At 41.7% G+C, this 72,089-nt stretch overlaps 2 protein-coding genes and 1 long non-coding RNA gene across 13 annotated transcripts; 1 reads left to right on the forward strand and 2 right to left on the reverse strand.

Moving 5' to 3' along the window:
* Positions 1-1,444: 1,444 nt before the first annotated feature.
* LOC140521270 (dipeptidase 2-like) lies at positions 1,445-39,641 on the reverse strand. 11 transcript variants are annotated; one of them, XM_072636130.1, is made up of 14 exons: positions 39,499-39,624; positions 19,999-20,042; positions 18,632-18,693; positions 16,481-16,558; positions 16,042-16,271; positions 15,122-15,248; positions 12,094-12,223; positions 11,477-11,618; positions 10,949-11,018; positions 10,265-10,441; positions 9,499-9,583; positions 9,304-9,379; positions 3,018-3,153; positions 1,445-2,609 (listed from the first exon to the last, which is right to left on the reverse strand). In XM_072636130.1, exons 5-14 carry the CDS (start codon positions 16,212-16,214, stop codon positions 2,409-2,411), a joined length of 1,317 nt encoding a protein of 438 aa, XP_072492231.1. In that variant the 5' UTR covers positions 16,215-16,271; positions 16,481-16,558; positions 18,632-18,693; positions 19,999-20,042; positions 39,499-39,624; the 3' UTR covers positions 1,445-2,408. The 11 variants fall into 11 exon arrangements, with proteins under 11 accessions (XP_072492231.1, XP_072492233.1, XP_072492230.1 ...); XM_072636132.1 differs by lacking the exon at positions 18,632-18,693; XM_072636129.1 differs by lacking the exon at positions 19,999-20,042 and having other exon boundaries at positions 39,499-39,620.
* Positions 39,642-41,411: 1,770 nt separating this feature from the next.
* On the forward strand, positions 41,412-50,805 carry LOC140521273 (uncharacterized). Its single transcript, XR_011972861.1, has 3 exons — positions 41,412-41,577; positions 49,306-49,393; positions 50,727-50,805. It is a non-coding gene; the product is annotated as an uncharacterized lncRNA (long non-coding RNA).
* DPEP2NB (DPEP2 neighbor) lies at positions 49,804-56,412 on the reverse strand. The gene is made up of 2 exons (XM_072636136.1): positions 56,237-56,412; positions 49,804-52,354 (listed from the first exon to the last, which is right to left on the reverse strand). The coding sequence occupies exons 1-2, from the start codon at positions 56,301-56,303 to the stop codon at positions 52,035-52,037; spliced, it is 387 nt and encodes a 128-aa protein (XP_072492237.1). The 5' UTR covers positions 56,304-56,412; the 3' UTR covers positions 49,804-52,034.
* Positions 56,413-72,089: the final 15,677 nt, after the last annotated feature.

The following is a 72,089-nucleotide window of genomic DNA, read 5'->3' on the forward strand; positions in this document are numbered from 1 at the left end:
ATGTATGTGTTGACAATGACCTGGGAAAGTACATGGGGCTAAAGAAGAGAGGGTTGCTAAGTAGTGGTAGGATCCTATAATATGGTTGGACCACAGTAGATATGTTTTTCATATATAATCTTCCCTGCACTGAATCACAAATCTCTTCAGTCTCCTGTGCTGTCTGTAGTTGCTCTCTTGGGACCCTGGGCTGGAATCTCTGTGACCCCCCATTAGTTACATGTCAATCATGTTTTACTTTTGAGCCTTTTCTACATTAAATGGGCAAGGAGTGGAGGAGAGTTGAAAAAATTCTACCAATTTTTCAGTTCCACCAACAATGTAGGAGTATACCTTTCTCCATAACCTGGAACTTTTTTAAAAATATCAGTTTTTGTTAATATCTTTTGTTTTTTTCTGTTGTCTTAATCTCACCCACTCCAACACCCTCCCCTTTCCAGAGAGCCATTTTGGGGCTGTTTCTTTGTTTATGCTGATATTCATGAGTCTACTAGACCCCCCTTTCCTTTATACACATGGTTATCTTAAAACCTATGTGAGGAACTGCATTTACTGTGGGGGAAGCAAGAAGTGGGAAGAAGATGTAGATATGAAGGAAAAGGAGAGACCAGTCAGCCTACAAATAAGAATCTAAAACTTTCTGTATTAGTAGCTTATAAGTTTGACAAGCTAAAATAAAAGGTGGCAGTAGCATGATATAGCAGAAAGAGGAAAGGACCTGAGTTTGAGTCTCAGCTCTGCTACATACAAACTTCATATCTTGGGCTTTGCATCTCTGAGTTCATTTTCTTGTCTATAGGAGAGTGATAAGGACATTTCTACTTAAAAGGAAAGAATTTGCGGGCAATAGCTGGACAGGAGTTCATGGATGGAGACGGCCATCAGTCTTAACCCTAGAAGGGACCCCCAAAAAATCATGCCTACTGGGCACCAGAGACTTCCCCAAAGGAAGCCTTTGGAATTCAAAGTTTGGATGATTGATCACCAACATGAGTGAGCTCCATGCCATCTGTCTTGCATACAGGAATACAACAACTTGGTACAGAGGCAGTAAATACCTCACACCTAGCCTGGAACTAAGAAAGGGCTCTGACCCAGATTGAGAGCATTTCCCTTTTTCCTCCCAGTGGTGGTGGTCCTGGGCTTCCCTTTCCCCCCACAGTCAGTCTAGAGGAACAGGAATTCCTACAGAAAAAGTAGAGAAACTCACAGAAGAATATTCTTCTCCCTTCCAGATGCCAAGCTGATCTTGATGGGACATAAGGAAAGGCAGTACCAATACCTTAGGACCTTGGGTTAAGCTCTAATTCTCTTTCTTTGAAGAATCATTCAGCAAACAAATCATTCCCCCTACCCCTATCCCCAGCCAGAGACCCAAGGTCTGCCTGTAGATTAAACATCAGCAGCCCACGGGGTACAAGTTAGGAAATAGAGAAGACACAGATTTTCAAATAATTTGCAATAACTTTATATTCATTTGACCTAGGCTAGTGGGTAATGATTGCTGGGTAGAAGTCAGTGCCATATCTTATCTTAGCAGCCTTCCCAGGGAAAAATTTAGAAATTTTCTCATTGAAATTCAGAAGGAAAGTCTAGAAATGATGGAAACCTCAGAAGGGAAAAGGGAAGGAGAGAAGGGACAGCAAGTCAAATACACGGTCTGTTAATAAGATTTGGAGCTACAAGAGAGCCAGGCCTTTACTTGCAGGCAGAAAGCAAACTTAATGGGACAAGATTTCATTGAACCAAAAACTGAAGATGAAGAGTCCAAGGCTCCAGAGAACTTGAGTCTCCACAGTCCTGCACAGTCCCATCACTTGTTGGCTCTCCTGCCTGAATTACTGGCCTAGAGACATCCTCTCCTAATTGGGGGTAGGGAGCAGAGAGGGCAGACAAGGTCTGGTTTCCCCTTATCAGAAATTCTGCTGGGCTGGATCTTTTATTGAGAGGAGAGCAGAGCTACATCCCTGGCTCCCCAAGCAAAGGGAATTACTAGAAATAATGTGATACCAAGAGAGGGGTTTGGGCCTGAGCCTGGAGCAGTTAAGAGAGTGATTTGCAACCTAATCTAAGAGCTGCTTGGGTCCTGTACCATCACTACCATCCTCCCCATCTTCACTCTGACACTTCAATTGCTGATTCACAGGGGATGAATCCAGTTCTCAGGGAGAACCGTTGGAAATTTGACTGACCATTGATGGGAAGGCTGCAGGTGGGAAGCCAATGCCCAGCAGGCCTTTCTGTTGCTTAAATGGGGCCAGTAGCTTAGCTGGGGAGTACAAGGGTACCAGGGGGGAAGGGAGGATATGGCTGTCCCCCTGAACCAGACTGGGGTCCATCTCCCAAGGACCAAACTGAGGACTCCAGATCTGTTCTGAGACAGGTACTGATTTACCCAACCTTCCACCTCAGGGGAAGAGCTGCCCCATTGAGGACATGAGGACAAGGACAAAAGTGGTGAGGTACGGGGCTGGGCGCAGGAAGGGTTGCCCACTCCAAAGTAACAATGGTGATCTGCTTTGCTGGAAAGTTGAACGGCACTTATTATCTGCTGCTATTTCAGAAAAACTGTCTTCATTGGGACTCTGAGTCTTGCTCTCTTGCCGCACCTAAGGAGAGGTATCGTTAGTTGGCAGCCTCTACCATCTCCAATAGGGTGTGGGGAGGAAGTGACATTGGACACAGAGACTCTTCTTCCCCCAAAAGAAGTGGATATACCCAGCCCAGAGAAGTAACCTATGACCTTTTTAACCTTCCCTTCAAAAGGAATGCTAGGAATGCTAGTTTGCTGCACCATGACATAGGAAAGACAGGCTAAGGATATAGCCAATGAACTGCTTTTACCAAGGTTCTGATCCCTGGACATGAATACACAGTTGAGACCTTTTCCTGCTCCTCCATCCATAGGGATGAGGGGGCAATCCAGCTTTAGGGGAGCTCTTTGTAGGGATGTAATGGGGACGCTCACCCTAACCCCATGAAAAGCCAAGATGGCGGCCTTGCTGTTTGGGCATCACCTGTTCCACTTTCTGAAAGACTCTCAGGAGGTTGTCCCGAAGCAGACCCTGCAGTTCCTTCTCACTCCAGCCCCGTCTCAGCAGCTCTTCAATCAAAGCAGGGTATTTGGAGACATCTTCCAGGCCTTGTGGAAACCTGCAAGTAACCAACTTTCACCAACGTGCCCATCTGACTTTCACCCATGGGCTTTTTTGGAGAGGTCTTCATTGTTATACAGTGCTCACACCTTCCTCTGAATTCCTATAGTTTAGCATGTGCTTGCTAGTACTGGCTGGTCTTTCCTGTGAGCAGGTGCCACCTTAGGGCTAATTACACCTTCCCCAGTGACAACCATTGAGGATGGTGGATGAAGCCAAGGAAGAATCCAGGCTTCACTCTCCTCTTCCTTCATTCCAAAAATTCTCTTCTCTCCAGGGACAATGACCCAGCTACTTCTCGCATTTCCCAGATAAGGAGGAATCCTTTTCCAGGCTCTCTTGCCTGGAGACCAGGAGCAATATGGAGTCTGACCTTCAACCTTCCCATTCTCTCCAAGGTCAAACCTGCTGTGTGAAGCAGGGGACAGACCATCCTACAAAGCAGTTGTACACTGTCTATATGCACCATCATTATCATCAATAAACATTTATTGAGGCTAATTAGATGAGGTGGCTTGGTGGATAGAGTGCTAGGAGTGGCGTCAGGAAGACATGTTTGTTAGATCAATTCTAGCTTCACATACTTAATAGCTGTGTGATCCTGTGTAAGTCACTTATCCTTATATCTCAGTTTCCTTGACCTTAAAATGGGGATAATAACCTACATCACAATCAGATAATATTTGTTAAAAGCACTTAGCACAGTGCCTGGCACATCGTAAGCAATAAATAAAGAAATATTCTCTTCTCCTTCCCTTCCCCAGTGCCTTGTGCTGAGCTTGGAGGGATGTAAAGAATTGAAGCTATGACCTCAGCCAGCTTTGTGTAAAGTTTATGCTTTCTGGGGTAGCAAAAAACTGGAAACTAAAAGGGACGTGTACTCATCTAGTGGGGAATGGCTGAACAAGCTGTGGTTTATCAATGTAATGAAATATTATTGAGCTGAAAAAAACAATAAAGGGGCTAGTTTCAGAGAAACGGGGGAAGACACTGATGAACTGATGGAGAGTGAAGTGAGAAGAACCAGGAAGTCAGCTTATACAGTGACAAAAATACGGCAAAGACCAGCAATTTTAAGAGCATCAAGAAGTCCAAGCAATGACCAACCATGATTCTAGAGGACCCAAAATGAAGTGTGCTCCCTGCCTCCTGCCAGAGAGGTGATAGACTCAAAATGAAGAATGACAAACATATTTCTGAGCATGTGGGAAGTGGGCAGCTGGGTGACATAGTGGATAGAGTGCTGGGCCTGGAGTCAGGAAGAGTCATGACAAGTTCAAATCTGACCTCTGACACTTACTTGCTGTGTGACCCTGGGCAAGTCACTTAACCCTGTTTGCTTCAGTTTCCTTATCTATCGAATGGGCTGGAGAAGGAAACGCAAACCACTCCAACCTTTGCCAAGAAAACCCAAATGGGCTCATGAAGAGTCAGACACAACTGAAAAGACTGAACAGCAACAAATGTGGGAATAAGCTTTAATGGACAATGCATATTTATTATGAGGGTTTTCTTTTCTTCTTCAATTGGGTATAAAAGGTAGGAAAAAAGTGATTGGGGGGAGGGGGAAACGCCTAAATTTTTTGAAAGAAAGTTAAAATTTAGCTGGGGAGCCATTGACTTGACAAGATAACCAGAACATCCAGCAGTATGGAATCAGAGAGAGATTACGGGTGCAGGTAACACCTGTTAAAGGAGCTCAGAGCAGGGAGTGGCCACTGTGGGCTGCAATAATGAGAGAAGGTTTGTCCAGGAAGGGAGACTGGGACAAGGAGAAGGGAATTCCAGGTAGCACAGGAATGTGAATAAAATGTGATAATGACTCCTGATGAGATTTAGAGTTGGGAGAGCAGGTTCAGGTGTGAAAGAATTCACTTAGACCTTCTCTGGAGCCACTAGGAGCTTCACTGACACAAAAACAGCACAGGTCTCCTAGCAAGAAAGCTAAGTGGGACTCTGCTATTTGGGTGAGTTATGCCTATAGAAAGGTTTCAGAATGATGAAGTAGTTTTAGGGGTTTTTATGGGGGTTGAAGATTAGGGACAGGACAAGGAAGATGGATGATGGGATAGGAAGCACAAGATAAGGGAGATAGGGGAAATTTTATGATCCAGGGTAGTGGGAGACAAGGAATTTTATGGTCCAGGATAAGGGGGAAGTTTTATGGTATTTCAAAATAAGGGGAAGAGACTTTAGGATGCCTTCAGGATAGAGAATAAATTAAGGGCTTCATAAAGTATTGGAAAAGCAACTCTTAACCCTTAGGGCACCATTTGTATCCTCCTCATTTCCAAGGAAGCCATCCTCCATGTTTCCCTTGATGTATTTGAGTAGAGGGGAGTGGGCACATAGGGGAGAAGTCACAGAGAAACGTTGGGGTCAAACTGTGGAATCCTTTTAATGGCTAATGGCTAAGGACAGTGAGCTTTCTGTGTTCTGCAATGGGGTATCATGGAGGGTTCTTGTGCCTGTGACCAGATAGGCAGAGTTGGGTTTTTAAAATTAATCTATGATTTATTTAATGATTAAATTTAATTTAATTAGTTAATGTGTGTGCAGGCAGTAAACTTTATGTCTAGGACACATCACAATGTTTCTGGGTAAGAAGACTAGAGTACCTTCAGTTGGGCAAGTGAAAGCAAGATGGGGAGGTGGGAGAGAGGAAGAGCTTGCCCCAACCTATCCATCCTCTGTCAGTTTTCTCTTTGAGTATTCATCCTTAACAACTAGATGCTAAATTCTATCGTTTCTAATTGTTGATGACAATGCCTCTCAAATTCAATATTCTCTAAATTTAGTTTCCTGGGGCTTAGTCCTGTCCAAGTTAGGGCTCTAGGAGTCTGGATGAAAGGAGGGAGGGGCTCGCCTCAGAGAGACCAGTGAGGCATGAATGAATGAGGGTGACATTACTATGAAGAGAAATGAGGGAATGGGTAGAAGGGATATCAGAAAGGAAAAATCAACAGGGCTGAGGAATGACTGGATGCAGGGATGGGGAGTCATCAGGCCTAATTTCAAGAAGAGAAACAGGAAGACCAAAAAGGCTTTAGAGAAAAGAGGATGAGTTGGTTTGAGAGGTGCAGAATTTGAAGTAACAGGGCGATGGACGTCCACTGCGAGGAAACTTCTCTAACCCCTCTCCATTCCAGGGCCTTCCTTCTAATAATTATTTGTTGCTCAGTCATTTCAATAGTGCCCAACACTCTGTGACCCCATTTTGGGTAGTTTTCTTACTAAAGATAGAGGAGTAGTTTGCCATTTCCTTCTCTAGTTCATTTTACAGATGAGAAAACCAAGGCAAACAGAGCTAATTAACTTGCCCAGGGTCACACGGGTAGTGTCTGAGGCCAGATTTGAACTCATGAAGATGAATGCTCCTGATTTCCAAGCCCAGTGTTCTATCCACTGCACCACCTAGCTGCTGGGTAACTTTAATTATATAATAACATACAATTACACAATAATACATTATTTTATATATAAGGTATAAGATAGAGAATATACTAATGTGTTATTTGTTACATAATTACATGGTAATTATATACGGTATGTCATATATAATATAATATGGTATATAATGATACAGTATATACTACATATACACTATATAATTATATATTAACATATAATGTATTATGTAATTACATAATATATAACACACTATATACTCTATCATTATATAGCACGTAATGGTATAGTAGGGAATGTACTATAAATACGGTATAGAACAAATTACATATATCATATAATTATATAATAATCAATATTATCATGTGGTCATTTAATTCTCATTTACCATTTACCCTCCATGTAATTTGCTCTGTATATATATATATGTATATATACACACATGTATGTAAACATACATAGATGTACATATACATACATATGTGTGTGTATCACATACAATGTATACACATTTGTAAGTTGTCTCTCCCGTTGGATTATAAACTCCCTGAGGTCAGGGACTGTCTTTTCTCTCTTTGTGTAATTCCAATATTTAGCACAGTTCCTGGCACACAGTAGGAGATTAATAAATGTTTATTGCTTCTTTGGTTGACATCCAAAGGAAGATGGAAGGAGGGAGAGGAACTGAAATTCAGGAAGAAGTTATCATTCTTGGAGAATCATGAGTATAAAGGTGATCACTGAAACAGTGGGAATCGGTAAGATTTACTAAGGAGAAAGTATAGAGGAAGGAGGTTGGGGGCTAAGGCCTGAACTCTGGGTGATCTGACTGAGGGTGCAAGAGAAAGAAAAGAGATGAGCAAAAAAAATCAAGATGGTGGGAGAACCCAGATAGGTCAGTGTCAAAAAGGCAAAGAGAAAAGAAAAATGTCTAGGAGGAGAGTGGGCAACCGTGTGGCCTAATGCAGAGGGAGGTAAAGGAAGGTAAGGTCTGAGGGGATCCCGATCACTAGGTGATGTCGAGGTCCGTTGAGGCATTGGCTGACCACAAGCCTAGGAGCAACTCAATGTTATACCGAATTTGGAAAGTGACATGAGACCTTAGAGAGAGAGAGGTTTAGGTAGAGTGGTGGGGTGAGAGGCCAGATGACAGGTCTGGATGACCCCTGGCAGCCCTTAATTTCTGGGTGTCTGAGTTGAGGAGGGAATGCTGGCTGCGGGTATAGCCTAGGCTTTTGTGAAGTATGGAACTGAAAGGAATGGGTGAGATGGGGCTGAACGTTGGTGCTGTTCAATGGTGTTGGGACATCACTTTCTCCTGGTTTTCTTCCTTCCTCTCTGACCAGCCCTCAGTCTCCTTTGCTGGGGCCTCCTCCAGATCACGTCCTCTCACCATAGGTGTTCCTCAGGGCCCTCTTCTCCATCTATACTATTGCTTTTGGTGATCTCATCAGCCCCCTAGAATTTAATCACCATCTCTAGGCTGATGATTCTCAAATCTACCTTTTCTGCCACAAACAGGTGGCCTCCAATCTTGCACCTCCAACGGACCTTCAAGATGTCTCAAACTAGATGTCTGGTAGATAACTCGACATGTCCAAAACAGACCTTATTATCTTTTCCCCTAAACCCTCCCCAATTCCTACCTTCCCTATTACTGTCCCTTCCAGTCCCTAGGGCTCACAGCCTAGCGTTCATCCTGGACTCCTCACTCTCTCTCACCCCCCATATCTGAGCTGTCGCCAAGTCCTGTTGATCTCATCTCTTGAACACACCCCCTTCTCTCCTCTGATACTGCCCCCACTCTGGTGCAGACCCCATCACCTCATGGCCAGACTACTGCAGTAGCTGTTGGTGGGTCTGCCTGCCTCAAGTCTCTCCCCATTCGTCCATCTTACACTCAGCCACTGCCAAAGCACAGGTCTGATCATGTCATCTTCCTGTGGTCCCCTATTTCAATGAGTAAATACAAAATCCCCTGCTTGGTGTTCAAAGCCTTTCATAACCTAACAAGATACGCACCCCCCGCACACACACACACTTTTCCTATCTTACATCTCACTCCCAAACACATTCTCTTCAATCCAGTGACATTGGCCTCCTGGTTGTTCTATGAAAAAGACACTCCACGGATGTTTTCTCTGGAATGTCCTTCTCCTCATCTCTCCTGGCTATCCTCCCTGTCTCATCTACAGGAAGCCTTCCCCAGCCCCAACTTCCTTCTCTTAACTCTCTCTGACTTATCCTATCTACAGTATGTTCTTACTGTCTTTCCTACTGGACTGTAACCTTTTAGAGGGCAAGGTCTGTCTCTTGCCTCTTTTTGTTATCTCCAGAGCTTACCACAGTGTCTGGCACATAGTAGGCACTTCATAAATGCTTACTGATTAACTGATTGATTGATGATGCCAATGTATTTGATACCTCCTACCACAAAGGCCTTTCCCACCCAACCCAGATTGGTGGATTTGAAATCACAGGGACTAGGTTCAGATCCTAGCTTTGCCAGTACTACCTGTAGGACCTTGAACAAGTCACTTAACCTCTACAGACCTCAATTTCATCATCTATAAAATGAGGAGATTGAACTATGAGACCTTCCAGCTCTTGAGTCTTCTTTCTGAATCCCTGGCACTTAGCATGGTACCTGGCACATAGTAGGTACTTAATGAATGTTTGTTGACTCTCTACTGACAGGTCCCCATAGTTAACTCTAAGGAAAGAGAAATAAGATACTCACTTGGCAACACCATCATAGTCTCCTCCAATCCCCATGGACTCGGCTCCTATGACCTTCTTTATATGGTCAAAGTGATCTAAGGAACAAAGCACCAGAGATTCTCAGCACGGGGGAAGATGGGAGGTTCATGACCTTCCCTTCCTCCAGATCCCTCTCCTCCCACCTCAGCCAGGGGGCCAGGGGTGTGACCCTCACCTGCTACTGTGGAGATGTTGGCCAACAGCTGACACTGAATCACGCCTACAGAGAAGGTCACCATCACGATGCCTCCATTTCTTTTCTGTGGAGCCAGACACAACCTCTCAGAGCAGTTAGTGAGGTTGTCTTGGGGCAGGTCAAGATCCATTCATGCTTTCTCATTATTCTTGTATCCTATCCTCCTATAAATCCTACATCAAGACAACCTTCCCATTCCCCACACCTCACTCATCCTCTTTCCAAGGAATTGGAACTGAACACTTCAAGCAGGCTAGAGACTAGAGGACAGGAAGAATCTGCAGGAAGCTGAGTGGGATGCTCTGCAGCAACCCTCAATCCAGATCGCTCCCTTCACTTAACCCTTCTGTGCCACAGCGTCCTCATCTATAAAATGCAATATCTGGATTCTGATGATCTCTAAGAAACCTCAACTTTAAATCCTATGATCCTAAGTCCTCTGCTCACTCTGGGGGTCCCTGGCTTCTGTGATGGATTGTGATGGGGAGGGAGAGAACCTATGAACGCAGGCAGGAGTGTCTGCCACACTGCTCCTTCCTTTCCTATCCCTTGGGCTCAAGGAGAGCCGGACGGTGGCCACTCCATGGATGGAAGCTTGGCCCTCTTGCATGTACTCTATGACCACATCTGTAATACACCCTAGTGAAGATAACAAGGTTTTGGGGAGTTGAGGGAGCTCTAGGGATGGGAGGAAAGGGTCCGAAGCATCTCAGGTCCTGCATTCTGCAGGGCTATGATGGCTCACCAACTGCTTCAGGAGTCTGTCGGGCACATTCCTCGAGTTGTTGCATACTGAGAAGGCAGATGAATGAGAGAAGATCACTGGAGCCCGAGACACAATCATCGCACTTGTGGCTGTGGCATCAGACGTATGAGAGAGGTCCACCATCATACCCAGACGGTTCATTTCCTGTATCACTGTCTGGAGCATCAAGGTAAAGAGGGAAGCAGGTAGGATTGGGGAGAGCAAGATGGAAATAATTTTAGTACAACAAGCTAGGGAATGCCTTCAGGAGTGGATCACAGAGCCCGCTATGGTGAGGGAACCTGGAGGTCAGGCCATGCAAAGATCACTTGAAGGAATTGGGAGCATTTAGCATGAAGACGGGACATGACAGCTGCTTTCAAGGACTGTCCAGGGGAAAAAGAGCTAGTTTTATTCTGCTTGGCATCAGAAGGCAGAGCTAGAAGCTCTGGAGAGAAAGGTCAGAGAAGAAGATTTCAGCTCAGTACAAGAAAAAACTTCCCAATAACCTTGTCTACCAAAAAGTTAACTGAGATGCCTCTGGAAGTTGTGAGCTCCCCATCCCTGGAAGTCTTCAGAAGAACCACTGGCAGCTGGGTTCTTGTACCAGTTGCACTAGATAACCTTTGAGGTCCCTGAGACTCGGTGGGCCCAACCTCCCACTCCATTCCTGAGACCTCTTACCTCACCAAAACTACTTAGTCCCTTAACATATGGGTAAAAATGATGCAGGCCCTTGGTGGAGCTCTCAGCCCTGTAAGACATGGCAGAAGAACATAGCAAATTAGCTAGAACAGACACAAAGCTAGCATCTCTCAACTTTGAACATCCAATCAATTCCTCCAAACGATACCTTACTTCCTCTAAAAGAAGAAGGAAGGATACCAAGATTTTGAAAATCTTCCTAGAACCAGGGCCAGTGCGGGCAGGGTCAGGGGAAACACTGAACTAGAACTCTTGGATTACTCTGGCGATGATCTGGGTCACCCATCTCCTGACAGAGAACCAGACACGTTGATGGACATGGCCAGTGTGGAAATCTGTTTTGCTTGATTATGGAATGTTTGTTCTAGGGTTTTTGTGTTTTTCTGTTAAATTGGGGATAGAGGGTGGGGGAAAGAAAATGAAAGTCTGTTCATTGAAAAATGGAATTTAGGGTAGGAATTCCCTTCCCCTCCCCCCACACACAAACAAAACTCTTGTTATCCTTACCAGGGTGTGTTACAGAAATGTGTTAAAGTCATATAGCGCACTCCGAGGTCATAGAATGCCCGCAAGATGGCCAGGCTGCTATCCATGGAGTGTCCACCTTCCACTCCAATCAGGCAAGCCAGTTTCCGGCTCTCCTTAAGCTCTGGGGAGAGAGAAGAAGGATTAGTGGGTCCCAAAGCAGAGAGCTGCTATTTTGGAGGGGAGGGGAGATGAGGAAAGGGGATGAGGGGAAGAGAACCAGGGGAACCCCTGGTTCCTTCCAATTCTCAATCCCCTTCTCAGGGTATTGCTGCCAATGGCTATGAGAAGCCCACCCTGCACCCCTACCGACCCCAAGGGAGCTGACCCTTCTCTGGAGTACAATCAGGGGCACTATGGTTTGCCCTTGGAGTCTGCAGAGAGATTATGCCTTCCACCATTACACTCAGGCTCCAAGGTCCCTTTGAGACACTTTTGGGTCAATGTGCATGTATCTGGGGGATCCCCCTGCACACAGGGCTCTCATGTCAGGTCCTGGCATTTAGGGTAAGAGGGAAAGGGGCTGAAGACCTAGGGGCTCTCTGGGAGGGGTGGGGCTCATTCCTTTCCCCTGCCCCCCAAATCCCAAGAGGTGTAACCTTGGGCTGAGCTCACGAACTCCAATTCTTCATAAGCATTGCACATCCGCTTGATGACATCAATCTGCTCCAGGGTTAGGCGCAAAGCATCTTTGTCCTGAGTCTGACAGGGGACATAGGCTGACCAGAACTAGGGGAGACATAAGACATGACACTCAGAGCCTGAGAGAATACCTGGAAAACCCTCCTTGAGCCTCATTTCCTTTCTCCCATTAAATGCCAGGCCTTTAACCCAGAAACCTGGTCTGGGGAATGAGGGGATACAGGAGGGTGAATCAGGAATATGGGGCTGGGAGTTTAAACTCGCAGGGTTTGAGGACTCCTGGTTCCTTCTAATTCCAAAATAAAATTTATGATTCTCCTCTCTCTCCTCTCCTCTCTCCTCTCTCTATGAGATAAGTACCCATTCTGTCCTTGCAACTCACATTGCCAGCCTGTCCTTCTAGCCCTTGCCTGTCACTATTGCAGCGGCCTCCTAAATGACCTCTCTGCCTCAAATTTCTACCTACTCCCATCATCTCCACAAAGCTGCCAAATCTAAGATCTGCCCATGTCACCCCTTTATCCAATAAAATCCAGTGACTCCCTATGGCTTCCAGCATAAAATATAAATCCACCATTTGGTTTTAAAGTTCTTCACAGTTTTGATTACATAAAATTTAAAAGTTTTTGCACAAATACAACTAAAACAGCTAAAATTGGAAAAGAAATATGTAAGTGATTATAGAACACTGAAAGCAAAAATAAAATAATCAATAAAAAAAGAAAAAAAGAAAATTGGAAAAGAAGTGGGAAATGGGGGTAGGGAACTTTTCAGCAAGTTTCTGCTAAAAATCTCATTTCTAAGATACGTAGGGAAATGAGTAAAATTTATAAGAAAAGGGGCCATTCTCCAATTGATAAGTTGTCAAGGGATATGAATAGGTAGTTTGCAGGGGAAGAAATTCATGCTATCGACAACCATGTGAAAAATTGCTCTAGATCACTAATACTTGGAGAAATGCAAATTAAAATAACCCTAGGATGCCACCTCACATCTATCAGTTTGGCTGAGATGACAGAAAAGGAAAATGACAAATGTGCAGAACCAGGGGAACACTGTATACTGCAACAGCCTATCACAGGATGATTAACTGTGAATGACTTAGCTATTCTCAGGAATACAGTGAAGGACTTATGGAAAATGCAATCTACATCCAGGGGAAGAACTGATGGAGTCTGAATGTAGATCAAAGCATGCTTTTGGTTCAGTCTTTTCAGTAGTATCTGACTCTATGTGACCCCATTTGGGATTTTCTTGGCATCAAGATACTGGAGTACTTTGCCACTAACTTTTGTAGCTCATTTTACAGCTGAGGAAACTGAGGCAGATGGGGTGAAGTGACTTGCCCAGGGTCATACAACTAGTGTCTGAGGCCAGATTTGAACTCAAGAAGATGAGTCTTCCTGACTCTAAGGCTAGAGCTCTATCCATTGCCCCACCTAGCCAGCCACTTTTTAAATTTCGCTAGTCTTGTTTTCTAGTCTGTTTTTCTCTTTTGCATCATGGATGATATGGAAACCTTTTGCGTGACTGCACATGTATAATCTATATTAAATTACTTACCCTCTCAAAGAGGGGAGAAGGGAAGGAAAGAGATTTTTGAACTAACATTTTTTTAAAATGTTAAAATTTTTTGTTTTCATGTGGTTGAGAAAATTAAAATCAAATGTAAAAAAATGATGATGGGGATAGTTTCAGAGAAATTTGGGGAAATTCGTATGAACTGAGGCAGAGTAAAGTGAACAGAATAAGGAGAACAATTTATATAATAAGAAAAATATTATAAAGATAAACAACTTGGAAAAACTTAGGAACTCTGGTCAACCCAATTCCTGCCCACCTTTGGAGAGAGAGCTGATGGACTCAGAGGGCAAACTGAAACATAAATTTTTTATGGATATGGCTACTTTGGGAATTTGTTTTACTTGATTCTCCATATTTTTAAGGGGCAGCTAGGTGGCCCAGTGGATAGAATGCTGAGCCTTCAGTCAGGAAGATCTGAATTCAAATCCAGCCTCAGATACTTAGTAGCTGTGCGACCCTGGGCAAGTCACTTTACCTTGTTTGCCTCAGTTTCCTCATCTCTAAAATAAAGGGGAGAAGAAAATTGTAAGCCACTCTGGTATCTTTGCGAAGAAAAGCCCAAAAGGGGTCATGAAGAGTCAGACTTGACTGAAATGACTGAACATGTTTGTAATATGTTTTGGTTTCTTTTGTTTTTTCACTGAGTGAGGAAGGAAAAGGCAGGAGGGAGAAGATTCAGAAATGAAAATAAAAGAAAACTGAATTTAAAAAAAAATTATGCTAACAACAACTCGCAGATACTCATTTAAATCCTGGGGATAAGAATGAGGAATATAAACTTCAGATCCAATTTCTTCTCACATGTATTGTTCATCCTAGCAAGGCCTAGAACATTAGACTTCAAGCCAGGAGACTTGGGTTTGAAATCCTGTCTCAAACATTTCCTAGCTCTTTCACTCTGGGTAAGTCACTAACCTCCTCTAGCCTCACTTTCCTCATCTGTAAAATGAGGGAGCTGGAAGAGATAGGAGTTTAGATCACATGGGCTACATGTTCCTTACAGTACTATCTGTGAATCCTATGGATAGGCATTTATTAAACACCAAGTGTTTATATATACTTGTATATTTTATATCGATATGTAAATATCGATATAAAAATTCAATTTATTTATATATTTATATATAGACATAAAATATATTTTGTATCTATTTATATGACATATTCATATATTTTTATATATTTTATTAAATTATATATTAATTATATGTATTATATTATATATAAATACAGTACGTAAAATATGTCACATAAGTATATACAAATAAAAATATATTATTATATTTAAAATGTAATATAATATAAATATATTTTATATATAAATAGCTGGGCAGGGGATAATGGTAGCGAATGAGGAGGGCTAGGCGGCTGGTCAATGCAGACCATATTTGGAGGTTATACCTGGGCTCCCACCATCCCTGCTTGAAGCTTCTGGATGTTGGTTTGACTTCTGTTGAAGGTTCTCAGGTTGAGATCTTGAAGTCTGTTCCAACTAACCCATCTCAGGATTCCTGGTAAGTCATTGTGGCTACAGGAGAGAAAGCCAGAGATGAGAGGTCAAGAGCCAAGGTCAGAAAGAGCTCAGGACACCACTCAGGGGGGACTGAGAGGAGGGAGAGAAATCCAAGGTCAGGGAGAACTGAGGGTGGAGATGAGAGTCCTCTGGTGGGAAGGCTCGAATGCAGTGACTTATATGATGCCCTAGAGAAGTGGTGTGGGTTATTAGAAAATGGGGTTCAAATCCCAGCCCTGACATTTCCAAGATGGGAGAAGTCACTTTAGGTCTGGATCTTTGGTTTTTTCATCCATAAAAATGGAAATAATGATAATTATAACAGCTAGCATCTATTTATCTCTGGGAGTTTTGCAAAGTGCCCAACCTACCTTATCTCGTGCAACCCTCACACTCACCATATCAGGCAGTTGATAGTACTGTCCCCATTTTACAGATGAGGAAACTGAGGCAGGCAAAGGTTCAGTGACTTGGCCAGGGTCGCATAGCTAGTGAGTATCTGAGACCAGCTTTGAAATCAGACCGATAAGTTCAATGCTTTGGTCCATCTACCTACCTTAAAAATGAGGCCAGGCCTCCCCAGCTCACTTCACATTTCTACAAAAATGTGAATTTCTTGTTGGAGATGAAACAATGCTCTGACTTGGGTCACTCAGGTCCAGCAAGGTCCCTGGTGGGGCAGGGGAAAGGCCCAGACCTAGGGCGGATGAACTGGACTTGCCCATTGTCATGGAGACCCAATCCCTGCCTCAGTTTACCCTTGGTGCCTGGGAGGGTTGGGGTGGGAAGGAGGCAGGTACATACATACCCATCAATAAGCGGGTAAGCTTTCATGAGGGCGTGGGCTTTGTCCCTTAGCTCAGAGCTGGCGCAAGGGGCTGTGCCCACCCCCAGCAGCAGCAGCACCAGCAGCTGCAGTCTCCATGCCCTCTTCATGCCCACAAAGGTGCCCTGTAAACCCAGGGTAGGCCTCAGCCACATGTTGTACAGAGGGAGGGATTCAGGGGTCCTACTGCGAAGGTGGGTCGGGCGAAGATGCTGGAAACAAAACAAAAGGAAGAGGCAGCAGTTTCCCATCAGGCCTGGGGGGATGCAGCCACATGGGACCCTGGAGACTGGGGGTGGTGGGCGGAGCCCCGGGGCAGAGCTCCCTGGGCCAGGAAGGAAGGGGCTTCAGGGTCCTGCCCACCTCCCCGAGGTGGAGTCTTGTGTCACTCTGTATCTCTTTCTCCTCCTGTGTCAATTACCAGAAGGAGGGACTGAGCTCAGCTCCCAGCCCCAACTCCTGAGCTGTGTCTTTGTCCTCCTGGCCTCAGTGTCCTCACCTGAAAAAACAAGGGGATTGGATTAGATGATGTCATCCAGTTCTGCAATTCAATGACTTTCAGGGCCCCCTCCCCCGCCAGGGATAAGATCTCATCTCAAATGGGCCCCCCCACCACAGAACCCAAACCCAGGTATCAGAGATGCAGGGTAGAGTCAAGAGACCATTTCACTGGGGGTCAGGAGACCCGGGTTTGTCTCCCCTTGGGTGAGATAGCCTCAGTTTCCATCTTTTCAAAATGAGGAAGGAGGACACCGAAAAACTGTAAAGGCCCAGGATTCTAGCTGTAGTGAATTGTGTCTAGGGATGAGTCAGAGGTGAGGGAAACCCATCTCATTGAGCAGCATAAGATGGGAGTAGATATGGCAGAATGTGACCCTGGAACCCTGTCCTGCTGGTGAGGTCAGAGGATAGGAGACTTTGAGCTAAAAGGGACTTTAGGGGTCATCTAACCAAGTCCTGTCATTTTACGGATGAGAAAGCTGAGGAAGAGAAAGGTTAAGATCTGCCTAGCATCACACAGCTAGTGTCCAAAGTGAGATTTCAATGCAGGGCTTTCTGACTCCAAGTCTAAGACTCTACCCATATATTATGTTGACTCTTGGTAATCATTTTATTCATTTGTATGTCTACCTATCTTTCTTCCTTCCTTTCTTTCTCTATTTGTCTGTTTGCCTATCTGTCTATCTATCTGACCTATCTGTCTAACCTTTCTACCTATCTGTCTATTTAACCTATCTATCTATGTATATCTATCTATCCATCTAACCATTCTACCTCCCTATCTACCTATCTAACCTATATATCTAACCTTTTTATGTATCCGTATTATTTATCTAACCTCTCTATCTATCCATCTTTATCTATCTAACCTTTCTATCTACCTATTTAACCTTTTTAATGTATCCATATTATCTATCTACTTTTCTACCTACCTATCCATCTAACCTTTCTATCTATCCATCTAACCTATCTAACCTTTTTATGTGTCCCTATTATCTATGTCTGTCTAACCTATCTACCTATCTCTCTATCTACCCATCTAACCTTTCTATCTATCCATCTAAACTTTCTACCTACCTATCTATCTATCTATCCATCTAACCTTTCTGTCTATCTAGCTGTCTGTCTGTCTGTCTGTTGCTCTGTCTGTCTAACCTATCTACCTATCTATCTGTCTGTCTATCTGTCTATCTAACCTACCTACCTATGTACCTGTCTGTCTGTCTATCTATCTATCTAGTTATCTATTTATTTATTTGGGAGGAGGGAGGAGAAAACAGGAATAGACATGAGTAAAAGGTCTATTCTATTCCAATAACCTATCTCTCCACTACATATTCCCCACATGGTCCTCAAGTCTTAGATCTACTCTACAGGACTTGAGAACATCCCTAAAACACCCAAGGACAAGACCAGTGTAACCCTGCCCTCCCCCTTACCATAAATTGGGTTGGTGAGGGTGTCCCCAGTAGAAAACCCCCTGACTGTACGGGAGTGCAGCTCACCTCACATCAGGCTGTGCTGTATCCAGTGAGCTCTCCCCAGGCCTACATATCTGCAGATCATCACCACCTCTGAGGTCAACCCACAATGGCCAATCACTGTAGCCCTGAGTCTTACCCTTTCCTCAGGTTAGTTCCTTCTCTTCCCCCGCCCCCCCAACCCCATGCCAACATTTTCTAGTACATGTCTCTTCTCTGGGCCTGCTGAGTCCCTACCGTCCATCCTACTGGCCTGCTCACCCTCCAAGAATCTGGTCTGAAACTCAAAGGTCAGAGGGCTACAGTCTCAGAAAGTCACCCTGTTACCACAGTTACATCACTGTCCTGTGTATTTCACCAGTGTCCTGGCCTGCATCCTGTACCTCTAGCCCCTGGGGATCAGAAGGCTTTGGTTTTAATTCAGGGCCTTCCTTGGGGCAAGCCCCTCTTGGGCCTAGACCTCCAGTTCTAGGGCTGGGGAACAGTTGGGAGGGGGTGCACTGGAACAGGGTTCTATAGAACCTAACTAAGAGCCTAAGAGAATCTTAACTTTGGAAAGGATATCAGGGGTCAACTGGTCCAGTCTGTACCTGAAAATGAATGACTTCTCCATTACCCCAGACAAGTGGTCCTACACCTTCTGCCTAAAGACCTGTAGTAAGGGAGAACACATTTTATCCCTTAAGCAGCAGGAAGACCTGTGTTCAAATCATACTTCATCTACTTCTTAGCTGTGTGACTTTGGAAAAGTCCCTTCACTTAACCTCAGTTTCCTCATCTGCAAAATAAGGAAAATAATAAATAGCACCTCCCTTCCAGAGTACTTGAGAAGCTCAGACGTGATGATATCTGTCAAGTGCTTCATAAACCTCAATGTATTATATAAATATTTGCTATTATTAATTATTATTATCCTTATTAATGACCTCCTGAGATAGCCCACTCTTAGATGGCCTTAATCATTATGAAGCTTTCCATCTGCTTCCCTCTAATTCCCATGTGCTATTGTACTCTCTGAGGCTAAGAGCAAGTTGAATCTATTTTCCAGGTGACAGTCCTGCAAATACTTAAAGACATCTGTCATATCCTACTTAAGTCTGTTCTAAAATGGGGTATCTGAAACTACTTTATAAAAATCTCATTCAATCCTCAAAAACACTGGGAGCTAGAAGCTATTATTTTACAGATGGGAAAACTGAGGCAGTCTGGTTAAATAACTTTTCTTAAGATCAGATAGCTGGGGAGTAGTGGAGGCAGAATTCAAACTCAGATCTTCCTGACTTCAAGTCTAGTACCCTATCCATTGTGCCACCTAGCCATTTCCCTCATTCTGGATCATAGAAAGGAACCTTAGAAGCCAGCTAGTCCAATTTTTTCATTTTCATATCAGGAAACTGAGGCACAGAGGATTCAGGGGGGTAGGCAGACCTTATACATCAAATCTGACCCTTATCTCCAAAGGTGGGCTGGTCAATATTTAACAACCAGATTTCTGAAAGCCAGGGGTTACATTCTAACAACTCTTATGCCAATAAGTCACCTACTACATGCCAGGCACTTTGCTAAGTGCTGGGGATACAAAAAAAGGTAAAAACTGGATTGCTTTCAGTCGCATGGACAACAACATGTAAACAATTATGTACAAGCAAGATATGAACAAGATAAATTAAAAATAATCTCAGAAGGAAGACATTAGCATTTACAGGACTAGGATAGACCTTTGACAGAGAGTGGGATTTTAGCTGGGACCTGAAGGAATCCAGGGAAGCCAGGAAGCTGAGGTGAGGAGAGAATTTTCCACGCGTAGGAGAGAGTCTGGGAAACGTATAGAGTTAGGAGACAGTCACTGGATCAAAGAGTAATTAGTAGTTAGTAACGTGTACAAAAGGGCAACCAGGTGTTGCAGTGGATAGAGGCTGGGGAAGACTTGAGCTCAAATATGTCCTTGGACACTTACTAGCTGTGTGGCCCTGGTCGAGTCACTGAACGCGGTTTCCCCATCTGTAAAATGGAGATAGTAATACATGTTCTACCAACTTCCACAAGGTTGTTGTGAGGAAGGCACTTTATAAACCTCAATTCAACATCATTTACTAGGTGTTCACTGTGTCTTTTTCAGCTCTAAAAATCTACGATTCTACAGACGAGGCCCAGTGATAGGTGGGTACTGGAGATAACAAAGACAAGATGAAAAGTAGTTCCACCCTCAAGGAGTTTATATCTTCCTGGAGGGCTACCATGGTTTCATAGATAAACAAGACAAGACAATTCTTAAAAATGTGCCATTTCTTCAGATGCTTAGAGGCTGTGTGGTCCAGGACAAGCCATTTAATCTTTCTCAGCCTCGGTTGGCTCTCAGATGGAGATATTTAAACTAAGAAACATGAAATGATTTACACAAGGTCTCACAACTAGCAAGTGTGAAAGAAGACATTTGAATCTCTTGATTTCAGGTCAGTGCCCTGGTCACTTCTACCATATTGAAGCTAATGGAAGGAATATCCTTCAGCTCTACTTAGAGAAAAAGGAAATTTTTGTCACACATGTTCTTCCCTTTTCTGATATTCTCCTTAATGGAAGCTTAATTTAATTAAAGTGTTAATTCAAAGACTTACCCTTTTTGTGTCTCGGTCTCTTTATCTATAATATGTTCCTGGAACAGAGTATGAACTTTTATTAAATGCTTCTCCATTATTTTTTCCTTCATTTATTCAATCATTCAAGGATACTGTAATAATAAGGTTAAATCCTCCCCAGAGACTGGCAGAACATAGAGCTAGAAAAGACTCTAGAGAGCATCTGGTCCAACTTCCCCCATTTTACACATTAGGAAACTGAAGCCTCCAGAGGGGAAATGACTTAACCCAAAGTCAACAGTAAGTTATGGTAGAGCTGAGACTCAAATGGTAGAGTATGAAGGAAGGGTATGTGTCCCCCCCCCCAATTTCTTCTTTATCTATGCAGAGTTGAAGGATGCTCCTTCCATTAGCTTCAGTGTGATAAAAGTGACAAGGGAAGTAAAAAATGAACCTGAACTCAAGACCTCAAAATCCCTTCTTTCTTACTTGCTAATTATGTGACCTTGAGTAAGTCATTTCATTTTTCTTAGTTTAAGTTTCTCCATCTGTAACATTTTGAACTGTAAAAAGGAACACAAGTTAGGAATTCAGAGAAGCAGAGAAATGAACATCTATGTATGTAGAATATATATAGAATGAGCTATATATATGTATGTGTGTACATATATACATGTGTGTATATATACACACATCTATATCCATATATAGAATGAACTATTTTTGTATTGTGTATATACACATATATGTGTATATGTGTATACACACACATCTATATCTATATATAGAATGAACTATATATAGTTCACATGAACTATATATTAACTATACATACATACATACATACATATATGTGTCTCTATATGTATATAATGAACTTATCAGAATCAGTGAAAACAATGCTGAAATATGGCCAAGATAAGATTATTTATATGACAAACAGTTTTGGTCCCAGAGAACGGAGTATGGAGCATGATTTCCCTTCTCTTAGCACAGAAGGGGGATCTTATGGGAGTGACATGTTTAGTAAGCTGTCAGGCACAGTTAATTTGACCATCAATTTTGTTTAGGAAAAGAAAGGGGGGGGCAGGAGACAGTGAGCAAGCGTCTGGTAGAATACTTACAGCAAGGCACCTGCCAGAAATCTAACAATGCTACAGAGACTCCGGAAAACATAATGAAAGAGAATTATTTGCAAATATACTTATAGGGGGGTGGAAATCATCTTAGTGAGAAAGGTTTCTCATAAAATAATTGTTCCCAGAAACATGATGGGGATGATAAGGTGGGTGGTGGTGGAAGGGGGTGTAGACAAACAGTATGGCCTTCCAACTTCCAGTTACTCACTAGGGAATTGAGAGTAGGGGAGGGTGGAGGAGAAAACCAGTAGGAAATGGCAAGAAATAAATCCAAAAAAACTAAAGCTATGACTATTCACTTTTGTTGTTTGTTGTTGAGTTGTTTTTCAGTTGTGTCTGATTTTCTTGACAGAGATATTGGTCTGCCATTTTCTTCTCCAAATTATGAGTGAAGAAACTGAAGCAAACAGGGTGAAAGTGACTTGCCCAGGGTCACATAGCTAGGAGGTGTCTGAGGCCAGATTTTCAATCATGTAGAGAAGTTTTCCTGACTTCAGGCCTAGCACTCGATCCACCATGCCACCTAGCTGCCCCATTATCCACTAGGTGAATTTATTTGGGACTGAGAAGTATCCAAAGTACACCCAGCCTTCCACTGTTATTGGAACCGTAGCAGCTGTGGAGAGAGGCTCTGGGTTAGAGAAGGTTTCAGGATCTGAAGTCAGGAGACTTAGATACATATCCTGGCTCTGACATTCCTGGACAATTTGCCTCACCTCTGCCTCAGTTTTCACATCTGTAAAATGGAAATAATAATGCTTTTTCATTGCTTGCCTCTCAGGGTTGCTGTATACATGGTCAGTGCTTAACTAGGGTTAATTCTCTGCTATTTCTAGGCTCCAGAGGAAAAAGCAGGTAATCTAGAGGAGAAGTGACTTTGTGAAGGCAATTGCTTCACTAAATAATATTATCCTCTAGAAGGTATGGATCAAGCAACAAATCATAGGAACAACTGGTCATTTCATAAAAGAAACCACCAGCAGTGAGTTAAAGTACCAAAGCTCTGGGAATGCAACCAAAGCAGCTCCTCGGGGAAATTGTATATCTCTAAGCACTTGTATCAACAAAAGAAGGAACAGATGCATGAACTGGGCACCAAAAAACTCAGCTGAAAGGATTAACCTGTTGTCTATTAGAGGCAGACAGATGGCACCATAGTGCAGAGAGCATGGGGCCTGGTAAAGTTCATATGTCCATGTTTACTGGATAGATATACTGATATGAACCACTAGGTGACGCCATAGTGGATAGAGCGCTGGGCCTGGAGTCAGGAAGACCTGAATTCCAATTTGACCTCAGACACTCACTAGTTGTGTGACCCTGGGCAAATTACTTAACCTTGTTTGCCTCAGTTTCCTCATCTGTAAAATGAACTGCAGAAGGAAATGGCAAACCACTCCAGTGTCTCTGCCAAGGAAACCCCAAATGGGGTCACAAGGATTTGGAAATGACCAAATAGTAACAAAAAATGAGTTTAATTTTCAGGGTCTATTTTGAAAGTTAAAAATATTCAAAAGACACTGAATCCATCTGCCCATCCAAAGAGACCAGTTTCTGTGACGCTGCCCTCTCCTGGTTCTTCTCTTGCTTGTCTGATTTTCCTTCTCTGTCTCCTTGGCTGTGTTACTATTCACCACCTGCTTCCTCAGCATGAACATCTATTTTCCTGGGTTCTATCCTGGACTGTCTTCTCTCCTCCCTTGACTAAGGATTCTGAACCTGGAGTCTGTGAAATTTTTTTAAAAAATATTTTGATAACTATTTTTCAGTATTATTGGTTTCTTTTATATTTTCATGTATTTTATTTTGGATTTTATTTTATTTTGCATTTTAAAATATCATGCTGAGAAGGGGTCTATGGGTTTCAACAGACTATACAAGGGGTCCATAATCCAAAAATGTTAAGAACTTCTGGTCTCATCTAAGTGACCTTATCTATTTCCATAGGTTCAAAATTCATCTGTACACAGATGGTTCCTCAAATCATATACAGTTATCCTTTCCACATTATGGAGGTTAGAGGTGTGGCACCCCCACAATCTGGAAAATCCACGTAAAATACTTTGGCCCTCCCTTTGTACCAGAGAAGAAATTCTAATTTTCTTTTTGTTTATGGGGTGTTTACAGTATCATATTGTAAAATTTGGATTAAGTATTTTTCTGTGTCATCTGTTGGGGGTCAATTGCAGTTTCTGCAAAACTCCTAAAAAATTCTCATTTAATTTCTTGTGTCGATGATATAGCGAAACTTCAATAGGGAAAGTGTGGAAGGGAAACCTATATATCTGGACCTAACCTTTCTTCAGTACTCTAATCTAGAAGAATCAACACTTTCTCCACTGGTTTTAATTAACTTTTTAATTTGTTACCAGGGGAAGGCTTACTAGGAAGGAATATTGGAAAATAATTGTAATGTAAAAAAAAAAAAGAAGCTTCAATTAGATAAAAAACGCACCCATGAGCTAGTCCAGGACCTTGAACCCAGTAGCCTTGGGAATGACAGTGCCTTCCAGATTACTAGTCCTATTTCTAGACTAGCTTCCATGGCCACCATCAAAGGGAGAAATTGCTGAGGGGAGAGACTTTCTCACTTCTCTCCTCATTGCCTGCTGACAAACTGCTCCCTAATGGGCAGGTAAGCCCTGGACCACAAGTCCTGCTTACAGCCCACCCTCAAGTCATTATCTTTGGAAGCGTCCTTTTGGAGGCATAGTACTGTAGCCACAGCTGCTGTAGACCTAGAAAAGAAATTCTGGCCACCAAGTCCTTCAACCTTAGAAACTAATAAGATTTCATTAGTGGAAATAACATTAAAAACAGTGTATTGTCATCTGTTTTCCAGTTGTACCCTAAGGACTCTGGGGCTGCCCCGTCTGAAACACAAATGAAGCTAAGCATTGTTTCTTTCACCAGAATGTGAATGCCTGGGGAGAAGGGATTGCCTGAATATTTGTTAGTAAGCAGTTTTCCTTCCTTCCGTAAAATTGAAAATTGATTTTAATTCTATTTTCCTAAGACTTAATCAAGCTAGATTTATTATTCCTTTCCCCTTATAAACTTTACTCATCACCCATATTCTAGAGACACTTGCCTAAAAGGCAAGCTTTTGTCTTATAACTACCTCTATCTTTGTAACCCCACTCATCACCCACTTTCCACAGAAACTTGATTAACTTATAAGGTAAAAAATCTCATCAGCAACTAGATGGTTCAACGGATAGGAGAAAGACCTGAGCTCAAATATGTGCTTACATATCTACTAGCTGTGTGACCATGGGCAAGTCACTTCACCGTGTTTGCCTCAGTTTCCTTATATGTAAAATAAGTTGGAGAAGAAAATGGCAAACCACTCCAGTATCTTTACCAAGAAAACCCCAAATGGGGTCATGAAGAGTTGGATATGACTGAACAACAACAAATCGTATCCATTTCAACTACTGTAGCAACTTCCATTGCCTGAGAACCTTTGTCTTGTGCCTTGGATCACATGTCTTGGCTGTGCTTACAGGGGTTTCAGAAGGGAGGGTCCAAATGATGTAATCTCAATTTTGGCTATGTCATTAATAGCTAATCTGAAGAAGACACACCTATATTGATAGAGATTTTGTTTTGTCATCTTGCTAATAGTTATAAAAGACCCTGCGAGCCGTTATAGGTTTTTGGTCATGAAGAGAAGACAATTTCTCTCGGTAGCTATTAGCCTAACTAATATATTGATCGTGCTTGTCTCAGTTTACTTTAATTTCTACCACTGGCAACCATGAAGGGACTGGGGGTGGTAGGCTGATCCCCAGAGTAGTCTCTTGGGGGTGGGGTAGGGGTATTCCCCAGAGCACTCAGGTGACATTTTCACCTAGGGGCTTTCTCTGAAGAGGATTACACTGGAGAAATGGCCCCTAACCCCCAGTCCCAGCCCTTCCAAGCCAAGGGAAGCTTCTCTGTGCTGTTGGAGAAGCTGTAGCTATGTTTTTGGTTTTTGGATTTTTTTGGGGGGGGCAGTGTTGATGTCCTGTGTTTTAGTGTGACTGATTGGCAATAACTGGTAATAAAAAGTCTAGAAAATTCCCCTACGAAGCTTAAACCCTTGAGAAATCTTTTCCTCCTTCCCTGGGGGCTCTCAGCTTATGACAAGAGGGATAACCCTTTCAGGGAAGTCTTAAACCTTAAAAAAATTTTTTTCTTAGGGGACCCCTGGCTCAAGCTAAGGAGGAAGTGGTTCTTAAAACTTTGAAGAATTCTTCTTTTCCAAGGGGGAATCTCTGTTTTAGTTTTAAAGCCAGGAGGGATGGATACTTCCCCTTTAAGAAAAGGGTAAGAAAGAGGGGATAACTAAAGTGTGTGTGTGTGCGTGTGTATGTGTGTGCATACTAACTTGTTTCATCCCTAGTGTTTAATGTCTGGGTATATATTTTCTTATTGTCACTTTGTTATATTTAATTTGCTGATAAAGAAGAGATGGTCTCCAGGTTTTGCCTTAAATACTGTCCTCCGTTAGAGTCACATTCACCATAGGGGAGTATGGTACCGTGAACCCAGTTGTAGAAAGCAAGGGTGAGGAAGGGAATCCTGTATCCCCCTAGGAGGAATTCACTTGTACCAAATGTACCAAAATCTCTAGGCAACCCACAAATTTTTCCTTAGCCATCAACTAGCTATCCATTCTGGCGCTTAAACCGGCTACCAGTTTGAATGCTGTGAATTGTCAGAGGGATTTCTGTTAGGAACTTGTGCACCTTTATTAGATTCATGAACCGAGGACCAGGTTCACATTCAGATGAATCATGTGGCCCCTCGGGGAGGGATTCCAGAAAATATTAAAATGTTAGAAGGGTCTTCTCAGAGACCTCATTTCTATTTGCCACCCAAATATCTTATTTGGAAATTGGGCCAATAGAAGATTCTTTTAACTTCTTCAACCTGAAAAGGTACCCTACCTGACAAGATGAGGTAAAATTCATAAAAGAGAAAGCAGAGACTTCTATTAAACTGAGGAATCCTCACAGTCATTGCTTTAGCAGGGACTCATGGAGGATGTCCTGCAAATGTCCATGAGTCTAGTGCCTAATTATTGGTGCTTCAGTTTCTCTGTCAGTATTTTTGGTGGTTCTGTGTGGGGATTGAGTAAAATGACTTCTCCTGCAACTGTGAAAAGTAAATATAGGCATAAGCATAGAAAATAATCAGCCTTATACATGAATTGGCCATGAATTGATTATGGATGTTATTATGTCCTGTATTACATGCAGAAAAGCTTACAGACTATGTTACATATAGAAAAGCTTACATATAGACTGTATGACATACAGAAAAGCTTACATATAAACTTTATGACATACAGAAAAGCTTACATATGGACTGTGACATACAAAAAAGCTTACTTGAAGACTGTATTATATAGAGAAAAGCTTACAGATTGTATTACATACAGAAAAGCTTACATGAAGACTGTATTACATACAGAAAAGCTTACAGACTATGTCACATACAGAAAAGCTTACATACAGACCATATTACATACAATGTTACATACAGAAAAGCTTACATGAAGATTTTATTATAAAAAGAAAAGCTTACAGACTGTATTACATACAGAAAAGCTTACAGACTCTTATATACAGAAAAACTTGTATATAGACTGTATAACATACAGCAAAGCTTCCATGAAGACTGTATTACATGCAGAAAAACTTACAGACTACGTTACATACAGAAAAGCTTATATATAGACTATATTACATGTGAAAAAGCTGATATACAGAAAAGCTTACATACAGACTGTTAGATACAAAAAAACTTACATACAGACCATATTACATACAGACTCTGTTACATACAGAAAAGTTGTGTAGTCATCCCAGAATTGGAGTATTTTTCAATTTCCAGAACCTCCTGCTTTTTTTTAAGCTTGTGCAAGATGCTTAAGACATAAGCAGGTCTCAATTTGAGTGAATTATTTGTGTGTGTAATCCCACCAACTACCCAGATACTGAAAAAAGTTTGTCTTTCCATGTAGGAATGTAAACAGTTCAACTTTAGTAAGTCCCTTATGGTTTCTCTTTGCTGTTTACCTTTTCATACTTCTCTTGATTCTTGTGTTTGAAAGTCAAATTTTCTTTCCAGCTCTGGTCTTTTCATCAAGAATGCTTGAAAATCCTCTATTTCATTGAAAGACCATTTTTTCCTCCTGAAGTATTATACTCAGTTTTGCTGGGTAGGTGATTCTTGGTTTTAGTCCTAGTTCCTTTGACTTCTGGAATATCATATTCCATGCCCTTCAGTCCCTTAATGTAGAAGCTGCTAGATCTTGTGTTATCCTGATTGTATTTCCACAATACTTGAATTGTTTCTTTCTAGCTGCTTGCAATATTTTCTCCTTGACCTGGGAACTCTGGAATTTGGCCACAGTGTTCCTAGGAGTTTCTTTTTTTGGATCTCTTTCAGGAGGTGATTGGTGGATTCCTTCAATATTTATTTTGCCCTCTGGTTCTAGAATCTCAGGGCAGTTTTCCTTGATAATTTCATGAAAGATGATGTCTAGGCTTTTTTTGATCATGGCTTTCAGGTAGTCCCATAATTTTTAAATTGTCTCTCCTGGATCTATTTTCCAGGTCAGTTGTTTTTCCAGTGAGATATTTCACATTATCTTCCATTTTTTCATTCTTTTGGTTTTGTTTTGTGATTTCTTGCTTTCTCATAAAGTCATTAGCCTCCATCTGTTCCATTCTAATTTTGAAAGAACTATTTTAATCAGTGAGCTTTTGAACCTCCTTTTCCATTTGGCTAATTCTGCTTTTGAAAGCATTCTTCTCCTCATTGGCTTTTTGAACCTCTTTTGCCAATTGAGTTAGCCTATTTTTCAAGGTGTTATTTTCTTCAGCATTTTTTGAGTCCTTTAGCAAGGTGTTGACCCACTTTTCATGTTTTTCTTGCATCTCTCTCATTTCTCTTCCCAATTTTCCCTCCACCTCTCTAACTTGATTTTCAAAATCCTTTTTGAGCTCTTCCATGGCCTGAGATCATTTAATATTTATTTTGGATGTTTGAGATACAGAAGCCTTGACTTTTATGTCTTTTCCTGATGGAAAAAGACATTGTTCATTTTTCTTCCTCATCCAAAAGGATGGGAAAAGATATCTGTTCACCACGAAAGTAACCTTCTATAGTCTTATTTTTTTTCCCTTTTTTGGGCATTTTCCCAGCCAGTTACTTGACTTTTGGGTCCTTTGTCAAGAGTAGGGTGTTCTCTGGGAATCTGTAAGATCTCAGTTCCTCCAAAGTGGCACAATCAAGTGTGTCCACTGGTCTGGGAGCAGAGAGAGATTTTTGTGCCCAGAATCTTAACAGAGTCTCCTCTCCACAGCCATCTGGCCTCTAGTTCCGCCAGCTCCCTCAGGGCCTCTACACAGGGCTGAGATAATATTCAGCTCCTCAGTGCCCCCAGGGGTTTTTATGATCCAACAATGGATGCAGGCTGCTGTGGGGGCTGCCGTGAGAACTGCTGCCACCCACACGATGTGGCCTCTGCAGCTGGCCGCTGCCTGCTGCTGGAGCTACGGGAAGGCTCTTCTCCATTCTGGGCCAGCTGAAAAAACCCTGTCACCGACCTTTGGCACCTGTGGGTTGAGGGATCTGCAAACCCGCTTTTACTGGGACTGGGGATTCTGTGACTAGAGATTTCGCCCCTGGGGCTGTTGGTAAGCCGGGCTGTGTGGCCAAGGCTGGGCTGGGTTCCGCTCCACGTGTGGTGCAACAGACATTTCCCATGGGCCTTTCAGGTTACCCTAGGCTGGAAATCTCCTCCACTCTGTTGTTCTCCACTTCTACTGCTCCAAAATTTGTTGAGAGTCCCTCTCTACAGGTATTTTATGGGCTGTGTGGGGAGAGCCTCCATATGTGTGCCTTTCTACTCTGCCATCTTCTCAAATGAATTATTTGAATTAAATTATTTACTTCGCTTTTTCAACGCCTCAACCAGAAATTAGGAAGCATTGTTTAAAAAAGAGTTGCCCAGGGTGGCATGGGAAAGGAATTGAGTTAAAAGATACAGCCCAGACTGTCTATGAGGGAAAAGGTAAAAGCCCAGGGCTCAGACTGGATGTTTCTATAATCTGACAGAAGGTCATGTTGTTAAGAATTGTAAAAAGAAGAGGTGGGTATGTTTGTGGAATACGTATTGCACAAAAAAGAATTTGAGGAATAAAGACAGCTTTTAAGATAAAACTAGACCTGGGGAATATTATAGATTATTGCTGTTGAATTTAATTTTCTTGTTGCCACCCAATATTTTACATCAGGGCAATAAATATCCTTTGATCAGGATTTCTCTATATTGGCTTTGAATAAAATAAAATTTAGAGTGTCAATAATTAGTATTTAAAAATGTATGCTACTATGTGTGTTCGTGTTTTGTCCTTTGTTGCCGAAAAGACCATGCCATCAGAGAAATGATGACATGACTTGCACTTGACTTTGTTTTTGAGTGAGGGAGGGCTGTGCAGGTCACCAGCCTCACTTCTCCTCCAGAACCATCTGAATCCAGTGACCAGATATTCATCAGGATGACTGCAGATGACCCAGGATGAGGCAATTGGGGTTAAGTGACTTGCCCAAGGTCACGCAGCTAGTGAATGTCAAGTGTCTGAGATGAGATTTGAACTCAGGTCCTCCTGACTCCTGCATTGGTGCTCTATCCACTGCACCACCTAGCTGCCCCAGCAGCTAATTCCAATGCTACTATTGTAAATCCATAGTATAAAAAATGCTAAGAACTGAAAAATACAACTCTTTGATTTAGAAATTACAGGATATTATCTAGGTATTTTAAAGAAAGGAAGGGAATACTGAATCTACAGAGTAAACTCTAGATTCTAAAAAGTGAAAAGTGGCTCAGCTTTTAATCACTCTTTCCCCAGAGAGTGACAAGCTTATTGTTTTAAAGAGGGAAGAAGCTGTTTGTAAGCATCAGGGATTGAAACTGCAAAGAACAAATTTTTCAGGAACAAAAATTTATCTGGCTCTTAAGAACTTCAAAGATTTGGAACCCATTTAAAAGTCATGCAGGAATGTTTTCTGAACTTGTTGAAGTAAACCAGAGACAAATAGCTAAAGATGTTGACATTTAAAATAGACGGTTTTTAAAAATATATATGAAAGCAAAGTATTTTAAAATCATATTTTTTTTTGTATAACCTATATCAAATTGCTTCCCTTCTCAATGAGGGTAGGTAAGGAGAGAGGAAAGGAGAGAATGTGGAACTCAAAGTTTTAAAAATGAATGTTAAAAACTGATTTTGCATGCAACTGGGAAATAAGATATACAGGCAATGGGGTATAGAAATCTATCTTGCCCTATAGGAAAATAGAACTGAAGGGGATAAGAGAAAAGACATGGGGGGTGGGGGATAGAAGGGAGGGCAGACTGGGGAAACGGGTAATCAGAATGCTCCCTGTCTTTTTAAATGTAATGACAACCAAGGGGAATAACTTTTATTAAATAGAAGTTACATCACATGCTTTACTACAGCAAATAATATGTTCTCTGGTCATCAATAAACTGGCCACTTAACATATTGTTGAAGCCAAAATGAATATTTTTAGAGTTTATTTGAATAGAATACTTTACTTAAATTTGGAAGGTACTGAACATGTCAGATCCAAAAGGGGTTAGTCTGTTTTAAGAGCTAGTTTTCAGTATTAGCCTTTTCGGCACTGTTGCTTGTAATAGTATTTGCACTGTTGATTTGATTTTCCTTCATCCCATGAAGGTCAGTATACCATCTTACGTAAGAATTTTATCAGTCAACTGATTTAACTAGGACAAAATTGTATCATTCAGATGTGAAGCATAATATTGTTTTCTAAACTATATGAGCCTGTTGACACGGGATGTTATTGATCAAGAGATTAATTGTAAAAAATAATTACTTGAGAAATTCTGCAGATGTGAAGGAAAATTTCAGTAAAATTGTTCTATTGATAATCCAGGGTATGATTGGGGAATTAGAAGAGAATTGAGAACTATTCTTGTTAGCAGTTTTGGACGGACAGGGCTTTGTCCTTAAAAATCCCCTTCCTAGGGTTAATGTTGCAGAAAATGACAGATGACCTCTGGGTGATGTGAGGCAGCCCTCTTAAAGAATACAGTAAGGCTACATTAAGAACACAAAGGAACAGCTTCAGCTCTTTGAGTGATTTAAGTGAGAATGAAGAAAAGGTTTATAGGAATATGAAAAATGCCACCAACAATCTTTGAAAGTAAGTTAAATGGACAACAATAAGCTTTAGGTTTAAAAATGCTGGTATCTAATGACTCTGAAGTTTTAAATGGCACCATTTGTGATTGTGAAACTAGAGGTGGACCTTGATTAAGATTTTTCTTTTTTTTTTTTTCATCTTTCTTTTTTTTTTTTATTTTGTAATGTTTAACAATCACTGCCATACAATTGTGATTTTATCCCCCCCACCTACCCCCCACTCCCCCCCTCCCTCCCCACGACTGCATACAATTCTGTATAGATTCTACATATACTTTCCTATTGAGTATATTTTCACTATAGTCATGCTATGTAGTCAGACTAAGATAAATGAAAGAAATCGTATAACAAATCAGAACATGATACACAAACAGATACACATACACAAACATGATCTGCTACAATATGTGAGTGACTTCCATATTTCTCTCTCTGAGTGTGGCAGGCATTTTGCCTTGAGATCCTCCATTGGGATTTTTTTTTTTTTTTGGTAAGAAGTTCTTGTGTTATTACAAAAATCTAAGTCTACCAGAAAAAACTCTCACACACTGTGGTTGTTGCTGTGCATAAAGTTCTCCTGGTTCTGCTCCTTTCACTCAGCATCAGGTCATATAAGTCCTTCCAGGCCTCTCTGAAGTCTTCTTGTTCATCATTTCTTATGGCACAATAGTACTCCATTACATTCATATACCATAATTTATTCAGCCATTCCCCAATTGATGGACATCCCCTTGACTTCCAGTTTTTGGCAACTACATAGAGTGCTGCTATAAATATTTTTGTACATGTGGGACCCTTTCCCATTTTTATGATCTCTTGGGGATATAGTCCTAGTAGCGATATTGCTGGGTCAAAGGGTATGCACATTTTTGTAGCCCTTTGGGCATAGTTCCAAATTGCTCTCCAGAATGGTTGGATGCGCTCGCAGCTCCACCAACAATGAATTAGTGTTCCAACTTTCCCACATCCTCTCCAGCATTTATCATTTTCTTGTTCTGTCATGTTTGCCAATCTTATAGGTGTGATGTGGTACCTCAGAGTTGTTTTGATTTGCATCTCTCTAACCAATAGTGATTTAGAGCATTTTTTCATATGATTATAGATAGCTTTAATTTCTTCCTCTGAAAATTGCCTGTTCATATCCTTTGACCATTTATCAATTGGGGAATGACTTGTATGATTATACATTTGGATCAGTTCTCTATATATTCTAGAAATGAGGCCTTTATCCCCGAGCTTAGCTGTAAAAATTCTTTCCCAATTTACTACATCCCTCCGGATTTTGGTTGCATTGGGTTTGGTTGTGCAAAAACTTCTCAGTTTAATGTACTCAAAGTTATCCATTTTGCATTTCATAATGCATTCTATCTCTCCTTTAGTAAAGAATTCTTCCCTTCTCCATAGATCTGATAAATACACTATTCCTTGCTTCTCCAGTTTATTCATGGTATCAATCTTTATACCTAAATCATGTACCCATTTGGACTTTATTCTTGTGTACGGTGTCAGGTATGGGTTAAGATTTTTCTTAAAACTAATTTTAGAGTGAGACCTGTTCCCTTTTTAGGGCAATTGCAATAGATTATAACTTAATACAAACTGCAATTGCTATTTGGCTTCAAGAAATGTATTGATTACTTGACCTTCAGCACCTGATTTTGACTCTTCTCATCTTAGTTTATGCATCTGTAAAGTAGCAGGGAGGACCAAACTGTATAATGATTGTGAAGTTCTTGGCACGTGACCCATACTGTGTTATCAGGCACTATATAAATGGCGGCTATTGTGATTACTTCATTTTCATTCCTCCCTTTTAGATAATTTTATTTGTTGTTGTCCAGTCATGTCAGACTCTTTGCAACCCCATTTGGGATTCTTTTTTTTTGGCGAAGATACTGGAGTAATTTTCCCTTCTCCAGCTCATTTTCCAGATGAGGAAACTGAGGCAAACAGGGTGAAGTGACTTTCCCAGGGTCACGCAGCTAGTAAGTAGATCATCTTACTCTACCAGCCCTCCACCTAGAATAGTAGAATGAGAAACAAATGCGTTTTGCACATGCTTTCCCAGATCATAAGGATCATGAGCTTAAAAGTCACTTGTGATAGAATGAATGGTTTTCTATAAGGATAGTTTGGAAAGACATTTATCTGCATTCTTTCATCTAAACTTGTTATAGGATTTGTGTTTTGTTCTTATCATTATTGCATTCCTACTGGGTCTTTGAGGTGTCTGATACTTGAACAGAAATAATACCTTGTTAAAATTGTGTTACCTGCATCTCTTTAGGTTATCCTTGTCTGCAGAGATGGTCAACTCTGCTTACCGCAGCCTTACCAATTGTAAACTGGGAAACTGCTGAACTAGACCCTTGCCATGCTGGGTGAGGAAACAGAGAGTATTTATTTTCTTGGACCACCACATGCCCCCTTATAAAATTAGATCTCTTAATGTATTGAAGTCAGCCATCATGGGACTCACTCTGAGACTTTGTTATTTGAGGTAGAAACTTGTTGGACGGTAGTTTGACTTTGCTCTGAGTTTAGATTTCAGGTTTGAAAAACTGAAATTGCTAGTATTGTCAATAATCAACAATAGTAATAATAGACAATAATAAACAAAATCGCTAGATGGTATTCAAGACCAGATAAGATCTGATGAGCGCAGAGTACAGTGAGGTGATTCCCCTCCCCACTTCTGGAATCAACGCCTTTCTCAATGCAGTCCAAGATCGTAAGATTTTTTTTCACTGCTGAATCATATTCCTGACTCATTTCAGCTCGCAGTTCATGAAAATCCCAAGATCTTCAGCCAAGTTGCCATCTAAACAAGGCTGCCTTATTTTTGTACTTGGCAGATTCACTTTTTATACCCAACCATGAGACTTTATATTTATTCTTATCGGATTCAGCCCAGTGTTCTAGTCTATTGAGATCCTTGTGGAGCCTGACACTGTCATCAAGGGTTCCAACCATCTTTGGGTCACCTACGTATTTGTTGAGTATGTTTCTAGGCCTTCATCTGGGTCATTGATGAAAATGCTCAACAGCCCAGGGCCAAGCACAGACCTCAGGGAGACTCCACCAGAGTCCTCCTACATAATAGAGAATTTTGGGAAAAGCCAGAAGAGCTAACACAGCCTCAGACTTCATCAAGAGAGGCATAGTTTCCAGGAAAGGGGCAGCTAGGTGGTGCAATGGATAGAACTCTGGGTTGAGAGTCAGGAAGATTCATCTTCCTGAGTTCAAATTCAGTTCCATATACTTACTAGCTGTATGACCATGGGCATGTCATTTTACCCTGCTTGCCCCAGTTTCCTCATCTGTAAAATGAACTGGAGAAAGAAATGACAAACCATTCCAGCATGTTTGCCAAGAAAACCCAAATGCAGTCATGGAGAGTCGGGCACAACTGAAAAGTATTAATGACAACAAAGCTTCCAGGAATAGGGAGGTGATGGTCCCATTATGATCTGCCTACTGCTATGGAACCTTTCATGAGGACTGTCATCTGAATCCTTCTAATCTCTGCCTCTCCATCTTCTCCACAACAATAGCATAAGACACTTTTTCAAAAGCTTTGAGTCTAGTCCAGTTTGTGCCGGGGAAGCCGTCTGACATAGGCAAGGCAGGGAGAAGAAGAGAGAGCTACACAAGCCTGCGCATAAGAAAGGTGGAAAGGATGGGTGAGCAGCCTGTGAGTGTGGGCATAAGGTGGAAGGATGCTGGAGGGCCCAGAGAAGGAGAGGAGTGAAAAAGGCATGAAATCAGTCATCAATATCTATTTGTTTGAGAGAGAAAAATGAAGAAAGAGGATCCCCAAGCTGAGGAAGAAACACTGAGGGAAAAGGATCTTATATTTGCAACTGCTTTTTGAAAGGTTTCTTTTCCCAATGTTCAACACATCCCACTTGGAACACAGGGAATATATTTGCTAATCTCTTCAAGGGGCTCTTTGGCAAAAAAAATAAATAAATAAAATACGAATTCTAATGGTTGGTCTGGACGCTGCAGGAAAAACAACTTTGTACACACTGAAGCTGGGTGAAATAGTAACTATTTCATTCCCACTATAGATTTCAACGCAGAAACTGTAGAATACAAAAACATTAATTTCACAGTGTGGGAGGTAGGTAGCCAGAACAAGATCAGACCCCTCTGGCACCATTACTTCCAGAACACACATTTACTGTAATCGACAGTAATGACCAAGAATGAATGGATGGAGTCCGAGAACGTTGGCAGAGGATGAGCTCAGAGATGCCCGTCTTATTTGTATTTGCTAACAAACAGGATCTTCCCAAAGCCATGAATGCAGTTGAAATCACAGATAGACTTGGACTGCATTCTTTCCATCCAAGCCACCCGTGCCTCTAGTAGGGGTGAAGACTGGACTAGTTGTCCAATCAGCTCCAAAACCAGAAATGAAGCAACAATAGTTCCTCGTCTCTCTTATTTCCTACTTTTCACCCTTTGCTTTACTCTCCTGTGGCAAACTGAGCTACTTTGTGGTATTGAGTGCCAGAAGCTGTTTTTTCCTTCCCCTTTGTCATGTTATGTATTACACCATGCTGTAAATATGGAAAATACAGGCCTGAAAACAGGATTCTTACTTAATGTAAATAGTTTCTGTTTCCAATGGGCAGTTTCTGGCACTCCTATGCAATATTACTCAACTTTTATATTGAAAAAAATCAATTTGATGTTTAGAGCTGGGGAGGGATTTTAAGCACATTGACGCCTGCAATGCTGGGGATTAACTTGTAGCAGTAGAGACAAATGCTACTCCTTCTGGCTTGTGAGATCAGTGTTGACAAGCATTTTGGTGACTGGTTTTTAACCTGAACTCAGTGTATTGTTTTAAAATAGTAAAATAATATTTAAAAGACAAGGAAAACATTGGAACACACAGAACAGAATATGTGTAGGTAGGTTTTGCATTAACAGTTTGAATACCAGACCATTGTAGTTGTCTGTGGTTTCTCTTTTGGAACTTGAAAAATGATGGTAAAAACCAAATAAGCGATCAATTTTACATGGTTAACAGAGAGATCCATGCAATGCTATGACCTGTAGACCTTTACGTATTTCATAGAATTTGTGCTTGTATTTGGGCTTGAGTGGGATAGGTTTAGTGAAGACTTCTCAGATTGTAATTCTTCTCCCAGGGGTGAGGTAAGGCCTAGAGGCTCAAGGTTACAATATTTTTAGAATAGAATAGTTCCATATAAGGATATAAAACTGTGTAGTGTATTAGGGTCTCAATGATTGGACAAAACTTACATAATTCCTCAATGTCTTCATTTCAAAAGGGATTGGTTAGATTTCGTGTCTAGAACGTAAGATCATATTCTCAGCTAATGAGGATAATGGTCAGTGGGGGGAAGAGGGACTTGCATTAGGGTCTATATAAATCACTGCCCCTTTCTTTGTCTTTGTCTTTCCTACTCCTACAGGTTAGCCCCGCTTCTCAAGAATCGAATAAATCACTTTTCTGTCATCACTTTGAGAGGCCTCTGAGTAATTGATTTATGTAGGGACCTGAGCCATCCCACACAGGCTTACGTGGATACTTAGGAAAAAAAGCTTTGAGGTTGTGGTTCAGAGCAGGCTGTACACTGACAACATTTTCATATATCATTTATAACTAGACTTTTTCTCCAGGGCAGCTCAGGTCAGGCTGTGATTCTTTCTCTATCACACTTGAACAACTCAGGGAGGACACAACAAAAAACCCAGTCTTTTCATTTTGGTCAAGTGTGTGGTACTTCTGTTTGAAATCTCTCCACAGTAAGCACCGCCTACATTAGCCCCCAAACTTGGCTGGAGATATTTTAGCACAGTCCAGAACACCAGGCTTTTCTATGTGGTATCTATTTTTGGAAGGAAAATAAATTGAGCATGAGAGCTTGGGGAGTCATTCCACTCTAGAAGTATTCCGTTCCATTTTGGAACAATTCCCAGTTTGTATATGTGTGAAATGTCCTTTACTACTCCTCATTACTACAAGAAGGAAGGAAGGAAGGAAAGGGAGAAAAATTAAGAAAGGAGATTAATTTGGTATCATCTGTTCTGGATGTTCACAAAATATCTCTTTAATTATTGGTCCTAGAAATCTTTTTTTGAGATCTGGTCTCCTTATCTTGCCCAGGATGGAAGGGCAGCAATCATTCACCGTAATGATCCTACTATGGCTCTGCAAAGGAGTCTTGACTGTTTGATTTCTGACTTGGGCTGGTTTGCCCATCCTTAGGCAGCCCTTCCTTCCTTCCCTTTTCCAGGAGCTCAACATCTTGTTGCAGAACTTAGTGAGGATGCTAAAGCTCAGAACTCCAGCGCTTAAGCAATCCACCAGCCTCAGTCTCAATAGCAGTGGAGATTACAAATGTGTCACCCCAATGGAGACTGTTCCCCAGAAATCAGTCAAGCTCATTGGCCTAGTGTTTGTCGGCACTTCCCCCACCCTTTTTTTTTTTTTTGAAAACTGGGACAACACTTGCCCTTCTCCAGTCTTACACTATTTTTTCCTGTTTCTAGGATCTTCCAAATATCAGTGATGATATTTGTCATTTGTCAACCATTTGTCAATTATTTTAATATCCTAGAATGTAGTTCATCTGGGCCAGATGACTTGAATTCACCAAGCATAGCTAGGTGTTTTCCTACTATCTCTTGACTTATTTGGGATCATTAGCTGTTTTTGTTTCTTCGTTTTCAGTACAAAGCTTATTCTCGTTGGCAGAGAAAACAGAAGCAAATTAAAATTTGAGCAACTATTCCCTCTCTTAATTGTCTGTTACCCTCATCCCATCTACCCCAAGCAAAGATCCTCTCCCATTTTCCCCCATTAGAGCTAATTTTATTTTCCTTAGCTTTTGTTACCAGCCTCTGCTTATTCTGACCTTTAGTATTTTGGACATTATTTTTTTAAATACATATTTTTATTTATTTCATTAAATATTTCCCAATTGCATGTAAAAAAAATTTTAACATTCATTTTTAAAAATTTTAAATTCTTTCTCTCGCACCCTCCTACCCCTCCCCCACTTATTGAGAAGGCAGGCAATCCCATTGTTAGCATCTTTGGTGCTAGAGACTGAGGGGAGCTGTTTGGTGCCGTGTCTGGGCAGGCTGGTGGCTGGGTGTGTTTAAAGGCTCTGGTTACCTTCCTAAGGTGCAGTCACTTCCTAGCTGGCTAGAGACTCCCAGCCTCAGGTATTTTGTGTGCTTAGCAATACAGTCCTCGAGGCTATCAGTACATATCATCAGACCCATCCTATGCCAGAGCCACTGACCAATCCCATCAGCACTGTACTTCTGAAGGACAGAGTCCATTTCTGTCTTAGCTCTCAGCCTCTCCTAGACCTAAAGGACAATCCATGGCTCTCCCACTAGCATGCTCTCCAACAGATGGACCCAGAATATACTCTCTGCCCCTTGCCCCCATCCCAGCTTTGATTACTTGAAGGAATTTAGGTGAGGTAGACCTTACCTTGTCTTCCTCTCTCCTAATATTCTGGATCCACTTCCAGTTGTCCCAAACTGGCACAGGGACTTTCACTGCCTCTTCCCTTCCTATCTCAGAGAAGCTGGTCTAGGCTTGCAGATAGTTCCTACCTCTTCTTTGAGTAATCTGGCCAGGGGGAGGAACTAAAGCCCAGAGCGTGACTCACTTGCAAACCACTTGGCAGAGTGCAATCCAATTTGGCTCTCCATTGTCCCACCCTCCCTTCCTTCCTCCATTCTCCCCACTAAACCTCCCCTGCTCCTGCTCCTGTTGCAGCCAGCCTGTCACAGAGCAGAAGAGAGGTGCAGACACTTCCCAGGAAGGGTCCCTGGGATGGATCACATTCACAAACTCAAGTTTCCAAGGACAGGGAACCTACTGAATCTAGCTGGAGAGGCAACAGGTGAGGCAGAAATAGTAGGGAAGGGAAGGAGAAGGGAGCAAGTATTTATTAAGCACCTACTATGTTCCAACCTCTGTGAGCAAGTATTTATTAAGCACCTACTATGTTCCAGTCATTGCGCTAAGCACTTTACAAATAATGATCTCATTAAATAGAAGACCAAAGAGCAAAGCAAGCAAGTAGATAAGAGGTAATCGCTACTTTCTCTCTTCTCACCAAGTCCTTTGTCGTCTGGTTTCCGACCTCATCACTAAACTGAAACTGCTCTCCCCAAAATTATCTTTCTTCGGTCCTAACTGTGCTCAGGGCAGCTAGGTAGAATACCAGATCTGGGGTCAGGAAGACTCATCATGAATTCAAATCTGGTCTCAGACACTTCCTAGCTGTGTGACCCTGGACAAGTCACTTAACCCTGTTTGCCTCAGTTTCCTCATCTGTGAAATGAGCTAGAGAAGGAAAAGGCAAACCTCTCCTGTATCTTTGCCAAGAGAACCCCAACTGAAGTCAAAAAAGTCCGACATGACTGAAAAACAAACCAAACTGACTATCTTGGAGTCATCGTAGCTAGGAATCTGTGAGAACTATAATGAAGTCTTCGGTCCTTTTCTACATGTTTTCTTCTCTGACAGACAGTTACTGTACTTCACTTGGACAGAGGTAGGATGTGCTTCATTTATTAAGAGTGCCGGGAGATGGGACTCTAGGTGACTACTCAGGCGCCATATCTGATGAAGCTGCCAGGTGGACTCCAGATACCCCCTCTCTCTCACTAGACCCCAACCTTAAGTAGGGCTTGCCTGGGTTCCTTGGTTCCCAGCGCCACCTTTCAATGCCAAAACTTGAATTCAGTATCATCTATTCTAGAGCATACAGTATAAAACCTCATCATAATAATTTGTAATTTATGATTCACTTGACTCTCATTCTCACTAAGTTGGATCTCCTTTCCCACTCTGTGCTGCCTAAAAGGACTCATTATATTCACATGTAGATTAAACATACAGCTTAGTGCTGTATAGATTAGAGTGAATAGTGAATCCTGAGAAGTAATATATATTCAAACTTGCTCTGTTTGAAGTTATATGGATGTTAATGTGGTCATTAGTTCCAGTACCAATAAAATAGGCAATGTGGATTCAAATCGTGCAACCGTGCAGCCTCCATTGTTAGAATTAATCAGGACCTAGCTGAATATCTACTGAGGCAAAAAATGGAATTAACAGAGTTGGATTTGGACTCCCCAGTCATTTCTGTTTCCATAATTATAATTGTTTAATTACGGCCTCGAACAACTTCTAAAACAATATAAATGGTAATAAATCTATAATTTATAGATTTGTTTATATATATTTATGGATTATAGTAATAATTATATATTGGTAATATTTAGTAGTAATTATAGTAACAGAGTAGTAATAATTAATAGTAATAATTATATATTTATAGATTACAGTAATAAATGGTAATAAATCAAATCTCTCCTCTCCTAGTTAAATCCAAAGTCCTAATCCCCCTGCCCATGTCACTGCAACTGGTGTTTCTTCAGATGTGCCCACCGAGCATCTTCGTGGAGGGGGTCTCACCTGAAGCATTCTAGGACTTAAAGGCTGAAGAAGCGTGTAGAATTCCAGGCTCACCACAATCCCCTCACCACATGGCAGGTACCACCCCCCATTCCTACCCCTTTTGGAATCATTCACATTCTGGCCAGTCACTAAGTGGGCTCACATGAGACAGCAGAGAATGGACAAATTCCATTGGCAGGAAAACTTGTCAATCAGTGTTTTGTTCCCAGAGGGCTCCCCCCATCAACTAAGTTGAGGGACCACCTTCAACTTCACTCTCCATCCTTTCTGGCATGTTCCCAATAAACCAAGTGGAAGTTACCTCCCAGGTGACATTTTCCCCAGTAAGGCAAGCCCAACCCTGAGGCTCCTTCCTGCCTCATTAATCCAGGGAATGGAAGCTCTCTCTTAGTCTTTAAATGTCCCACTATACATACAGCAACATTGTGTGATGACCAATTTTGACAGACTTAGCTCTTCTCAGCAATGCAATGATCTAAGGCAATTCCAAAAGACTCATGATGGAAAATGCTGTCCATATTCAGAGAAAGAGTTATAGAGTCTAAATACAGATCGAAGCATACTATTTTCTTTTTTTTCTTTCTCATGGTTTTTCCCTTTTATTCTGATTCTTCTTCTACAATATGACTAAGTGAAAATATGTTTAATATGATTGTATATGTATAACCTATATCAGATTGCATCCTGTCTTGGGGAGAGGGGGAAATTTAGAACTCAAAATTTTATAAAAGTGAATGTTGAAAATTTAAAAATTTAATTTAAAAAATATCCCACTGTTGCACAACATTACATAATCGTAAGCATTTGCCTTCCTGTCCAAAGTGTCATAAAAACTCAAAAAGGAAAGAGAAGAGGAAAATAGTCAATAATGTCTAATGTAAGTAGCTAGGGTGAGCAGGATTTGTTGTTGGGTTGTTTCAGTCATGTCCAACTCTCCATGACCCCATTTGGGATTTTCTTGGTAGAGATACTGGAGTGGTTTGCCATTTCCTTCTCCAGCTCATTTTTCAGATGGGGAAAGTGAGGCAAACAGGCTAAAGTGACTTGCCCAGGGTCAACTCGGGAAGATGACTCTTCCTGACTCCAGGCTCGCATTTGTATCAGTAATCACCCTGACATACACAGGGGGGCCTGCTATCACAGGTTCTTTGGTCTGCTTTTCTAAAAAGAAAGGCAACTTTTGAAGGGTCAACAATCACTTTAATCAAGCACATATATCATTCACTCATTAGAAACTTAAGGAAAGGTGTAAGCCTTCTTACAAATCTCCTCTAGTCAAATTCCCTTTAATGGGCACGCCCATTAATGGGTGAGGAAGATCTTTAATCACCTTAAAATAATTACCAATACAAATATAAACACTGTTTCTAGTAAAAGAAACTCTTGTTTCTGTATTTTACTCCTAGTAAAGACTCTTGACTGATGAAGGCAAGATTCAATCAGAGGCACTCGATAATACTAAAACAAAAACAGCAAAAGATCCTGCTTTGCTTGTCATCACAGCACTCTATCCACTGAGCCATCCAGCTGTCTAAATAGCTGCACATAGTAGACTCTGGATAAATGCAAGTTGCCTGACTCTATAGGAGATGTTATTATCCCCATTTTACAGATGAGAAATTGAGGCAAATAGGGTGAAATGACCTGCCCACAGCCACACAACTAGTAAGTGTTTGAGGCTCAATTTGAAGTCTTGAAGATGAGTCTTCCTGACTCCAAGCCTGGCGCTGTATCCACCAAACCATCTAGCTGCCCTGCAAGATCGTCAAAGATCTGGGTACATATATTGAGACAGAAAGGGGAATAGTAAGTCCAATTTAGGTGCTGGGGTTCACCCAAGCATGCCGGTGGGGCTACGTCACACCCCACAGAAGACAGGTAGACCCTAGAACAGGGGTATGCTGATAGATATTTAACAATCAGATCTGGGGGGGGGGGGGCGGGGGGAACTGTACTCACTCCATACTTTTAAGTTTAATCTGCATTAACATATTTCTCTATCACTTTCTTAACCAGAGGTGTTAAACTCACTGGCCAGTAGCAAAACTCCCAGCACAAACCAGATTAAAATGTAATTGTTTAACAAAATGTAAATGTTTTACAAATCTTTTTAAATTCAATATAACATAGATAATATTCATTTGTGGTTTTCTAAATCAACATGTGACAAAGCAATAAATCAAGTCCCGGTTTTTAGTTTGCCAATTCCCTAGGTATAAATACACACACTGAAAATTTAACACTTGGCTCTCCCTAGGTGGGTCCAGAACTTCCCTGTCCTAGGAGCTCAGGAAATTACCTCTATTAAGTCCTGAAATAAAGCAAAGTCATGAGCTGAGGAATAAAAAGTCCTTCATTGAGATAACAGGGTAGCAAACCTGCCACCCATGGGTGCAGAGCACAGTGAATTTCCCAACCTGGAGACCCATGAAAAGGTTTTTTATACTTTTAGGAGGGATGGGGGAGGAGACCATATGAGGTCATGAGACCCCAGTGGCCCTTAGCAATCCAGGCAAGGAAAACCACTTTATTCTTGCTGTTTTGCCCTTCATGCCAAATCCCAAAGGAAGGGGGCAAGGACATTAGAAGCTGGTAAAATCTTTGGGCCAGGGGTGAGGGTGGGCAGGGTTTAGGGGGACCACTTAGGGTGTGATTTATATTAACCTAATGGAGAGTGGGAATGTAAAGACATTGAAATTCTGACATTACTGGGATCATTAAGGGAATGGCAAGTAACATTACATTTGGTATTAATTTTCTGTCATGTTATCAATTATATTAACAATTTTCTGTCACTTCTAATGAAGAATGTATCCAAAATCACCACAGAAATCTGAGTGTATCCCTGATTTCCATTCGCTTTAGAGATATAAATAACAAGGAATGGCAGGAGGAAATGTAGAGGAGCTGTCCTATGTACCAGACTATGTAACAAACACATTCGGCTTACCTCCCTCAGAAATCAGTAACCTAGCTGGATGGAAACTCAACGTTAATATAATAGTAGCCCATTCTCTTTTCTACTTTTAACCTATCAGAATTGACATCTCTTGTCACCAAAATTTGTTTTTAAAAGGTTAAGCAGGGCCAGAGTTCAAGGCCAGGCCCATGCAATGTGTATCCCTTGTATGTAATAATAAACTTCTTTTTGCTATATTTGCTGTATTTTTCCTATGTATTTTTCTGATTTCTTTAGTGGAAGAATTTCTTTTCAACATCTTCTTGACAGATACATCCCCTACCAAGTTCTGGGGAAGTTCAGCCACAATGATTAACCAACAGATGTTAACTGAGCACCTACAAAGGAAGGGAAGGTATCCTGAGACAGCTGTAGATCTAGAGACCAAAAACCTGGGTTTAAATCCTGTCTATACCAACTATCACCTTGGTGACCTTGAAAGTAAGTCACTTCTCTCTGCCTTAAGTTTCTCATCTGGAAAAGGAAAGGGTTGGACCAGCTGATAGCCAAATCATAATTATTTTTAAAACTGACATATGCTTCTTTAAAATTTGCAAAGGGACTTACAGATATAATAATCTGTCCTGTTGAGACTAAGAGAAGGCCAGAAAAGGCAAAAAAAACCCAACAAAAAACAGGCTTTAAAGATAAAGGAGAAATATTCTGAAGCTTTAATAGGTCATGATAACATGACTAATGTGGAAATACGTTTCACATGATTACACATGTGCTTGCCTTCTCAATGTGGGGGGAGAGGGAGAGAGAGAATTTGGAACTCACAACTGTAAAAACAAATGTTAAAGATTGTTTTTACATGTAACTGGGGAAAAATAGAATACTGAATATTTTTAAAATAGGTAATGATAATGCATGTATAATATAATAAATATAAAATAACATGTTATTTTATGTAAATGTACATATGAAGAGGCCTTTTCAATGGGTGAGAAGCTTGTGTAGGGCACACTGACTTCTTTCACACCTCTCTAGCTTCCCATCTACAAAAGACCTCAACAGGTATCTGGGAAGTGTAACTGGCTCGATCTGGATTGATGACCATAAGCAAAGGTAGAGACCTTTTCTGATGGAGGGTAATATCCTAGACTTTGAAGTGGAAGGACCTGAGAGGTCATCTGGTCCAACTCTCCATTTTATAGAGGGAGAAACTGAGGCTGAGAAAGGTTAAGTGAATTGCCCAGAGTCAGTATCAGAGGTTGACTTTGGACCTAGGTTTTCCTGAATCCCAGTCCAGCTACACCATGTTCTCTCTTCTTGATTTGAACCAGGAAAGACCAGCAAGTAGGAGAGGCTAGAACTTCCTCCTGTGTGAAGGTGACAAACCTCAGAGCTGAGGCTCTGAGGGAATTGAAGAGGAGAGACTTTGGCCAACCCTAGGCCAAGTCTGGAGCTTTCATTGCCCCAACTTAAAGAACACAGTAATACTGCAGCCCCAAAGGGCACTGTAACACTCTAACTGAAAAGAGCATTGGACCACCCAGCTGAGATAGTGTCTGAATATGATGAAAGACTGTTAGCCGTTTATCAGAGAGCAAGCTCAGAGATACTGACCCTAGAGCAGGGGTATGCTGGTAAATGTTTAACAATCAGCTCTCTGAAAAAAATTGCCATGCCCTGAGAAGAGCCCAGCCTGGTAACAACAGCAGTCCAGCAGAAGAACAGCTACTTGGACCAGCTGAAAGCAGCCTAGTGGCCAAATGACCTCCCCTGAAAAGCACAGCAGCAAATTGTGCCTGATACAGAGTCAGCTCAATTGGAGCATCCTTTCAGCAGAGAGCTCCGCTGAGCAGTGGGGTGACTCATTCATCAATGATACCAGAAATTAAAGAACGGTTTTTCTTAAAGGACGTCAGACTTAGCAATCAATGTAAATTATTCAAGGAAATTGAAATATATTCAATGTAAATTGAATGAAATGATATTCAATGTAAATTATTCAAGGGATCATCTAATATATCACTTTAGCCTATAAAACTTCAATACCTACAGAATACCTAGCAAGACATGCTTGGTGGCTGGAAGGACACAGCTAAAGCTCACCATCTTTCATGGTCTGACACTCAATAAGTCCCCAGACTACAAATATATACTTCAACATATATGACAGAACTCAGCCAATAAATTGTATGTAAGCAGATCATTATCACTGACCAAACTATTGTCCATAATCACCAGGGCATAACATTGATTAATTTAAACTTAAGTATTTTTAATAGATGTCATCATGCAAAATATTAATAATGTCCAAAGCTACATAGACTGAAAAGACCAGACACCAGACTCTGAAAATGACTAGATGTCAGATTTGTTGTTCAGTCATGTCCAACTCTTCATTTTCTTAAAGGTACTGGAGTGGTTTGCCATTTCCTTCTCCAGCTCATTTGACAGATAAAGAAACTGAGTCAAAGGGGATTAAGTGACTTGCCCAGAGTCACACAGTTAGAAAGTGTTTAAGGACAGATTTGAACTCATGAATTTTAGCTCTGACTTGACTCCCAACTCAGCACTGTCCCAAGATGGTAGTGTAGCAATTTCTCCAGCAGTATGATGATCAGGGATGTTCAACCACTTCTGTTTGGTTCTCATCCAAATATTGACTTGTAGCCTTGATGGGTTTCCCAATATAAACACTCCTCCAGTCTGGGAAGCATAATCAAAGGCTCTATCTCTTAACTTTTTGTCAGCTCTGAGCCTCCAGCCAGAAAACACTTCAGTGTTAGATTGATTTCTGTCTCTTCTCTGGTGCTATTTCTCTCTCAGTTGCCTCCCAACTTTTGATCCAGTGAAACCCAGTTTGATCAGTCCAGCCCCAGCACCAATCCAACCCCAGTACCACTGGACACACATATCTAAGTCAGAAACTGGTCATTCTTCCCTTCCCCATCTCCATTCTCCTGCTTGCTACGGCATAGTTAGAATTAAGTTTCCTAATTCTCTGCCCCTCTTTCCTCATTCCTCATTAGTCAATTCAAAAGATCCTTATTCCAGTGTTCTATAGCACTCTTTTGCCCTGTCCCACTGGTCACAGGGTGGTCTCCCACTCCTGCTCAAGTCAGCTCTTTGTCTACAGGTTCTATGAGTATGAACCCTGAACAGATCCAGACCTTGGACTAGAGTGTATATCTTACTGCTTCTTTGAAGTCTGAACCACCATCCATGTGCTGTCCATGGAAATGTAGGGTAATGGGTGGCCACATACCTATACAGCTCCCTGGTGACATCTGACCTCATCTTTCCGAACAGTAATGAAGGCTTGTTAAACACTGTCCTCATATGGTGTCCTCATCACCCTTCATCTGACTTAGCAACAGCAGCAATAATCGTAATAAACAACTACCATTTATAAGGTACTTACTATGGTGCTAGGTCTACGGTTTACAGTTATCTCACTGAATCATAAAGTACACCCATACTGTTCCTAAAAAAGTCAACCTTTAAAACAAAGAAAGATCAAGAGACTCCAGAGTCCCATAAGGAGATCAAGGGGAGAAAGAAGCGATGGCATTACCACCTGAGGTGGCAGCGACTGTCCCAACCTACCATGAGCTCAAGCAGTCTCACTCCCAGGGTTCTGGTCCTTCACTCTGTGCTGGTTGTTTCTGCCTGAACTTCAGTGATGTAGTTTTGAAAGTCTTCCTCTTCTCTAGAATCTCGCTGCTGCTACTTGCTCTTGTCAAGAGATAGGTTCCTCTTTGCATCTGCCTCCTATGCTCACTTTACTGAGACCACCTGAAAGTATGTGGCCTGTCATTTTTCATCCTCTGGTGTTTCTTCCTTTGCTTCACTTAAGAGATTTATTCACTCATAAAGCGATCACCTGCCCTGTCCCAGTCTTTCTAATGGGTCTTCTCTGACCCTTGTGCTGTAATAAAGTTTGGGAAAGGAATGATGGAGATAAGGCTAAGGCGGGTGATATGTTAGGTTCTGCCCTAGAATGACTAAAATCAGAAAGTCTCCGATAAGGGGACCCTCTTTTCCTAGAGTTAATTAGAACTACAAGCCCAGGCTTTACCTTTTTTTAGGAAAAAAAAATGGCAGATGCATATTGGCAATGGCATTTCTTTCACTCTTTGAGATCCAAGAACAAAGCTAGGGCAAGAAGCTCTCCTCTCCACTGAGATGTGGCATTCCCTCAGGTCCTTCCCCATGCTCTCTCAGGACAGGACTTTCCCAGCATATCTATATATGCCACCTCCCAAGATGTTCTGTGGTGACTGAGGCAGATAGAAACCATCACAACCACTTGCCACAACTTGTGTAGTCATTCCCTGATTCATGAACATCCTCTCAATTTCCAGTTATTTGCTGCCACTAAAGGACTGTTTTAAATATTTTTGCACATATATAATGAAGAATTGGCATGTGTGAGCACAATGTCTATCCTGAAAGAATTCACTCAGACCATCTTCAAGTTAAATAAAGGCATTTATTGGGGCAATGCACCCAGTAGACTATTTCTTACAAGGGCCAGAGCACCCAGTAGGGTTAGGTGTCTGGTCTATATTCATTTTGACAACATAGAGGGAAGGGGAGGAGGGGGCAAAGCAGGGTAATGGAATACCTGAAATGTCAGGTAACCTGGCATGTCTATGCAAGGGGAACAGGGGAGGGGAGGAGCTGTTCTGGAATGGCAGGTAGTTGGGGAGGGGTGCTATGTTGAAAGCATATAGATAAGTCCATGGTGGGAGCATCAACGCAGTTTTCTCGATCACTTTTCTGGCTGGTCACATCCTGCATTTTACCACATTTCTCAAATCCTGATTCTTATTTGCTTCATCTACCTCAGATACTCAGATATGCGTCCTTTTTGTCTCTTATCTCTTCAGGGTACAGATGATACCTGTTGCAACTTCACTTCTATTTAACCTCCTTCAAGTTCAAAAAGGATATCCACTGATGTGAAAAAAACTTGAGGTAAATTGGAGGGTCAGGGCAGTGGCTGGGATAAGGATGTTGCCATATAACAAGATAAGATCAAAATGTGTACATGATTTAGATACTTCATCAATTAGGGAATGATTTTACAAGCTGTGGTATATGATTATGATGGAACACTTAGAAATGATGAGCAGGATGCTCTCAGAAAGACTTGGAAAGACTTACATGAACTAATGCAGAGTGAAATGAGTATAACCACAGGAACATTGTATACAGTAACAGCGATATCGTATGATGACCAGCTGTGATTGACTTATTCTCTGCAATACAGCGATCCAAGACAATTCTGAAGGATTTATGATGAAAAATGCTATCTCTGGAGAAATAATTTATACAGTGTGAATGCAGATTGAAGCATACGTTTTTTTACTTTTTCTTGCGGGTTTTTTGGTCTGTTTTCCTTCACAACGTGACTAACACAGAAATATGTTTTGCATGACTACACATGTATAACCTATATCAAACTGGTTGGGAGAGAGGAGAGAAGGAGAAAATCTGACACTCAAAATTTAAAAAAAAATGTTAAAAATTGTTTTACAAGTAAAAGGGGGAAATAAAATTTAAATAATTTTTAAAAATTAGGGGGTGGGGATCAGGGCAATGTTGGGAGTGGTGAGGCAACAACTGGGAATGAGGGTCATCTAAGGTTAAAATGAGTTGTCAGATTATGGCAGCAAGGGGGCTGCTAGGGAAAGAGAGGAGGGCAAGTCTGAGCAAGGCTGAGATGAGGAGATGGGACTGCATTAACAGGGGGGATGGTCATGGAAGGAGGTAAGGGAGGTGCTGGACAAAGATGAGAGAACAGGACGTGGTGATAAGTGGTGATGAGTCAGAACTTTGATGAAATAAGGGGAAGTGGAAATGAGGGAACCAGTATGAAATAAGAGAAGTTCACATCATAGGAAAATCAGGGTAGGGCTGAAACGAAGGAAAATTGACATAAGGTGAGGTTCAGAGTTGTGCCCAATTAAGATTCTGCTAACCATTCCATCAATTAGGCTTGGGGAGATACACAGGTTGGTGAGTCCAAAGGATATGCTGTTGGGCAAGCATCTCTCTTATTTGATCATGCAGGGTCTGTGAGTGCATACGGGCAAAGCTTAGTGTCCTTTTGGGCACTAAGCTGGTCTTCAAATGCAGTTAATCACCTCTGGCCTTTCTGTGGGGGTAGGAAGCTACCCCATTCACACACCTGGTTTCAAGAAAATAGTTCCACAATTATATCAGAGCTCCTGTGAATGTATTCTTTACTCCCCTGTCCATTGGTTTGGGTCTCCCTCCCAACTTCACCCCTCTCTTTTTCCCACAGGGTTATGCTGACCTTCTATTGCTGCAAATTGGAAAAATATGAACACAAAGGTAAGGATAACCTTGCCAAACACCCCCAGAATAAGTCAGTTACTAGCCCAAGCTGTGATTCCATCCATGCCCAGGAAGCACTTGCTCTATACCTACCCAAGGGAGTCACTAGAATAACTTGAAAAGTGGAGGCATCCTGGCCCCCAGTCTCTCAATCCTTGTGGGTACCCACAGGTCCTCATGTTGGATGCAGCCTTACCTGGAAGCTGAGCCTATGCCCCTAGTTCCTAAGGGAGAAGGGCCCAAGTTTTCTGCAGTGAGAATGTCCCCTGGGGGTGAAAGTAGTCTGGATGCCAAGGCTGGTTAGGACAAATGCCCCACCATTCACAAAATACTGTTTATTGAGGTCCACTTATGTGGAGCCAAAGGAGGTCTGAGAGTAGGGGGAACACAGTGGAGATAGTAACACAGTGAAGGTAGCTGACACTTGGCCAGGCTTCTCCCTCCCTGGCTTCTGGCTGGGCAGGAACCAAAGGCTTCCTCATCCTCTGAATCTTTCCTTCCCCAGGGGGGACCTGAGGAGGAATCCTGGGCCAGCAGGAAAGGAAGGCTCTAAACATGTCCTGGGAATGGCTTTGCCTTTGCTTTCTCTGCCCCTGTCATGGGGTCAGGACAAGCCACCCCTATCTTCTACTGTTGTTCTAGGTCTGGGATGAGTTTTCAAAGGCAGCTGCAGTCGCAGCCTTGGAGGCTCCCTCCTTTCTGCCTCCAGCAGAGGGGAGGTCTGAACCAGGGATGCTGGCAATCTCTTGTTCCTTCCTGTCTTGCCTTCTCCCTCTTTTTGCAGCCCTGGGCCCAACCTTGGACCTTGGTCAGAGACAGTTGGCAGAGACTCTGGGGAGCAAAGGCAGCTTTTGGAGTCTTGTCTTAGTTCTCCCGCTGTGCCCCTTTGCCCCATGCTGCTTTGTCTCAGAGCCGGTCTTTCTAGTCCAGTGATGAGGCTGGTTTTCTTTTTCTTCACTAAGAAGCTAGATCCCTAAGAGCAGAAGAGAACCCAGCAGAGAAGAACCTTCAGGAAGCAAACAGTTGTTTCAGGCTAGCTCCCCTGCCCGGATATATGAAAGGTAGCCCCTTCTTTCAAACCATAGTCTATCTCATCCCCTCTCTATAATCAGGGTCAGTAGGAGAGGGCCTTCTGGTTAGAGGGGAAGCAAGAGCAGAGGTCCAGGCTCATCCTTCTAGCACCACTGGTCAGCAGTGAGAAGAGGGAGGTCACCGCAGGGAGAGCTACTGACTTAATCTTGGAGAAATGTCATTTCTAAGAAGCTGCCTGGCTTGAGTGCTTCTGGCTGGGAAGCCTCCTCCCACCACGGTGCCACCGCCGAAGGACTTTGGGACTGGTGCCCCCTAGCTCTTTGTCGGCCTCTTCCAGCGCATGGTGCCTCTTGGGAGGTCGGCTGGAAACTGGTTTCTCTGCTTCTGCCTTTTCCAAGGAGGCCACAGGAGCATCCCCATATGCCCGATAACCACCAACTAGGCAGTAAGTCTCCCCATGCCAGCCCACCTGAGTCTCCCCACAACCACGGTAGAGGACATGGTAGTGACCAGGTGTCGGGGGAGAACTGGGAACAGCAGCTGCTGTGAAAGAAATTAGAACAAATTAGACATTGCTGCTTAACACTAAAGGTTTGCAATTCAATTCAATTAGATAATTAAGTACCTACTATAATACATCCAAGCATTGTACTAGGTCCAGAGGATAGAAGGACAAATATGAAATAATCTTTGAGTTCAAGAAACTCCAATGGGAACTTCCAATGGGGAAGAATATGGGAGAGGAGAAGGGAAGAGAGGCCAGTTGGGTCCCCAGTGAGGCAGCTCAGACTACTCACATGCCGTTTGTCCTTCATTCTCCAAGAAGACCAGAGATATCAGGAAAATATGTCGACTCCCAAGGAAATTGGATTTAAGAGAGGGAGGACTGTGCAAGGTCACTAGCCTCACTTTCTCCTCGAGTCATCTGGGTCCAGGGGCAAGATATAGATCAGGAAACTGTAAATGGCCCTGGATGTAGTGGGAAACCTTGGCCTTTTTAAGCTAAAATCTTTTCCAGGTTTCAGTTTGACTGAGGCCACACCCATAAAGTGCTTAAGGCTAGTTAAGAAATGAGACGAGGAATGACCCTTTAATTAGAAAAAAAATCAGTCTGGGAGAGAAGTGGTACTTGGGTTGGGACCTATTGTTGGCCAATCAATGAGGGGGTGGGGGTGGGGGAACTGAGTTTAAGGCATAGTCTTCAAGAAGGAAACCTAGCCAGCAACCCCAAGGTATCTTGCTAGGTATCAGCTTACATTCCTTTGGGCAGAGCATCCGCAAGTAAGAGCCTGACACCCCATGTGGAAGGAGGAGGAGAGGGAAGGGGAGGGAAAGAGAGGTCCAGTGACTTTAGAAGGGTGATGTCTTGACTTGCAAGTGAACTGGATTTAAGTGAGGCAGAGCTAAGCAGTCATCAACCTCACTCTCTCCTCCAGTCATCTGAGTCCAGTAGCAAGACATAGGTCAGCTGTCAGTGGCCTCAGATGCAGTGGGAGACCTTGGCTTTTTTAAGCTAAGGACTTTCCCAGGTCTGAATCTGTCCAGGCAACAGTCATTCAGTGTTTAAGGATAGGTAAGAATTGAGGCAAAAGATGGCCTAGTCTGACTTCCCAAAAGAATCAATGTGGGAGGGGAAAACACTGAAGAGTTTCTAACTAGAACAGAAAAACTGCTATTTACACTTACTTTGAGTCATCAAAAGTTAAACAATAAGCAAGTAAGGCTTGGGCTGAGACCTATTATGAGCCAATCAGCAGAAGCCAGAGTGATTGAGTTTAAAGGCATAGTTAAGTAGCTCCATCTGAATCTCAGTGGGCTTTACCGAAGCCTGGTTTACCAGAGCTATAGTTCAAGAAATAATGAATGAAAACTACATAGGACAAAAGAATTAATTGTTCCAGTTTTTTGAAAAAACAAACAAACAAACCAAGAAACAAAATAAAACGATAGAATAAATAGGGAAGAAAAAATCTAGCCTCCAAACCCCAAGACATGTTGTGAAGTATAAGAGATCAAAACCACATGTAAGGATAGGACTCTCCATGTGGACAGAGGGAGAAGAGAAGGAAAAAGGGGGTATAGAGGAGGAGAAAGAATAAAAACTTTATAGATATCCCAGGAAAAAATCCTCCCCCCTACTCTACCCCTATTCCTAGATCCTACTCTTCGGAATGAATTAACACTATTTGTTCTATCCACACTAAATCTGTACTTTTCAAACTGAAGTTTACTAAATTAGAAAAAGACAAAACTTCCGAGACCGGAGGAATCAGAAGCCATGAGGCCAAGGCCAGAATGTCCTCTTCTCACCTGAAACTTAATACTCTGTCTGGGGATATATACATATATATGCATTTACACATATATGTGTGTGTGTGTGTATATACATATATACACACATAATACACATACACACATACACACGTTTTATATATGTATATACGTGTGTGTGTGTATATATGTATATAGCTATCTATATATCTATATCTTCCATTAATGGTCTCATAGATTCCATTAGATTCAATCAATCCATAGATTTAATTATTACCTTCTATGAAGTTGACCAAAATCTAAATATCTAGCACATACTTCTCACTGAACTCCAGTCCAATAGATTCCATCTCCTTTCAGATGTATTCACCTAATTGTCCTAATTGTCTCAAATTCAACATGTCCAAAACTTAGCTGATTATCTTCTCCCCTTGCCCATTTCTATTTTCTTTTGAACCCAAAGCCAAGCCTTCCTTTACTCTTTGCTATTTCTATGTTTGGCACCACCATTTTCCAGTCATCCAGTGCCTTCCCAGGCTCTCCCAGTCCTCTTTGACTCTAGAGCCTTCACTCGGAGGTCATCTCTAATTTATCCTGTATATATGTACGTAGTGGTTGCATGTTTCCTTCCCCCATTAGATTGGGAGCTTCTTGAGGGCTGGGACTGTCTCTTATCTTTCTTGTCACCCCACTGCTTAGCACAGTTAGCACTTCATACATGTTTGTTGACATGTGGACTAACACTCAGGTCACCACCCTGAACCCATCCTAGACACTTCTTCCTTCTCTCTTATCCCCCACCTCTCACACTGCACACCTCTCAAATGCATTTTCTTCTCTTTACTTCCACAGTCTCTAAAGTTGAGGCCCTTATCACCTCTCATCCTAATTAGTCTCCCAACTTCCAAATTCTCTCTCCAATCAATTCTCCACACAGTTACCAAACTGCTATACCTAAAATACAGATCTAAATTTCATTATGCTACTCAAAAATTGTATGTGGTTCCCTACTTCTGGATAAAATACAGACTCCTCAGCTTGGCATCCAAAGCCCTTTCTAGTCTTACTTCATATTACTCCCCTTCCTGCAATTCTCTGTTCCAAACTAGCATGGTAGCTGCTTCCACCCACAAGATTCCATGTCCTGTCCCAATGCCTTTGTACAGGAGGTCCCCCATGTCTGGAATCCAGGACTCCTCACTATGGCCTCTTAGAGTCCCCTAGCTCAGGGACCATCTTCTCCATCTCTTCTGATTTATCTCCCAGCTCCTTCTCTCTTGAAATTCTTTTGTATTTTCTCCTTCTGTGTATAGTATCTATCACCATAATGAAACGTAATCTCCTTAGGGACAAGGACCTCCAGAAAGGACTGTTCTGTATGTAATAGACACTTAACATCTGTTGAACTAAGCCAAATCTCCAAGAGCGAATTCCTCTGGCCTTTTTCTGCACCCTACCTGTCAGCATCCCTTTCATTCTCCCTCTGGTAGGGTCTGGTCTTCTAGGGCTACAACTTCAACCTTTTTTCCACCCAAGCATTCACCCTTGAACATGGTGGTCCACAATTGCCCATCAATGTGGACGGTTCTCACCACCCCTCCAACCACCACAGATACAGCGGCCTGCCACCCAGTTCACTCTGTAATTACTTACTACTGGTCAACCAGACCAAAATGATTTTGCTGAAAAGGTTGACCTGGGGAAATACCTGTAGCATCAATGTATGCATAGTATTTCCAATAACTGACTCACTAATTCAAGTATCCGTGATCTCATCATCATCCATCCTACCTCTACTGATCACAAACCTTCACAACTCATCAGATGGATGGTCTTTGATGAGTTAATGTGGTGAAAAAAATGAGCTAGATCAACTTAAGCCTTTCTAAACTCTCTAGTCTGGTTCTTGATTGACAGACTACACAACCTATCATTGGCCTTATATCCAGTCTTTTCAGGTGGGTGGGATAGGCCAGAACTTGAACCCTGCTGGCAATAGCTTTTGAGAACCTAGGGTCAGTTCCATGGCACAAGGCACTGGCAGAGGACTATTGTGGAAGATCTTCTCATATGGGGCATGGCCCACTGTGCATCTAGTTACACCCCCACAGGCAGACACTGTTGTACAGTTACTCCTCTGTACATCAAGCCTACCTGCTGAACTGCCCTCCCAGGGAACAAAGGATAAGTTGGAGTGGATATAGAAGATCCGGTCAGACATTCTCACTCAGCTAACCAAACAGATTGGTATCTCTTTGAGAAATGATGGGGGAAGATTCCCCCAGAGTGACCTGTTTATATGCTTACCCCACCATGGAAACTGTTGGGTGGGGGGGGGCCTGTGAGGTAGTCACTGCCCTGTGAGGTCATCATGGCCACCGTGAGATCACATAAGGAACCTGCCTTAGGACAGCAAGAGTCTCAGTCTCAGAGTTTTCACATGGGGACAGTGAAAACTCTGCTTATAAACTGGATTTTAAGCAGTATGGTAGGAGGGGAGTGGCATTCCTTGGCCCCAATATACAGCCTCCCTCCCAAGCAAACGTATTTACTAAGCACTTTTATGCCCAGCATTGTGCTAGGTGTGGTCAGAGAAATGTAAGAAGTTCCTTCCCGTGAAGAACTTGGAGAGAAGACCTTTTTTTGAGGGGAGTCCAGATCTGTGATTTAATTGGTGTGAGGAATTTCCTCCATTTCTGCAGATATGCAGCAATCTGTTATTTAATAGCTTAGAGAGGTGATCAGGGTACCAGGAGGTTAAATGACTCTCTATGGATGCCCCACAGCTAGGACAGGTACAAAGCAGAGGTCTTCCTGACACTGAGGCTAGCTCACTTATCGATCACACCTGCTGCTTCTTGGAGACAAAACTAGCATGCATATAAGAATTAGCATGCTAAACCAAAAGGTATTAGGTGTTGGTGACATTCATAAAAGGAAAATGTCTGTGGGCTGGGCTGGATGCGGAGGGCTTTGATGATAGAAGCAGGACTCTAAAAGAATGTGGGTTGGCAGGAAAGGGAAGACATTTCAGGTAGTGATGCTAAAGAGATGTTGAATCAACCATGAGCAGACATAGTATGGTGAGAATGTACACAGCAAGTAAAGGCTGTGAAAGGGACAGATGGCCTGATCAGAGTCGAAAAGGGTACATGTTGGGGAACCCTGGATAGGATGGTACTTACCGATCCATGAGTCCTTGAATCTGAGCACTCATGAGGGATGGACATCTTTCATCTAGTGATTTAGAGGGCTTTGCCAATCACTGCCATGATATATTCTGGCAGGTAACTCACCAAGATGCCTCCTTGGACAAGAGGGAGGCAACATGGAAAGATACCGTGGAAAGAACATTGGTTTTGCAATCGGGTCACCTGGGTTCAAATACTAGCTCTTTTTCTGCGAAACCTTGATAAAGTTACTTTAAAACAGTAAACATTTACCCTCAACCTTCTACGTGGAGATTACCACATCGGCAATTCAATGTTTGATCCAAGAAACATTTATTAAACTCATACAAAGACAAAACAAAGTCCCTGCTCTCATGGTGCTTCCAGTCTCATAGATAATTTGAGGAGAGAAAGGGCCTAACACCCGAGGGAATGTATTTACACTGAACTAATACAGAACAATCAATAAGTACTTATAAAATAAAGTCCCTGGTCTTATAATAATACTTCTTATATTGCAAATTTAGAGGGCACTCTGAAGACCGAACAACAAAAAAAGTGCTTCTAAGACCTACCTCATCTAATCAGAAATGTTAAAGTACACTAAGAATAATGACATTAACCTTTGCAAAATTATTTTTGCTTATTAATAGATCATTTGAGCTGTGCAATAACCCTGTGAGGCAAAGACTGAAAATATTACTATACTCATTTTATAGATTTAAAAAAATTGAGGTTGAGAGAGGTTAATGACTTATCCATGACTACATAGCTCATAAGTATTGGAGGAAGTATTGAAATCCAGGTTCTTCTCCCTTCCCTGCCCCCCAATTATATGTAAACCAATTAACATTCATTTTTACAAGATTTTGAGTTCCAAATTTTTCTCCCTCTATCCCTCTTCCCCCTTCCTAAAATGATAAACAATTTGACATTGGTTTTATATGTATATATGTATATATTTATATATATGTTAACATGTAAGACATTGTTCCATATTAGTCACAGTTGTGAAAGAAGAAACAGTTCAAAAGGAAAAAAACTACCAAAAAAAGTGAAAAAAGTATACTTTGATCTGCATTCAGAGTCCATCAGTTCTTTATCTGTATGTGGATAGCATTTTCCATCATGAGTCCTTTGTAACTGTCTTGGATCGTTGTGTTGCTGAGAAGAACTAAGTCATTCATAGTTGATCATGAAACAATATTGCTGTTACTGTGTACAATGTTTTCCTGGTTCTGCTCATTTCATTTTGCATCAATTTGTACAAGTCTTTCCAGTTTTTTCTGAAATCTGCCTGCTCATCATGAAATCTAGGTTTTCTTGATGCCATGTCCAGTAGATTTTTCTCTACACACATGCTAAGGAAGCTTACTTTACCCAGAAGAGAAAACTGAGTGAAAATTAATCCTGGCACATAGAAAAAGAGATGTTCTTGTTTTCATTTTAGCTGCAAATGTCTGGTTCAGCTTTGGGAAACTTATACACTTTGAGCACTAGTCTTTATAACTTCCCTTTTCCCATTGAGGGCACCATCATCCTGCTAGTTACCCTGACTCGCCACCCCAATGCCACCCTTGATTCCTCATTCACATTCACCCTACATATCCAATTTGTTGTTGAATCTTATCATTTCTACTCACAGTATTTCTAGTATATGTCCCTTTCTTTCTCCCCACATAGATATGGCCCTAATACAAGGCTCTCATCATCTCACACCTGAACTCTTGCCTTCTGATGGAACTCTTTGCCTCAAGTCTCTCCCCATTCTAATCCAAAGCTGCCAAAGTGATTTTCCACAAGTCCTGGTCTATTGTCACATTATCCCCTAAGTTAATAAACTCCCCGGATTCCCTATTACCTGCAGTATAAAATATCAGCTCCTCTTTTGTTATTATTTAAAGCCCTTTATAACCTGACTCCTTTCTACCTTTTTAATCTTCTATCGTATTCTATTCACACACCCTATGATCCAGTGACGTTGGCCTTCTAGGTGTAACTCACACATGACACAGCATCTCTCCACCTACCTTTGCATGACCTGTCTCCCATGCCTGAAATATTCTGTGCCCTCACCTTTGACTCTCAGTTTTCCTTGGCTTTCTTCAAGACTCAGCTAAGATTCTACCTTCTCCAGGAGACCTTTCTCAGTCTTCCCAATACTAGTGCTTTTCCTTTAGGATAACCTTTCATCTACTCTATAGCTTTAAAGTATGTTATTTATTGAATCTCTCATTAAGATGTGAGTTCCTTGAGGGTACCCTGTCTTTATATCCTCAGTGCTTAGCACAGTACCTGGAACACAATAGGTGCTAAATAAATGCTTGTTGACTTACTGAAACCTAACAAATCAAGTATTCTCTCTGTGCCCTAGGGATCAGATGAACGTGGGAGACTAGAATTTCTTTGGAGGTATCCTAGAGAAAGTCCATATCCACCTAAATAAGAGAAATCTCATTTATTATCCAACGGGGGAAACTGTCCCTACCTTTAAGGATTTTACATTCTGGATCTTCATTTCCACATGCCAAAATGTGGGGCAGGAGGGTGGGCCTAAAGTCCCCTCTAACTCAAATTCTATGATCTTCACCTTGATCATCACCAACTCTTTGGAAGGCCTATCTCTCCCACCACAGCTGCCACTTTGGCTGTTTGATCATCTGAGGGAGACATCAGCTCCTTGAATACTTCCTTGTTACCTTTCCCTTTTGGCAGGAAAGAGAAGGATGCCATACACTTTAAACTCAACTAGTCAGCTAGATACCACATAAATTTTGAGGCATGAAGACTGGAGTTCAAATCTCACCTCAGATACTAACTGTAAGACGACAGACAAGTCACTTACATAACCTTCCTTTTCTTCTAGTGATGTAAAGGGCTTTACAAACTTTAAAATGTTATAAAATGTTAACCATTAGCACTTATTGCCTCAAACCAGTATTAGAACAGGGCTCTGGGTTATGTTTTATTTTTACTCCCTGCCCCACATTTACAGTCTAAGAGGTAGGGCATCCCATTCCAGCAGGATCACAAAGCTAAGTCCCAAGAAGTCTATCCACATAACCTTACTTGGGCTAACAATGTGTTTGCTTTTAGAATGATTCATTCCTGTGTACTATGATTCGTGTAATAGTGACAGAAAAGGAAGAAAGTGCATCCATGAATTAAGATGAAGCACTGTGCATTAGTGAAAAGGGCTTTATAAGACTTCTAACATGGTAGCTGACTGCATGAAAGGAGTGTAGACCACTCACTTCCCCTCTACCTACTCCAATCAAAGCCCAGTGTTGCCACCTGAATGAATGATGTTCAAGAAATCCAATGAGGAATTAGAGAAAGTGATTTTCTTCTCTCCAGAACTATACAAAATTCAGCCAGAAGTTCATGGATAGCAGAAAAGGGAATTCCAGCACCAAAGGCAGCACCAGGTTGGCACAATCAGAGCTAGGACATGCGCAACTTTCTCTATGTTTCTATGCAGTAAGAGTGACAATTGAGGAAGTTCCAGGATGGTTAGAAAGCTTCAGATAAGGAAACCAGAGTCCCAGAGCCCCAAATCCCTAACATTTTGCCTCTAGATACCAAAGGAGATAATTTCAGAGAATCATGGGTAGAATGAACTGATGCAAAGTGAATTAAGCAGAACCAGGAGAACAATTTTTTTTCAGCCATTTCCCAATTTTTTTTAAAATTAATTTTATTTATTTTCAGTGTTTTACAATCACTACCATATAACTTAGATTTTTTTTCCCTCCCCCCTACCTACCTCTTCCCTCCCCGAGATGGCATACAATTTTATATAGGTTCTATACATACATTCCTATTAAATACATTTTCACTATAGTCATACTGTGTAGAAGAATTAAAATGAATGGGAGAAATCACATAACAAACCAAAACGTAATACACACAAAAAAAATGATCTGCTACATTCCGCAATTGAATTCCATAGTTCTTTCTCTGGATGTGGAAGGCATTTTGCCTTAAAAGAACATTGGGAATTTTTTTAAGTCCTTGCATTGCAATGAAGTTCCAAGTCTACCAGAAAACACTCTTGCATACTGTGGTCGTTGCTGCACAAAGTCAGGAGAACAATTTATACAAGAACAACACCACCATAAAGAAAAATAACTGAAAGTCTTAAGAACTGAGATAGATGAATTTATTTTGGCCCTTATTTTATTCCAATAAGTATTCATCAATTCAGTGTGATTTCATAGGGGTAGTAATTGTTAGCAATTATTAGTGATAAACTCATCTGGTCATATACACTTAGTTTTATCGACAAATATTAGGATAGGAATTATATATATTAACACATATTTTACATATAAAGTATCTAGGGATAATTAGATAAAATAGATTCTTTCTTATAATAGGCCTCAAACTTTATTTATAAATTCACTGTCCACTGTTCAATAACCTGTTATAAAGTTCACTTACCTAACTACAGGAATGCTGATTAGGGGACCTCTACCCAACATGGGTGGAAGTACTTTGGATCTGCATTTTGCTCAAACACTGTGATCAAGCTCAGAATGAGTGGAATGTCTTGATGTGATATGGAAAGTCCCCCAATTTATTTTTGTATCTCTGGACCACCCTTTTTTGCCCAACATGAGGAGTGGCCTATCTTATGATGTCTTAGTCAGCAGAGATGACCCCTGCCTGGCCCTTCCTGTGATTCCCATGCTGATACATCATTTCTGACCCTCCTGGAGGGTCAAGAGTAAGGTATACCAATTAATGAGATTTTATATTTTACCTTGCCTCTTCTGAGTGTCTGGGCATCAAACCCGAGGCCATGGGGAGAAGGCAGCATCTCAAATTGTGAGGAAGTTCCAAGGTCCACTTCATTAGAGTGGGCCAGGTTCTTTTAATAAAGTGCTATTTGCTCAGACCTCTGCTTCCATTTCTCTTGTCCCAGACAGGGTGTTTCAGACCCCACAGAAATCTGACAAAAGTAATGGCTAACCATGTCCCCAGGGGACCAGTGAGGAAGCATGTTATCCACCTTCTGATACAGATGTGATGGAAATGAAAGGGATGTGTATGTGCTTGCTCATGGAGAATATGTGTGCCCAAGTGGGTCTGTTTAGATGTGGCTTTCAGGGAAGCTGCAATAGGTATCCCTAGAGTCTCTTCTTGTGGCATGTGAGAGATAAAATGACTGAAGAAACAAAAGATTTTACCTTCTGGGCATATGGATTTGTTAAGTAATGCATGCCAATTGCCCAATAAACCCAGACCAAATCACCTCAGCTTAGGTCTAGATCCCAGTATAGAGGGAGACAGACTTATACATTAAAAACAATCAGATAAGGCTAGTTAATTAAAAGGAACAATATAACTTTAGGTAGTTTGATTTCTAATTATCTGAAAGATTAGGGATTTTCTAAGTTGGGAGGGGGAGAGCAAACAATACAATTCCTTGAAATCAGAAAAATAAGTTTCCCACTGCCCCAGGGTTCAGCAAACAACAAAGGAACATGGAAACATTAACTGACTGATCAATCAGACACCAATTTTCAGATAAGACACATGAGTTACTTGAGATGTACAATTGTGAGAAAACTCCTTGCATCCATCTTTGGATGTGACTGGATTTCTGGTTATTATAACCTTGGTAGCAGGTACAGGGGGTCCAGCTTCCCAGCCACACAAGACTAGGTTCAAACAGTGTAATAAGGTTTTCTACCAATTCTCCCAGTTGAATAAAGTTTTCTCACAAGACAGAAGTTGGACTAGACCCATAACTAAACAGAAAGAGCTCCAGAATTGAGTCACAAGATGGAGTCAGTGTGGTTCACTCAATACCCCCAATTAACTACTTCTTGTCCTAATTCCTTCAGGATGCCTACACTTCTGAGTTAGTTTTTGATTCCTGCAAGGAGATAAAATAAGCAATTGGCACCAGAGGATGTGTTCTCCTCAGAGAAATCATATCAGGCTAGAATTACATGGATCTGCTTTCTAAGTACTGTTAATCTAGAGAAAATAATTTTTAGGTTCAAGTTGAAGTCCTGGTCACTACTTCTTACCAGGAAGGAGTGCCCCAAGCCAAGGCTTGACTCCCCTCCTACCAAATGCCAGTCTCACAAAGACCATACCTAGAGGCAGCTAAGTGGTGGCTGCTGATAGAGCACTGACCCTGGAGTCAGAAGGACCTGAATTCACATATGAACTCAGACACTTACGAGCTGTATGACCCCTGGGCAATCACTTAACCCTAATGTTTCCCCCCCAAAAAAGCAAATAAATCCAGAAATCAGGAAAGGTATACAGATGAGAATATACTAGAAAATACTCTACCATTCAAAGTGAGCTATCTCAGCAAGAGAGTCCTAAAACACAAGTTTGACCTTGTTCCCCTCCTTAAGGAAGTGGGGGAAAGATCGGAGGAGAGTCCTGGATCTCACCCAAGTGGAAATTTTCTGCCATCTAGTGTAGTAAGCTGGGTATAGGGACATGAGAGAGGTACCAGATCCTCTACAAGTCACCTTCTTTCCAGAGTGTTTTTCTCCCTTTATAGAACTCTCCCTAAAGAGCATCTTTATGTAGGGGCTACATAAATGTTTATTTCCACCCCTACCCCTCCACTTTTAAGCCCCTGGTTACAGTAGATACAAGGTGCAGAGACACACATTTTTGGACATGGCCACTCTATGTATTTATTTTGCTTAACTATTTAGTTGCTATGAGAGATGCATTTTTATTTCTCAGTTTTTAATTGGGGGGAAAGGTCAGAGGGGAGGAGGAGTTAACAAGAGTGATACAAAAAAAAAAGAGGGCCGTTAGAACTTTTTTAAATGAACAGAAAAGTTCAGAAGGAAATGAGGAAAAAAAAATTTGAAGTGATGTATGGAATTTGTTACATTCTTTCATTGCATTCCTTTAAAAAAGCAAGCAGTAGAAAGGAAGATTTGGTTTCATCTGGAATCCACTTCACATGTTCTGTTGTGTGTATGAAAATGCTCCCTTTCCGTTGTTTAAATTTAGAACTAATTTTTTTTTTAAAGAAATAGCTCTGCTATGTGAAGTAGAAAATCTGGGTTCAAAACCTGGCTCTACCATTCAGTTTCCTCTGTAAATCAGTTTTTAAAAATACCTGTATTTCTATCTTACCAAGAAGTTAAGGCTAAAAGCTGGGAATAGATGAAGAATGTTTTGGAAAAAACAAAAGCTATGCAGTCCAGGCATGCCACGTGTAGTTTATGAGGCTAATGTGACTCACCAAAGATTTTTAACCCTACAAAAGGTTAACTAATACCTGACATCGATATATCATTCTAGGAGTGTTTCCCCAAGAGATTGTAAACAATATCTCGTCTGATCCTCACAACGTACCCTTTTGTGGTAAGGATATCAATCAATCAATAAGTCCCTAGTATGTGCCAGGACCTGGACTAGAAGCCAGAGATACAAATTTAAAAAGTGGGAAAATGTCTGTCCCATTCTAGGGAGATGCATTTTCACAGATAAGCAAATACACCATGTCTCCCAAGCAAGAGCAGTCTTTGGGGATGGGGTGCAGTAAGGGCTTTTAAGAGTAAAACTGCCTGGATAAGAGTAGGTAGTAAAAGTGAAGAGCAAAAGATGACATTAATACACTGTTGGTGGAGCGAGGAGTTTTGACCGTCATTCTGGAAAGAAATTTGGAACTATATCCAAAAAGCTACCATGCTGTACATAACCTTTGGCCTCCAGCATGACACCATTGCAATATCTATACCCCAAAGATATCAAAGGAAAAGGAAAAGAATGCATGTGCACAAAAATATTTATGGCAGCTCTTTCTGTGGAGGCAAAGAACAGGGAGTGCTCATTAACTGAGGAACGAATGAACAAATAGAAGTATATGAATGTGATGGAATACTATTGTACTATAAAAATTGGGAACGGGATGGTTTCAGAGAAACCTAGGAAAACCTATATGAACTGATACAAAGTGAAGTGAGCAGAACCAGGAGAACAATTTATATAATAACAACATTGTAAAGACAATTCTGAAAGACTTAAGAACTCTGACCAATGAAGTGACCAACTACAATTCCAGAAGACCAAAGGTGAAATATGTTACCCACTTCCTGACAGAGGGGAGATCCTTTTTTTTGGCCCTGGCCAATGTGGTAATTTGTTTTGCTTGAGTATCCATATTTGTTACAAATACCTTCCCTCTCCCCGCCAATGGTGGAGGGATGAGAATGGGAAAAAGTGATGGAAAGAAGACAAAATTCCTAAGTGAAATAAATTAAATTTTTTCAAGTTGAGGATAGCTTCTAGGTTGTAAATCTAGGTTATGAGAGTAGTTGTATCTCAAGAGAAATAGGTTGCTGTGTTTTGTCTTTTGTCCTCAAAGAGGACCATGACATCAAGATGATGACATGACTTTGAGTTGACTAGGATTTGAGTAAGGGAGGGCTTGTGAAAGGTCACCAGCCTCACTTTCTCCTCCAGAGCCATTTGGGTCCAGTGGCCTGATATTCATCAGGAGGACTGGAGATGGCCCAGGATGCCATGTGAAACCCTGGCCCTTTTAGACTAAGGTTTATCATATTGTCCCTTTGAGTGTGATGTACTCATTCAATGAACAGGCTTCTTTAAGCAGTTGCTTAAAGGGATGGCCCCTTTAATAAAAAAAAATCAAACTGGGAGGGGAAGACCTTCAGTGTTCCTGGTAAAAGAGAGACAGTTACTACTTAGTAAAGACAAATAAGGAAGTTAGAGAAAGAGGAGAACTTCAAGAAAAAGAAAATGAGCTTTTTTTTTGAAATGTCTATTGGATATCCAAGGGGCGTCTAGCAGTAGTTGTAGTTTCAGTTGTAAAGCTCAGGAGGAAGAGGGGATTTGGGAGTAATCTGCATAATTGAACCCATGAGAATTGTTGAAATTATTAAGAGTCAGAAAATCATAGCATTTATTAAGCACCTACTATTTGTACTAAGTCCTGGAGATATAAAGGAAGGCAAAAGTCAAGGCCCTGCTCTCAAAGAGCTCACAATCCAATGGGAAAGACAAAACAGAAAGAATTATGTACAAACAACATACACTGGAGATAATCTCAGAGGGATAGCACTAACATTAAGGACTAGGAAAGGCTTCTTGAAGAAGGTGGGACCTGAGCTAAGACTTGAAGAAATCTAAGTAAGCCAGGAAGTGGGTGAGCATTCCAGGCATGGGGGAAAGCCAGTGAGAATGCCTAGAGTCAGAAGATGGGGTGTCTACTGGGGAGATCAGCATGAAGGACAGTATCACTGGATTGAAGAATGTGGAGATGGGGAACAGGAGTGTGAACAAATTGGCTGAATTTGGTGTAAAAATACTGGAAAGGTAGTAAGGGGCCAGGTTATGAAGGGCTTTGAACACCAAACGGAGCATTTCTATACGATCATGGAGGAAATAAGGAGTCACTAGAGTTTATTAAATAGGGGGTACCATGGTTGGATTTTCACTGAGAGAAGTTAGAAAGCAAAGGGCGTAGGTACACCCAGGAATAGGGGGTAGAATAAGGATGCTGCTTCTGCAAAAGAGATGGAAAGGGATTTGTCAGATAGGTAGGAAGAGAACCAGGAGAGAGCAGTGTGACTAAAACTCAAGGAGAAAGAAGTATCCAGAAAGAGAGGACAGTCAACAGTGTCACTAGACACATAAAGTCAAGGATGGCGCCCAAGAAAATTCCATTAGATTAAGCAATAGAGAGATCATTTGTGATCTTGGGGAGAGCAATTTTAGCTGAGTGATCAAAAGGGAAGCAGATTGTAAGGGATTATGAAGAAGAGGCAAACAATGCCTCTGGGCATTGTAATCCCTTACAATCTGCTTGTTGCCTCTGGGGCAGACATGTTGGCTTTTTTTTCCTGAAGTTTGTTAAAAGGAGAAAAAATATAGGATTAAGGAGATTATAGGATCAAGTCAAAGTTTCTTAAGAATCAATCAGTAAAATCTAACCATTCTGGAGAGCAATTGGGAACTATGCTCAAAGGGCTACAAAAATGTGCGTACCCTTTGACCCAGAAATATCACTTCTGGGACTCTATCCCAAAGAGGTCATACAAATGGGAAACGGTCCCACATGTACAAAAATATTTATAGCAGCTCTCTCTGTGGTGGCCAAGAATGGAAATCGAGGGGATGCCCATCCATTGGGGAATTGCTGAACAAGTTGTGGTATATGAATGGAATGGAATGGAATGCTAATGGTAATGGAATACTATTGTGCTATAAGAAATGGTGAACAGGAAGACTTCAGAGAGGCTTGGAAGGACTTATATGAACTGATGCTGAGAGAAAGGAGCAGAACCAGGAGAACTTTGTACACAGCAACAACCACAGTATGTGAGGAATTTTTCTGGTAGACTTAGTACTTCATTGCAATGTAAGGACTTAAAAAATTCCCAATGGTCTCCTTTTTTTTTTTTGTAGCCATTGGGAGCTTTATTGACACAAAAGCAGTAGGCCTGAGATTTAGCAAGGAGCTAAACAAAGGCAATGATACAGGAAAAGGACTAGGCTTATATAGGATGATTTTAGGGTTTCTTTATGGGGATTGGAGATCTAGGGTAAGTCTTGCAAGACAAAGGCACTATGAATGTCACAAAATAAGAAAATCACATTCCCCAGGATGAGGGGTGGGGACAGGGAATTTTATGTTCCTCCCAGGATGAGGGGTGGAGACAGGGAATCTTATGGTTCAGGATAAGGGGAAGTTGTGGTAAGAGGAGGCTTTAGAACACCAAGGTCTTCACGAAGTCAATCAATATTATTTTAACTCTTAGGGCACTGTTTCTGATGAGGTTTAGGGGTGCTGGGGATCCCAAAATACTGACAGTCCGGGTTCTGCTCAAATGAATTCAACTCAAGTCTTCTTAAAGCCAAAGGAAAACAAAGTTTATTAAAGATTCGGCAAATTGGGTTGGCTCTTAAGGAGCCTAAGCATTTGTAACACTTGTATTCACGAGCAGACCAGATAGAATCCCAGCTAGACAGAGTCTGAGCTGGATTGAATCTGAGCATCTTCATGGAGGCAAGATGGACTTTAAACACAGAAAAGACTGAAGGAGGGATCTGGGGGTAGTATGGTAGTCTAGGGTGATGGGAGGAGGGGTTTAGGGAGTGTCTTGAGGAGAAGTCCAAGGAGGGGATGATTGGTCAAGTGTTGCAAACAGCAGGAGTCAATCAGGAGATAGCAGACAATGGAGGGCCTGGGCCAGAAGCAGGTGTCGCCAGATAGTCTGGGGTCCCAGGGATGGTCTCCATAGATCTACCCCAGGGAGAATCCTGATAGGAGTGGCTGGTAGTCCAGACAATCCACAAACCAGGCTGGGCAACTTGGACTTCAAGAGAATGCTAAGTAGTCGGGAATATCAAAAGGATGCTAGGGTCAGAGAAAGAGAATGCTAAATGTTGATCAGATAAGGAGTATCTGGGCTGAGAGAGATGGAAGGGAAATCCAAGGAGCCCCACTCTCCACCCAAGGTCAGACTTTCTGGGGGCCCTTCAGACTAATGGGACAAAAGCCTTCCCGATCCAAAGAGATCTTGGCTTGGACTTGTACCCCATCATTTTCACATCATTTCCCCACTCAACCACTAGGTAGGAGAAGTAGCTGCTTCCTCCTGAACAGGGGGGAAGCGTCTACTTCAGGGGCCAGAATAGGCTGGGGGGAGGTGATCAGCGTGGGGCACAGAATGCAGGGCCAACTGAGTCCAAGGTGGAGAGAGGCAAAGCACTCGGCATCATCAAGGTCAGGGGTTGGTATCCTGAAAGTTGCTGTGGGTGAGAAGACGCAAAATGAACCAGGAGGTTAAACAAGCACAGACCACGTATAAGAGCAAGTAAAATGACCAATAATGGGGTCACAACGAAAGGAAAGAAGGGAGAGAAACCATGACCCCGAGGAGGAGGTAGGGGGAGATATCAGGCTGGAGTGGATGTCTTACATCCAAGAGGCTGCCTGTAATATCCTATGAGTGCTCAAAGGAAAAATTCCATGCAGGATCTTCAGGGAATCTAGAGGGAGAGTCATGGGGGGATAAGCTAGTATCCTGGGCATGATGGTGACACTCCCAGCAATCATGTACTCTGCCTTGCCCCAGAAAGTCCCCTATTTGAATTAAGACATTAGACTTCCAGTCCTGAGGAAGCAGGCTGAACCCTTGGCATAGGATGGGAATCAGGAATCAGGTGGGCTAGGAACAGAAGTGATTCTAGGTGGGGTCCAGAACAAGGTGAGGGGCGTCAATGCATAGTCTTCTTTAATCACTTTTCTGGCTAGTCACACCCTGCATCTTATCTCACATCTCACATCCTGCTTCCTGCTTGCTTCTCTGCCTCAGCCCTGCTGTCTGCTTCACCATCCACCCAAATGCTTTTGGGACAGGGAAAAAGGCACTGTCCCTACCTTAGTGGGGGTGGGGAGGAGAGTAAAATAAGGCTGAAACAGCATCCAGGGGATGAGGAGAGTGTAGAACACGTACCCTTGTTGCATGACCACCTGCAGGTGGACAGCATAGTCTAGGAGACACAAATCTGACAAACAAGTTCAATATGCAGGCCCCAAATAGAAGGAGCATTGAAAGTGAGGTCAGAAAAGAAAAAAAACAAAAGAAACCAAGAGCCCCATGATATTATTTACTTTTGACCTACAGGATTTTCTGATCTTGTTATTTTCTCAAAAGTTTCCACTCTGATTCCAATTCCTTTAGGAGGATCAGATGCTATTGAGGATCCAACTCTATACATGTAAATATAAGTAACAACACTTTGCAGGTAGAAGCTTTCTGCCTTTGAGCTTAATAATTATACAGATGAATTTACCTATAAGAGACTGACTTTAACTCCAGTTACCATAAAAGACTTGGGAGGATCCATAAGTAATTAATTCCAAAACAGAGCACAGTAATGAGTTGCTCATAATAAAACATGTTTGTACCACAGAACACACAGTATAAGCAGGTATTAATTCCACAATAGTAACAAACTTTCAATGAAGTTAACTTTTCCATTAATACAAAAATATTCCATGTTACCTCCTCCTAAGAAAATTGGTTATAGAAATTTGCCATAAAAAGGAAAGGCAAGGACATGACTAGATAGACCACCACAGTTCTGCAAACATGTGGTATCAATTTCACATCATAGCCAGACTCAGGAATACTCAGGTGAGAAACATTCCTTTTCAAAGGAACACAATGGGGAAACTGAGTCAGGATGATCCCATCCTAGGCAGAGGCTAGAATTGTCCTCTCAGCTGTTTCAGAGGAAGATGTCCACCTGTAATGCTCACATTTTCTCTGAGCAGCTTGTGGCATTTCTCTCAGATGGTGGATTATTGATTACTGATGGATTTTTATGATCCATCACATAACTCAAACCATAGTTCGTTATAGTCCCAAGACCTTTTACCTCAGATGGCAGGTTTCACTAATCAAAAATTTACCAGAACTCACATCTTGAATTTAAAATTTTTCGTGGTGCAAAAGCCAATTACTAGAGATCATTTCTATATATTTCCAAATTCTCACCACAAATCCCTTTTTTAGGAACTCCATGACTACTCAGTAGGATTTCTACTATACAGAAGACTTTACACAGGCTTGATTAGCATTTATGATTAGATGGTTCCAAAAATCCTTGTTTTAGCTAACAATCTCATAATCTGAGAGTACAATTCTTAACCTAACAAAATCTAGATTATAGGAGAAATTGCTTTTCTAATAACATAGGTAATGCAAAATCACACAACATAAAAAATTCAGAAATACAACCATACCACAAGCATGTATTTAAAACTTGAAACAGACGCAATTAATTACCAATCAGGTAACCGTAACTTAGTTGAATGAACAAATCAAATCTGAATTCATAATCACTAGTGGTAACATTTTAATTTTTAAGGCCCAATGCTCTTAGCACTTAAAAAAAATTATTATCCATAAATTCACATTTTTGCTAACCTAGGGGCAACTTGCAGGGAAGTCCTGCTGAGTCTTGCTGCAAGGATCTGGTGGCCAGCAGACCAGGAGAAAAGGATGATCCTGTAAGCATGGATGTGGGAACAGAGAGTATTAGGGTGCAGCGAGAAGGGAGTACTTGCAGTTTTCCCAGTTCCCTAGCAAAGACAGAGATGAAGGAATTGAACTTACCCTTCCAGATAGGGCTTTGGAAGGTGTGTCCAGGTTCATGGCCTCCAACCGCTGGACTCAGAGCCTTCCAGTCTTGGCTGGAGAGGAGTTGTAGTTCCTTGTCTCTTTTACCTTGGAGACAGACTAGAAAATGTATATCCCTCAGGAAAGGGAAGAAAAGGTTAGGGACAGAGAGAAAGCTTACATCTAGGCAGTAAACAAGGCACAGAGGCCCACAGGGCACAGAGACCCTGAAACCGGGGTGCAGGGACCCCCAAAGAAAACCAGGCGCAAAAGCCTACCTACTAACCTCCCTCAACGTCCCACGAGGGAGGGGAAGGAACAGGGTAAACCAAGGTGCTGGGGGAATAACACAGGGTAAAAAGTCTGCTCAAGCAGAGCAAGGTGCCTTTTCTTTAAGTTTTGGAGGCCAAATTTCTTACTAAGCTTGTTTTATTTAGAAACTCCCTTCACAAATTACTTTTCTAGATTATACTGAGGTCAGGCAGTGTTACAATGGAACACTTTTCCTTAAGATCTCCTCCCTGAATTTCTCTCCCAGCAGTCTCCAAGCAGCCTGTTGCCACTTTTCCCAGCATCCTAGGAAGAGGGGAGAAAAAGAAAAAAATGTGACCAACTCAGTGCAAGGGCGACCCTTACATGAGGGTCCACAGTCTGACTGACTGCCCAGAAGTCAGTGGAGCTACAGGCACC

The sequence above is a fragment of the Notamacropus eugenii genome, chromosome 1, assembly GCF_028372415.1.
Source record: "Notamacropus eugenii isolate mMacEug1 chromosome 1, mMacEug1.pri_v2, whole genome shotgun sequence".
Classification (NCBI taxonomy): Eukaryota; Metazoa; Chordata; class Mammalia; order Diprotodontia; family Macropodidae; genus Notamacropus; species Notamacropus eugenii.

Bases quoted from the DNA above. Each gene is read 5' to 3' on its own strand.
- LOC140521270 (XM_072636131.1), bottom strand. From the start codon at position 16,214: ATGTGGCTGAGGCCTACCCTGGGTTTACAGGGCACCTTTGTGGGCATG. The intron at 15,249-16,041 runs GTATGTATGTAC...TCTCTCCTGTAG, and splicing joins GCTTACCCGCTTATTGATGG to CCACAATGACTTACCAGGAA. The intron at 2,610-3,017 runs GTGATGCCCAAA...ACCTCTCCTTAG, and splicing joins TCTTTCAGAAAGTGGAACAG to GTGCGGCAAGAGAGCAAGAC.
- DPEP2NB (XM_072636136.1), bottom strand. From the start codon at position 56,303: ATGTCTGACCGGATCTTCTATATCCACTCCAACTTATCCTTTGTTCCC. The intron at 52,355-56,236 runs GTAGGCTTGATG...TTTCTTTCACAG, and splicing joins CTGGGAGGGCAGTTCAGCAG to CAGCTGCTGTTCCCAGTTCT.